Consider the following 62,245-nt stretch of genomic DNA (forward strand, 5'->3'; position numbering starts at 1 on the left):
CAGAAATGTAAATGGACAGGCACAATTCTGAAGGTCAGTGAAAGTTCTTTCTACCTTGCTCCAAATTGTGCAATGTACCTAAAACTGCAAAATTCCCTGCTGCTGGGAAAAGAGGGAAAAAGACCCCTGCACTGTGGTGTAACTGGGGACAAAAGTGCTCCTCAGAATAAATGCCCTAACACGGGAACCACGAGTGTAAAACTTGTTTGGACACCATCTGCCAAGATATTAAAAATGCAATTGCAGGCACAGAAAGAAGCATCACAAATTCAAGAACCTGCCAAGCAGAAGGGTTCTGAAATCCCAGCTCTGAGAGGCCAGGAAGAAAAGAATTGACAAGATGAGAAACATGTTTCTTGCCACAGATGGTGACTCCATAAATGTCCACGGTTCGAAGATAAGCCAGCACAAACAAGAGAGCATAATTTGTATTTTTAAGAAACAGCACAATAGATGGGTTTGAAGTACTTGTTACTTGAAAATTATTTTCTTTTTCTGTGCAGAATGTCATTAGAATGGAATAGTAGAATGTCATTATATAGAATATATCTGTCATTATACAGTAAATGTTTTACTGTGTTTTTTTTTAACTGGATTTTCTTACTGCTGGGATGTGTCCACAAACACATCCAAGCATTTACTCATGGCTGCTCCTGGCCACTCTCTCATGGAGTTGTGTTCCTCAGAGACAGCCTGCACTTCAGACAAACGGTCAGTGTAAGGCACCACCAGCATCCCTGATTTCTACATATTTAAAATTCAGTCCAAGACATTGAGCAGTGAGCTTCAGAGAGCAAACACAGCCCTGACACAGCTTTCCCTTCCTATTATTTGGGATTTAGAAATTATTCACATTAAAATTTTCTTGTGAGTGCTGAAGTCAGGGGATAAAATGCCCAACAGGCAGTTTTTACAGAAGCTGTTACCTCTGAAAGCCAGATAAACAACAGGATGTCTGTCCTGTGCTAAGGCTGCTCTGGGTGAGGGTCAACTGCACAGCAGTTCCTAAAACAAAGATGGCCAAGCAAAAAAAAATTTAAATAAATAAATAAATAAATAAATACCTGAAAGAAGAAGCTACAGGCCCCAAAATACATCTTCCCCCTACAAGGTATAGGACACAAGTGATTTGCTAACATGCCAGAGTAGTTTTGTCCCATGACTCTCCTATCAAAAGGTCTGCAGAGATTATTCTTCATTCTGTTTCCATCCTAAAACTCTGGGGAGGTTCCTTCCCTACACCCCTCCTCCCCCAGCCTTCTCTAGCAGAAACTGTTAAGAAAATAAACCTTATCCCTTAAATTGGTATTTGAGCAAGTATTGCAGATGAGACAGGATTGTGGCTTTTGGTGACCTGCTGGACTGTCAAAAAGGCTTCTAATTAATGAATCAATCACTAATCCATGTAACCTGAACAGCAAGAGGAGCTCATTTGCTCTCCCTGCCCTCCCCAGGGGTATCCTGAGCAATAACCCTGTGCTCCTTGAGAAAGGAGTGGGGACCAGGCTTCACACTGAGATAAGGCTCCACATTAAATTAGAGCACAGGGATTTGGTGCTAAACTGTCTCATCACTTGGTGGCTTAGCTGACCTGAGAACCTCAGCTTTCTGGGCTCAGAGATAAATGGCTTTAAGTGTTTCACCCAAATTCCCTTCCCAGCATCCCAGGGCACATTTCACTGGCATCACCTGCTTTTTCAGCTACCTCAGCAAGAAACTGGAGAGTGCAGTTAGCCCAGTACAGTGTGCAGCAAATGACCAACATTACAGGGTCAGAGCACCTTCTCTTTATTACTTCCATCAGAAAATGAGTGGCTTTTGCTCTGAAATTGCAGAGGAGTAGCCAAGGCCCGGCGTAGTGCTTTAAGTTATGTCTCTTTGGAGTAGAAACAGCTTTTTTTTTGTGTTATTATTTCCAAACATTCTGTCACTGCAGCAGGATCTTGCAGCGTTCAGGAGTGAAGTTCCAGTCCACTGGTGCAGGACTCTTGGATGTTGCTGAGGCTTTTCAAGCAGAGGATCAGAACCACCTCACTCCTGTTTGAAAAACATCAGCTTTGCCCCAGTCTGCAGAGGCAGCAGAGCTCAGCCAACATAACCCAGGAGCCCTGAATTCACAGGGCCCTGGTGCTGACACAGGTGCAAACAAAGCCCCTTACAGTAGGTGGAAACTGGGAGAAATTGGAGGAAATTGGGTGCCAGCACTCCTCAGAGTGGGGAGCTCAGCTGACTTGGGTACGTCCAGTGCAAATGCAGTTTTGAGCACTGTGAGCAGCCAGGGCTGAGTGCTGCCAGCCTCAGGCTGCAGGCAGAAATAATGGCTGGCCTAAAAATATGGGGTGGGGAAAAAAAAAATATGGTGGTGGACACACCCAACATATCAACAAAGTCAGCAAAAATAAATTGTTTGTATATAACCATACTGGTGACTGGATGGTTAAAATCCTCCCAGATGGGCTCCTGGGCTGTTGGATGGCAGAGGAAGAGAGGATGTGCTGGCACTGCTGACATCTGCATGCAGAACAGGGAACCCTCTAAAGATGGTTTGTGGGGAAGTCTGGACACCTTCCTCTTCAGGGATTAATGTCCACATATTCCTGCAAAAATACAGCAAACAGGGCCAGAGAAATTCCAGGCCAAGGCCTCCAAGCACAACGGGAGATTCCAGACAGGGCTGCACTGGTGTTTCTCGTGGAACAGCTCCTGCAAATTTACACAGCATGTGAAGAAAAAGTGGGATTGCTGTAACACACAGGGTGAGAGCTGTCAGAGCTGAGATTTACTACTGCAAACCCATTTTCCCCTCTGTTAAGACACTGAGCATGCTGCTATTTCAGGCAAGCATGCCAAAGATAATACTTTTTGTTCCAGCGTGCATTACTTCTCTCATGTCTATTTTGCATTTCTAATGAAAGATCTGTTCATTGCTTAGCTGAGCAAACCCTGGTATGTTTTTCACTGGGGACTTGCTTGGATATATTCAATCCAATCCATGGTGGAAAGATGTTCCCAAAGCCAACGATTTCTAAGAGCAGCAAGGAGGAGAACAAAAGGAAACTGTGTGAAACAGCAGAGCACAGAACCCCACTCACGATTGTGAAAAACGCCAATCACTTGTTTTTAACATTTTAAAAGTTTAACAGTAATAAAATGGTTATAAAAAGAGTAATATAATTAGAGTAATAAAAATTTGGACAATTAGGATTTAGGACAATACAAGACAACAGAAACAAAGAGTTACGGACAGTCCAGGTGCCTCTTTCTGGGCAAAATAAGCCCAGAAAAGGACCCACGTTAACAGAGGATTAACCCTTAAAAGCAACAGCCTGTTGCATATTCATACACCTCATCCATGATGCATGAATTCCATTCAAACACAGGATTCTGTCTGGTCAGTGTCAGCTTCTTCCTCTGAATCCTGACAGCATCTTCAGGACTGAGCGAGGCAGGAAGAACTCGATAAGAGAGCAATAAATTCTCTTTCTCTGAAAGATTTAGGTGTCCTGGGGCTGCTATCTCACTGCGAGTCCTCTCTTTAAAAAAAGTCTCTTACACAGCATAGTTTCTATTTCAACATTATGTTATAACCTAAAACTATATTTAACACTCTACTTAAGAAAATTAATACACCATAACTTTCTAGCATAACACATATAGTATTCATTTTAATATTTGCCAAAAGGCCATCATAAAACACACATTTTTCACACGATGCCCTGGGGGTAGAATGGTTTTGCCTGCGGACATCCCAGCGCTGGTAAGGACCGGGAACCCCCCCGCCCCATCCCCTCTCTCCTGCAGGCTGACGGATCCCCCATGGCTGGCTGTGGATTTTCCAGCGTGGGAAGAGCTCCCCCAGGCTGCCGCGGGCTGCGGGCGGTGCCGCTGCCTTGGGAACACCCGGGGGAAAGGGAGAGAGCTCTGCCGGCCCTCCGAGCCTCGCTGCTGGCTGAAGGCATCGCTTTCATTTCCGTGGAAAATGCGTCTTTGATGATGGGCTTATGGCAAATATTAAAATGAAAATTATAGGTGTTATGTTAGGAAGTTATGCTGTATTAATTTTCTCAAGTAGTGTGGTAAATGTAGTTTTAAGTTATAACATAATGTAAAAATAGAAACTATGCTGTGTAAGATACTTTTTTAAAGAGAAGACTCACAGCGAGATAGCAGCCACAGGACACATCTAAATCTTTCAGAGATAAAGAATTTATTGCTCCATTATCAGAAGAAATGAACTTCTTCCTGCCTCGCTCAGCCCTGAAGATGCTGTCAGGATTCAGAGGAAGAAGCTGACACTGACCAGACAGAATCCTGTGTTTGAATGGAATTGATGCATCATGGATGAGGTGTATGAATATGCAACAGCCTGTTGCTTTTAAGGGTTAATCCTCTGTTAACCTGGGTCCTTTTTTGGGCTTATTTTGCCCAGAAAGAGGCACCCGGACTGTCCGTAACTCTTTGTTTCTGTTGTCTCATATTGTCCTAATCTCAATTGTCCACATTTTTATTACTCTAATTATATTACTCTTTTCATAACCATTTTATTCCTGTTAAACTTTTAAAATTTTACAAACAAGTGACTGGTGTTTTTCACAATTTCTTTTTACCTTCATCAGGCTTCTTTCGAGCTGCCAGGCTCAGAATCGCCTCTCTCCTTCTGCCTCCTTGGATGTTTGCCATTTCTGGTTTGCAGCTCTCCCTTCCCTCTTCAGCTCCCCCAGCCCTTTCTCCCTGTTGTGTTTGTCAGGAGGAAATAATGAGTTATTCAGACACACACAAAAATCTATACATCTTCAGGATTAAATAAATACCAGGTCGTGTTTGACTCTATATATATATATATATCCTGAACTTTCTGTCTCTTTAACATGGTATCCTAGGCAACCTGGATTATCACATTGGAGATACAACTATCCCAGTTTTTCTTCTTTTAATATAAAGATTAACCTTTGCACATCATCGGAAATTTTAAGAAAGTTCGTAACCTGACTATGCCTAAACCCCATGAATTATTCATTTGTCTGCTGGTAAGTGAGATCAGATTTAATTACATTTGAGGGACATAGTCTACAGAATTAAATGTTGAAATCCTCATTTGTCTTTGTTGCAGCCTTAAACATAACACTGGCCTTTAAATGAACACACATACACATGGCATCAGTTAAAAAGTTACATTAAAATTTGTTTAAAAGTTACATTAAAAATATACCAATACATCATACAACTAAACAATAGGCATGTTTACTTAAGTTGTTTGTATATTAAACCAAACACACCTTTATCTCCATTACTACTAAATTAAACCAATAATAAATTAATACTACATTATCCAGAATGTGGCTGTGAGTGAGTCATATACAGTATTTATACTATGGGAGATCAATTTCTTGAACAGCCATAGGCTGATATCAGCCATCAAAAAACATATATCAATAACAAAGTCACAGCTTCTTGCCATATTTGGCATGCCTTAAATTCAAATTCAAAAGGGAGACTTTAATTGTAATCAACATTAGTTGTCTGTGCAAGCACTTTACAGAACAATTTTACTCTGAAACACTGATGAAAAGCATCTAACAAGAGCTATAATAATAATAATAATAATAATGCTTCCACCCTTTCAAAGAAATTCATTGCCAAAACCTAAGATATAATCAAGGTTTTCACCCCACCACATTTTATTTTAAGGCCTGACACTCCCCTGCATCTGAGATACATCTCAAATCATACACATGTGTAACCCAGAAGATTTTGGTGTAGCCATTCCCCAGTAAAACTAGAACTATATCTCAGTTAAGCCACCCCATCACTTCTCTGTATTGAGAGCTCTAAATTTGGGGGTTTATTTTATCTGGGGCTGCTGATGCAAATCTAAATTCCCTGACAGCAAGCTCTCTTGTTTGTAGGGCCTGATGCACAGGCTGGTTCCCTTGGCAGCCAAAAAGGAGATACAGCCACAGTCACCTTATCCCTCACCCCCAGAGCCTGAGATGAGACTTGGCAGGGGAAGAATTTGCACTGCCTCACTTCTCCTGCCTAAAAGCTGATGACACAGATTTTTATTTTTTTTTCCTACAGTATTTCAAACCCTACTGAGAACAGCCCTATTTAAAAGGCTGCCTTTTAAAGTGTGTCATTCCCAAGCCAAAAAAGAGAGGTTGGTTTTTACTTGTATTTCCTGGTGGTTTGATTTCCCTGGCTTTTTTGCTTTGTTTTGCTTTGTTTTTTGCAAATGGAAAGAAGCATACCCTGTGTGTCTGGGGACTGGGCTGATGTAGGAAGGTTTTGGCTGTGGGGTGGGTACAGGGGTGCCCTGTCTGGCACCCAGACAGGGCCAGCCCACTACAATCTGAGACTCTCCCTGGATATTTGCCTTTTCCAAGGCACACTGAAAGGATCTGGAGAGCAAGCTCAGCACCCAGTTCCTTCAAGTACCTCCCCTGCAAAGCCTGCAGCTGCCTTGGTCCAAATTGACACCTGCACTTGGAAAAACCCATTGGATTGGGAATCAAACAAAACATTTGGTGACATGGAAAGGATAAGGCTTCCCAAGCCTCTGCAAAAAGCCAGCAGCAGCCCCCTGAACCTGCCACAACCAGTGTGAACACACAAAAATCACCTGTTGGGGGTTTATCCCAGGCTGCAATGTACAGTTTAAATGTGTGTGGCTGCAAAACCAGGACAGACCCCAAAATTGCTCCTCTTCTCCTACTCTTTTTTCAGCATCTTTTTTAAGCCCACAAGGCTTTGCATCTAAAGCCATTTTCAAGTCTACCCTGGTGGTTTTTTTCCTATGATATGCCTTCTTCTTGTTTGTTTCCCATTGCAAGGCAACTAAATGGATAACATTATATTTTAATACTTTTATACACAACATTTTATTGGTTAGTGAAATATTAATGAGTCCTCAATGCATCCTTATGTAACAACTGTAGATGTCTAGACTGCCTGCTTACTTCAAAACTGCTATGCTGCATAAATTTAGGTTTTCTGTTACTTTTCCAAATGCATCATTTTCTTATGGGAACTCCTTGCATCTGATAAATAAAAAGACTTTATGGATAATTTTTTTCACATAGCAGCACTCTGAGCCCAGGGGTCTTTGAGCCCAGAGTCTTGCAGGGATCCACAGGAGGATTTCAGGATGCACAAAGATTACCCTGATTCTGCAGTACCCCAGTAAATGTTATGTTCCCTCCTTTCACAAATCAGGATATTGCATTATACAAACATGCTCTTTCAGAGGCCACAGCTCAAACACACATTCAGCCAGGCACTCCAGCAACAAATCTAGCACAAGCTAAGATCCCAGTGGTCTTATATTCGTGCCAAAATCAAGCTGCAGTGGGACTTAAAACAGTGGGACTAAAAATGTGCTTGATATGCATAAGAGGCCTGGCTGAACTGAGACAGGGCCAGCCATGGGCAGGGATGGCTCTCCCAAGCTGTGGGGAGCTGCAGCTTTTCCCTGCTGACATCAGGGGGAGGCAAGAAAGGCACCTGCACAGAAATTGCATGATTGGAGCCAGAACGTGGAGCAGGGCAAGAGTTTCACTCTGGTTTGGGGTTTGCTTTTTTCTTGCTGAAAGCAGATCAGTTTGTTTCCACACTTATCAGTTTCTCTGGGTCTGGATTGGAGGCGCCATTGGAGGTGGTATTTCATGTTCTGACTCAGGTGTTTATTATTTCTTAGCAGAAATAAAACAGTCTCACAACCATGAGTTCAGCAGCTTTCCATTAGCAAGGCACAAAATGGCCAACAATCTCTTGTTACAAGGACTTTTAAGACTAAACTATCCAATTAAGAACTGACACCTGGATTATTTTCCCTTTTACCCCAATAACTGCTCCCAAAGAGCTGCAATGTGGACTTTTCTGCCCAGTTACAGAATGCCACCCAAACCTATGAAGAAGGAGCAAGAAGAAGCATGAAGAAGAAATCCAGGACAGCACCCTGTGCCCTCCATCTTGCTTCCATCCACAACATACTAAAAATCCCAAAACCTGAATTTCTCACCAAGTGATTCACCTACACTGCTCTCTATAATCTATTTCACACTTTTGTGGATTCTGGTCTATTCTGGAGTTTAGGAAACTTTCTCCATGAGTGAGGGTCAAAGTCAGTGCTGCCCTGGGGGTCAGGGCACCCCAGAGCAGACAGAGAAATATTCCCAGTGCCCTGGGTTTCCACACACATGGGAAAATCTGAATTTTCAAATTTATCTGTTCAAAAAGACTCTCCATTTAGTTGGTGTCTCATTCCCATTCCTTCCTTATTCCAAATCCCAAGGTGTATTATTGTTCAGTGCATGTAACACACATGATAAATGAAAATTTCACACATTTTGATGGCAAAGAGCATAAAGTCTGTTAACCATCCTATGACAAGAAAGGCTAAAAACCACCTACAAGCCAGGGACCCTCCTAGGTGCTGCTCACATGTTCTGGAGCAGCAGTACCTCTGAGATCTTTCAATTAGCTTTTTCTGCTAAGAAAAGCTAAAACAGAGACATTTGTTGCCACCTTTTAGGGGCAGTTTCCTTCTGTGAGCAGCTGCCCTGCTCCTTCCAGCTCCCTGTGCAGAGGATGCTCTGGTATTGCACATCTTTACCACTATACCCTTAAAATATGTACAACAAGGAGCACAGGGCAGGGTCCTTCAAACTCAGTGTCTGGTTAGTGAAGAAATCCTCTCCTGGTTTTAAAGCATGGATTGTTACCCTGGGGGCATTTGACACCTTGAAAAGTCAATTTATTGATGTCACCTGAAAAAGGACCAAAAAATATAAAATAGGAGGCTCCTGACTCCATGATTTGTTCAAGATCATGCAGCCTGAACTAGTAAAGACCATCTCCTCTTCAGAAACACTCCTGATTGATGAAATTCAAGTATTTGAAAGGACTGACCAGAGCTGAGAGTAGAAAATTATGTCTAAAAAATGTGCCTTTATGAGGCCACAAAAATCAATAGGATCCTGCCCGTGTTTAGCTCAGAGCCTGGAAGACAGATTACCTTCCTGGGAGTGATCCTTCACAACAGAGCTGCCTGAGCAAAGAAAAGGGAGAAGTTATTTCCCCAGCAATTGTGTTCCCTGAGCTGCTCTCTCCTGCCATGCAGGCACAGCACAGCTGCCCTGTTTTCCAAAAGCCTCCTGCAGGTGAGCACAGTTTTCACCCTGAGCCTGAAAAAGCCTACCCTCTCTAAAATTATGAAAAGTCAAGAAAGAGATGAAAGAATAAATAAATAAAATTTTGAAAAAAAATTAACCTGGCATTTAGGAAGAAAACGGATAAGAGGAGTGAAAGGGACTCAGAGCAATTCTGCTCAGTCTTGTGCCTTCCCCTCTGAGCAGCTGCTATTTTTTTCTGCAAACACTGCTATTCTGTGAGTAATGCTGAGCTCCTCACTGTCTCCAGAATTAGCAGAGCTCACCAAAGTCACCTGGAGTTAATGCTGCTGGTTTTTAATCCCCTCTGATCTATTTCAGAGCCCCTGGTTGTGGTGCTATGAAAGTCACTTGAGCTCTGAGTTCACTTTTGTTGTATTTCCCCTATGGATGTGCGGGGGCCTTGCTGTGGAGAGACCTGGAATGAACCCTGAGATCCTCCCATGAATGGCAATCCCTGGATTTTAACAGGGCTGAGTTCACTCAGGCTCTTCAGAAGGACCTTTCTGTATGGCAAACAATCCTGCAGGAGCCAGAGCCTCCAGCCCCAGAACTGGACATGTGGTATTTGCAGGGGTCCCCAGGACAAGGTGAGAGGTGAGTGAATCTGACTCCATGTTCTCAGAAGGTTGATTTATTATTATATTATACTAAAACTATACTAAAGAATAGAGAAAGGATACAGACAGAAGGCTTAACAAGATAATAATGAAAACTTGTGACTGCTTCCATAACAAGATAATAATGAAAACTTGTGACTGCTTCCAGAGTCCTGACACAGCCTGACCGTGATTGGTCATTAATTAAAAACAATTCACACGTTGGATAAACAATCTCCAGACCACATTCCAAAGCAACAAAACACAGGAGAAGCAATCAGATAATTATTGTTTCCATTTTTTCTCTGAGGTTTCTCAGCTTCCCAGGAGAAGAAATCCTGGCAAAGGGATTTTTCAGAAGATATGGCAGTGACATGGACACACTCCTTGCTTCAGCCCCTCCCTGTCTACACAGATCTCTTCCATGGGATCTCACTTTGTTTTGCACAATGCAGTTTGAACACCACAAGTGAGGGCCCTGCCAGCCTTTCAATTTGGAGAGTATCATATTGGCACTTGTCAGGACTCAGCTTTGAAGACACTGGAAATGGCAAACAAGAAAAAAGTGAAGACTCTGCTTCAGTTCAGAAACCTGGTCCAGCCCCAAATTTGCTGACACAAACCACCTTTTGTAGGAAGAGGGCTGGAAACTGAAAAAAACCCCTCAGGATGCTCACAACAGACTCAGCTGGAGAGGTGGAGGTGCTCAAAGGTGTTCAGTAGAAACAGATTTTGCTTTTTGTTGGCTCCATAAGCCTGATAGCATTCTTTGTGACATTGGGCTGGGAGTCTTATTCACAGCTCCTGCCAATTCCTGTTATGCACTTTAGTTTGGGTTGCCTGTAGTAGGGTGTCTTATTGATGTCACTTCTTTTCTGCAGTGCCACTGCCTGGAAGCATTTGGTTGGAAACTCAGCTTCTGAAAGCAAAACAACCTGAGAAGGTCAATCCAGGAGACACAGATCCAAAATGTGCAGTGGAACAATGTAGAATTTGCCCCTGTCTTAAGGTGAGTTTAAATACCTTAAGGGGGGTGTTGTGAGCCAGCAAAACCACGTGGGCAGAATATGAACAAAACTGGAAATAAAACTGCTCCTGTCACCAGTGGTGTAATAGCATTCAGGGTCTGGGGAAGAGTATAAGGGGAAGCTTTAGAGTCATTCACTGGAGACATTAGGACAAGATTATCCTAATCTTCAATTATAATATCTTCCTTAATGACTGAGGCAGTGAGATCAAATGTTTTGGCATATTCTTACCAATAAAAGTGGGATTTCTTATGGTGGTCTCTAAAAAGCACTAAAACCTACTGCACTTTGGTAGTTTTGATGCTGTTTTCAAACAAAAAAGGCAGCAGCTTCCCAAATGTAAGCCTTGGCTCCAGCCTACTCCCCCCTAATGATCTGCATTCAGCTTTATCTATTGATTCTACAAAACAACATCATTCAGTCACACCAGCAGTCAAAAAAACATGAATAAAAGTTTTTAAAGTGATGTTTGTTTCACTCAGTTCAATCCTAATACTCAGATGTTTTACAGAATCTTTGGTGTTCTAAAATGAAAGTCTTACTTTGGACTGCAGCAGAATTCAGCTTCTTGGGAAACAAACTCTTCCATGGCACATTTGCTATTTCCTATCATAATATGAAATGTGTCTTTGAAGACAACTGCATACACATCAAGTCCCTAAACAGTTCTTTTAAGGCACAAAAGAAGCTGGGGGTTGCACAGAAACTTTTAGATTTGTTATCAAACTTTAAAGTGTTGTGCAACTCAAAAGTGATACTAAATACAAAGGTAAGAGAGAGACCCTTTTGTCTTTCCTCTAAAAACACAGCCTTCTCTTCCTAAAAAAGCTCCAAGCTGAGAAGAGAATGAACTCATTCTTACAAGGATGATGGTGAGCAAAGTAACAGCTGCCAGAACACAGCACCTTCTTGAAGCACAACTTTTTAATTTTACAGTATTGCAGCGTTCCAAAAAAATAGCTTTTCTAAAAAAAAAAAAAAAAATTACTATGTCACCTTTTACTCCCTACTATGTCACCTTTTACTTCCATATATGTGGAGAAAAAAAAATCTGATTTCTGTTATAAAGGAGACACAATGAGCAGTAAATTCAGCGTGCCAGGGGCAGATGTCAGCTGGAGGTGTGAACACCAGTTCTTGAACTTGCCAGCATAGGCAAGTTGTGAATACTCCACTTTTAATTTCCCATGCTCAGCCAAGTGATGAGCTCAGCCCAAGCTCTGAGTCCTGTTGGGGTGGGAAAGGCTCAATCTCAGCAGAGCAGCTGCCCTCCCTACCTGCTGCTGGTTCAGCAAATGAAAAAGGGGAAAATTGTGGCTTTTTCTTCTCCTCCCTTTCTTTGTGTTTGGTGACTGGAAGCTGAGCCTGCTGTGCAGGGGCAGAGCTGCTCACCTGCAGCAATTTCAGTAAAACTACCAAGGATGCTTCCCAAAAGCCTGGGCAATTCAGCTGCCCATCACATCCATCCATCCCTGCTTCTCCTCAAACACCTTCCTTAAAAAATGTGAGTGACAGGCTCACTGTCACAGCTTTTGTGCAGAGGCAGGCAGCTTGCATACACACAAAAACAATGAAAGGAGGCAATCATGCTTTTCCTATGTAAAGTTTTAAATGGAAGTGAAAACAAAGAAAGAACTGTAATTCAATTTCCGCAGGCAACCCCCTTTGTCATTCCAAAAAGCTTATGCCAATTAATACTAGATATAATATTCCAAAGAAATTCTAATGACATTAACACAGTTTTATCACCCTTCAAAGAAGAATTTTGTTAGATGTGAGGCAGTACTGAAGGCATTTGAGCACAAGTTTTCAAGAACAATATATATTATTGTATCATAAATTCTGTGTACTAAATCTGCTTTTCTGGAGGGTGGCATTTGAAGACAAAGAGCCATTGAATCTTTTCCTTTTGGCTGACCTGGTTTTGATTATAGAATTGACAATAAGCTGCAAATATTTATTATGATAATCTCTGCTGTTTGCATTTTAGCTGCCATCAAGTGCCAAGATAGCAGGGTAGACACTTTGCTATAAATACAAATCAAATTCCAAAACTAATAAACAAAGTCAGTGGGATAGTGTCTAGAAAATGTAATCAAATAATACTCATTATCATCTCCCAAATTTTCCAAGAGGCTGAACAAACCACATTAGGAAGGTGCAGTTCTCATTGACAGGTGCAGTTCTCATTGACATCCCCTGGGTTTTCCCACCTGAACTCCTCTCCCCAGTTCCCAGAGTCAGTCCCAGCTCCTTTTGGGTACCAAAGGTGGTCTCTACAAAGCAAGACCATGGCACCATCTCCCAGTTTTCCCCCTCATTTCAGCCTGGAGCTGCACTGGGAGCACAGGTTGATGTGTGTGCACTCAGCATCACCTTGTCACACGTGCTGGGGCTCGTGTGACAGCATCTCAGAGCACTCAGCATGAGGCACACACATCAAAAATACCTCCTTTAAACATGACACCTATGAAATAAACACCACAACCAGCAAAGTGCATTCAAATCCCATTTTTTTCTGCAAAGGTAACAGTTTCTGCCCCTCCCCAGGTCCTGGGCAATTCCTGTTGGTTAATGGATGTTCTGTTGCTATTGGGTAGGAGCACAAAGAGCTGTTTCCCACTTAGGTTCTAGAAATTGGGGCATGCAGAGGGGTTTTTGCCAACTGTACCTCTCACCTGGCAGCCTCTACAGAGCCTGGAAGGTTTTGCTCCACAGCTGGAGGGAGTCCCTCCCAGCTCATTACCTCCAACATGAAATTAAGGGCATCCTTATCCACAGGGCAAATCCCACACAGACAAACACCCCTCTAAAATTTTGACACAAAATTTTGCACACTGCAGCACTGAAATAAGAAAGGAAACAATGCACAGACAGCTGTGCTATTTTTTAACAAATCCTTACCCGACTCCTATCCTAAGGACAGTAAACCATCAAAAGCAATTCTAAAGTCAATTTGACAGCATCACCCTTGCTAATGCAATCAGATATGCCTCTGTTTCTTTTTGGAAGGGAGTTAGGCTGGAAGAAAGTGTACCTGCTTTCCAAGGGGAATGCCTCAGCCTCAGGCAGCACCTTCCTCTGCAGAATTTTGCTCTCCCACTTCTAATTCCAGGCTCTCCTGCTACCAGGGAGGCGCTTTTGGAGACAAAGAGAGAAAAAAAAACTCAGATTAAGCATATTTAGCTTTTGGGGTTTTGCTTTTTTTTTTTTTTTAATACAGAATTAACAAGCATTTCAAAGTCTCCTACCACCATTTGTACATAGTCAGGAATTGGTCTAAAACTTACATTTCAGATCTTCAGAGTGTGTGAAGAACTTTTAATGATGGCTTAATTGGGGAGCACTGTGGGTATGAGCAACTGTTATGATGTTATGTAGGATAAAAAGCCATGTCATTCCTGCCTAGATCTACAAACATTCCTGAATTTCCTCCTGAAGGGGAAATGAAATGTGCTAAGTGAAGAAAAAAAATTACAATATCAAACCAAAAATCTTTAATAATTTTCTCTTTTCCAATAGATTTGTGTCAAAGGTTCTCTTGTACACACTCTAGTGTAGTTTTTTAAAATGGTTTCCTCTTCCCACATTAAGGGATTTCAGGTTTGACTTCAACCAGAAGAAAATAATTTTTTAAGCAATGGCCAAAAAATATACAGGGGAGAATCCCAAAAGCCCAGCTCTCTTTAAGAAAATGGTGATTTTGTTTTGTCTCTGTTAACTGGTAAACTGCAAAGAACACAACATCAAAGTCTCATGAACACTTTTAAAAGTTACATTCAGCTAAAAAAGATTTTACTGCAATACATTTGACATCTCAATGGTATCTGAAATATAAATCAATATTTAAAACTAAGTAAATCTTAAAATCCTGCATTTTTCCTGGAACTGAGTAATAATTTTAATGACATTATAAAACTTAAATTATTTTGGTAAAAGCTTATAAATATAGAAGTCTAAGCATCTTTTCATTGATAATAAAAATCAGAAGAAAATACAAATATGTCATAATTTTAAATAGAAGCTTAATTCTATAGGGCCTAGTTAAGAGCTACACATTACCACACAATTATTTCTATGTGATAAAATACCAAAATCAGGCTGGTATTTTTGCCCTGTTGTTTTGTCTCACACAATGTCTAACTGAACCCATTTCCTTCTCTCCTGACCTTTGCTTTCACCTCCTGTATTTTCACACCTCTTTCTATGCATCTGAAGTTATTCTTGTTGCTCAATCAAATCTGGGGTCTAATGCATAGGAATAGAGTAAAGATGCTTTTCTCCAGGGTAATAACTTTTCTATATGGTTTTCTTCTTATAGAGAGGGAAGCAATTGAATTTTTTGAAATTGAATTTTACTGAATTTAGCCTTCACACACTCCCTTCTTTAGCTCAGATTTTCCATAACCCTCACTAAACCTGATCCCAGAAATTAATTACCACATGCCATCCTTTGAAAGCACGCATTGGACTAGCCAGGCAAGAGGTTTGGAGATTAGCAGCCTTTATTTAAATAAGCAACACAGCTTTATCTGCTTACCAGGTGCCCCACACAGTAAATTCACTGAATTAAAGCCACCTGACAGCAGATAAGGCAGCTGATCCTCGTGCTGCTCACGGGCTTCCACTGCATTACTGAAGAATCATCCAAATAAACTTCTGCTGTTCCAAGGAGCATCCTGAATTACTCCAGAGCAGGGGGGTTGCATGTTGCAGGAGGGTTTTCATTCAGCCTAGGGACAGACAGCACCGTGCCCACCTGCTTAGATTTCCCCTTCAAGCTGTGCCACGTGAAATAAAGCCCTGGATCCCAAATACAGGGAGTGTGCTGGTACTGGGAGCTGGTTTAGGATTTGCATCCAGCTGAGCAGCCTTGGCTTCGTGCACACAGAAAGCCAGTCAGGATTTCTCACTACCCTACCCTTCCTGAATGGAACCCAACTAATTAAGAGTCAATTTGATTCAATTACAGCAGCAAGCCAAGTTCCCAGAAGACAGAGATGAGGCTGATAAGGCCTTTTGAAAGCACCAAATCTAGACTGCAATTATGTTTTACCAGGCTGCTCTTCAAAGAGCTGAGCTTCCCAGAGGAGGTCTCTGCAAGGGGGCTTGGCTCTTGCAGGGGGCCCCAGCCCCACACAACACCCAGGTATTAAAGGTGTAGCTCTGTCCCCAGTATTAACAACTCCAGGTAGCTTCAAATACCTGCAGCCACGAATTATCTGGGAGACATTATGGAACAATGGCATTTTTATTCTTTTTTTTTTTTTCTAATGAGTGGGATTGCTTTGAAGAAGAGCATTTCTTATTCAGTAACACTGTCCTAACAACTTGTGCTTCAGCACTGATTTACATCTCTGACTGGCTGTGTAAATTACACTGCACACAGAGGCTCAGGTGCCCCTAACACCCAATAGAAGTTTTCCATGATTCTGAGTAGCCAAGCAATAAATGTGTTTTAATTGGAACCAGAATCACATACTTGATATGACCAGCAGTCCCTTTTGCAGTGATACTGGGTGCCCATGGTTTGCATTTAGATCCAGGCTTCCCTGGAGTGTAGAGGTGAGCATGTGAGCTGCAGCTAAAATTAATATTTCCTCCTTCTGAACACTGATATTGAAGCAGAAAAATAATCTTATTCCATGACTCACCCCTCTGACCTGCATCCTCCCCAGCTAACAAGGGCTGGGGGAGAGACACTCTGCTACTCATTTATTGATGCTGCTCAGAGATTCCAAACTTCATATTGTTGCAGAAGTTGCAAAGGCTGGTTTTGATTTAAAGAAATCAAAACCATTTCTGGCACTGACAACTTTACCAGCCCATCTTTCACTCCTGAAGGGTTCAAGGAAAACCCTCATCATCCTGGTAAGAGCCCTCAGTCTGACACACAGCTTCAGCCAAAGATCCCCTTTTTTCTAAGGGTTGAGATCAGATCAAGCATCTCCTCGTTATTTTGCAGTTTTAAACATTTTTCATCTGTATTAAATATCTTTCCTCCTAAATGCTGGCAGTCAGGTGCAAGCCATGGGATTCCAGGGTGAATTACCCTGCAGAAACATCCCAACCAACCTTCCTGAAATCTACACCTGAGACATGTGGCAAACTCTTTTCTGTGTAGTGAAGAATTACCCTATCTTCAAGGAATAGCATTTTCAAGATTTGTGGCTGCACAGTTCTCCAGACCAGCCCAATGTGCTCACCTTGTTATTAAGTTAATAATAAAATATTAAAAATTTAATCCTTTGGTATTAGTTACTTCTGCTGCACTATTAAAACTGCACCAAAATAACATAATACAAAGGAGAATCACCTCCTCCATGTAGAGGATTCAGTGGTTTAATTCACATGCCAAAAATCTTCCTCAACTGACAGACTGTTGGCTTCATATAGCCACATATTATTAGAGGCATATTGCCTGCTAATAATAAAAAAAATATGTGAGAAGTGGAGCTGTAAATCATATTCATGGCTCATTACTATCTACAGTCCCACTTAAGTGTTACACTGTGGTTTTCTACTCCTACTCCAAACAGTTTTGGACACCTGCTTGCAACTAGAATTAGATTGAAAACTCTGAAATTGGACATTGCAATGTCCAAATGTACCACTAAACCTGTAGAACTGTATCTGATGATAAATCAGTGAAAGTCTAAAAACCCACACTAAAGCAATGGTGACCATCACCAAGGGGTAGAAACTTTCTTAACTTCTCCAGCTTTGCACACTGAGCAGCAACAAACAAATGTGTAATTCAAAATTACCCTCACATTCCTGAGCTACTCCTTTATCCTGGATTGTTCTTATTTTATTTCAGGGTCTTGTGTATCCCTAAAATAGGGGGGTTTTTTTTCCCTTAAAAATGATGGAGAAAAAAAAATGATCCCTAAAATAAGGCGTTTTTTCCCTTAAAAATGATGGAGAACTGACACAGCCCATTTTTTTCCCCAAACATTACAAACAGAAATCAGAAAAAAAATGCAGTATATTCAGTACTGTAAATACAACCTCAAAAATTGGTGGTGGAACAAATGAGACAAATTTAATTTCATTTTCCACATTTGCTCATTTAGCCAATAAGCAGAAATGGAACTCAAATTAGCTTATTAGAACCACTAAGCCAATACATTTCTGTTCTGGAAATAGGTCATGTGTCTCACTTATGAAGAGTTATTAAATAGAAACCTTTCTCAAAAAAATCTCTTAACAGGTTCCCAAACATAACAAATGAACTCATAAACAGGCACAATATTCATAATACCTAAAGAATTATTGCTGTTGTAGTCTCAATGCATTCTTTTAGTGCATTCCAACTCCATTAGCATCCAGACTGCCTTGCAGCTGGCAGGATAGGGCAGGAAAAAAAATCACCTAACAATGGAAAAACTATACAAAATGTCATTCAAAATGTGGCATTACATGAAAATGGGGTGGGAGACTCCAAGGTTACCTGACACAAGGCTTGGGGCATGGAATTTCATCCAACATCCATATTGGAACAGGCCAAAATGCCTGTGTGCATTGCCTGTGTGCCCATTTTCAGCACCTTCAAGGCCAACAGGAAAAAGAAGGCATTCTCATAAAGAAAATACAACTAAAAGATTCAGTGCACAACTCTATTATTTTTTTTCACTAAATTTTTACTGCAATAATCATAAATTTTTGGTTTTTTCCGCCACTTTATCCCCCAAGGCAAAACCAATTTTTCCTAAAGGATCACACAGTGCTGGTTTCCAACTCTGTGGTCTGGTCTAAAAATCCAACTCAAACCCCCTCCCTGAATTCTGCTGGGTTTCATGGCAAACAAATGCTTTGCTACACTGCTATTAGGGACAGGACAAAATATTTCAGAGATGAAAATAAAGGTGTAGCCAGTGATGAGACAAAAGACAAGCACATCCCACTCCCTTCAGGAGGCACAGCAGTAGAAATCACAGCTAAACTTATCAGTACCTGATTTCTTACCCCCAGAATTAAGGCACTTGATTTTAAATGCACTCACTGCACCCACTCACACTGAAATGTGGAAGTTCCTGCAAATAAGAAGAGGCAATCACTTGTGCAAAGCAGCCAGGATTAATGTTAAATTTACCATCTGATGATGTTTAAGGAGCACTTAGAACATCATTCTCTCTGTGTATTCATGAGAAAATGCTGGTTTTCTTATTAATTAGAATTTCATCTGATGGGTATAAATGGTAATTTGAAGCTGTAGGAACTTTTTAGGCCTAGGCATGGGATGGAATGGTCTGAGTATGTGGGGAGTAACAATTTAGGTCACACAGATCTTGCCAATAAAAACTCCAGATTAACAAGTGGGTTTAGTTCTGATTTATACCATAGGTGGTGAGCACGGAATCATAGAAAAGATTCCTTATTTACCTTCACCTTAAAGAGGATGTTAAAACATTCTTGCTGATACAAATCAAGATATAAATCAATATATAAAAAACACCTGCAAACTGCCAGGTCCCCAAAAAGCAGTCACTGAAAAGAAGGAAAAACCCTTAGGATCACAGAATCATAAAGGTTGGAGAAAATCTCCAAGACCACCAAGCCCAACCTTTGACCAAACACCACCCTGGCAATTAAACCACAGCACTGAATGTCACATCCAGCCATTTATTGAACACTTCCAGGAATGGTGACTCCAGAACATCCCTGACAACCCTTTCCATGAGGAAATATTCCCTGATGTTTAACCTGAACCTCCCCTGGTGTATCTTGAGGCTGTGTCCCCTTGTCCTGGTTGTCTGGAAGAAGAGGACAGCCAACAACACCTGGCTGCACCCTCCTTCCAGGGATTTGAGCCTCATTTTGTCCAGGCTGAGCACCCCCAGCTCCCTCAGCCTCTCCTCATAGGATTTACTCTCTAGATGCTTCACCAGCTTTGTTGTTCTTCTCTGGACATGCTCCAGTGTCTCAAAATCCTGTTAAAATAGCAGAAATCTAACTACAGTTTTGGTTTGGTGGGCTGCATTTCTGGAGTTTATATAAGCACATGTCTGGGGGGAAAAAAAACAAATAAACAAACAAAAAAACCCCCAAGCTACTGCTAGAAGTGTTTAAAAGTAAAATTCAAAGTACTGGCAGCCAAAGCAAGGAGTTCACCAGAAATAGTCTGGGAGGGAAGTTAAGAAGCATCTGTTGGAAGAAGTCTTGTAACTCCAAGGAGTCTCTAAGGTACCCAAGAAGGCTTAGGTTTCACTGCAAGATCAATGAAGAATTAAAAGAAAATACAAGTGTATGCAGAACTGTCCAGAAATCACCTGAAGTTCTCCTGATGCAGCATTTCTCCTCCTTCAGTTTTTGCTTCCAGGAGCATCTCCTGCTGCCAGCTGGAGCTGCTGCAGGGGTTCTGGCATCACAGGCTCTTGTCAAACATTTCTAAATTCAAGGAGCAAATAAAAGGGGGAGAAAAAATGAAAATAATAATAACCCATGTAATCTTCCCCATTTTTTGTCCAAACATGTGCCTTGTATAACACAAGGAGCATTATCAGCTGAGGATGGTTGGAGATTCCCCACTTCCCACACCCATTTAAGCTCTCATGGACCTACTAGGAGAAATTAAAAAGGCAAAATCTTGCAGCTGAGGCAAGGGGTTATTCTGATCTGATAAGACTTCTAGACACTGCTTGTGAGGTCCCCAGGACGAGGTGAGAGATGAGAATTTGACTCCATGTTCTCAGAAGGCTGATTTATTATTTTATGATATTATATTATATTAAAGAATACTATACTAGAACTATACTAAAGAAAGAGAAAGGATACATGAGAAAGCCTAGCAAGAATGATAATAAAAGCTCATGACTGACTCCTCAGAGTCCAACACAGCTGGCCATGATTGGCCACTAAGAAAAAACAATTCACATGGAACCAATCAAACATTCACCTGTTGGTAAACAATGTCCAAGCCACATTCCAACGCAGCAAACAGAGGAGCAGAAATCCTTGAAAACAATATTTATAAAATATGAAAACAACAATTATTGTTTTCATTCCTCTCTGAGGCTGCTTAGCTTCCCAGGAGAAAATCCTGGGCAAAGAGGATTTTTCAGAAAATGTCATGGTGACACACTGCAGGCTTTCCCAGAGAGACCAAATAAAGAGTTATCACATGGCAACATCATGAAATGAGATGCTGCAAACCTCAATGTGCCCTGCAGCCCTCAAGGAGATAAATTTGGGGTGAAGGAAGAAGTAAAACTGCCCCTGCAGGCTCTCTCTCTTCACTTATTGAGAAGCTTGTAGAGCAACACCTAAAGGGCCTAAATATATTCCATATATTCCACTTTGTTACTGAAAAGGCTGTTCAAGATTTCTGCAAACAGGATTTTTATGGGTGAGAACTCAGGTCTAGACAAAAATCTCATGAGGTATTATTACACTGGGTTTTATTATACAGTAAATATTTTTATTCTTTTTGAGAACTGGATAAGATGAGGTGAACTGAAGCCAGTGGTCCCAAGAAATGAGCAGTACCACTTCAGGAAAATACCCATGCCAAGCATCACATCACAGGAGACTCCAGCAAGGGCAGAAGTAAATTGTCTCTGAGTGAGGATTTTGACAATCAAATCAGTCTGGAAAAACAGAAGCACACAGAATTTAGCACACCCTGTGAAGCAAAACCTGCTGGGCCTGCTTATGCCTAAAGTTTAAGGTAACTTCAAGGTTGATCTTAATAAGAAAATATTAAATATCCCTGGTTGGACATGACAGACTGTTGAGGGTAACCCAAAATGTTACTGTGCTCCATAGCTCTTTGTGTCCAAAATTGTTACTGTCTCTTCAAGACCCTGCAGGACACAGATGCATGTATATATATATATATATTTATTTATTTATTTATTCATTCATTCATTCGTATTTATATTTATATGTTATATGTTATATATGTTATATATTACATATATTTATATAGATGACATATGCATATATATAAATTTTAAAGTGGCACTTTCATAGTGCCACTTGACAAATTTTATTTCGTTTATATACATGCATACATACATATGTATATTATATATATATTTATTTGTATATTTATATATGTATATATGCATTTTCCAGCACGATCTGGCTTGAAGGAGAAAAGCTGGCAAATCTCAAACCAATCAGAAGGACAAATGCTCTATGAAACCCTGTTGCTTTGAGGACACAAAATACCTACATTCAGTAATCCAAGCTGGTTTGACAAATTTCCTGAATGCAAAGAGCTGCTGCAGTTTCTCCAGCATCTCTGGATTTCCCCATCAGAAACATAATTTTCAGCTTATTTAAATTAATCATCATGAACTAAACCTCACTCCACCCAGATGCTGGTGATGTAAGAAAAGTGAATCTGATGACCACACTGGCAAGCTAGAGGTGAAAACCATCATCATATAAATAATGCCATGGCCCAAAAGGTCTTCCTCAGGATCTTCTGCACATTCTGGATGGGGGACCAGGAGCAGAATCTGTCTGGGACTGTGTGGCACCAAGGTCAGGATGTTTGTGCTCTTCCTCATTGCTCCTGTTTCCAGGAGCCACCAGCCCCCTGATTTTTGGCCTCTGTAGGAAGCATCCTGTAGCAGAACTGTGGTTTGGTGTAAAACAGAGTTAGCAGGAGCAGCAGAGAGGGGACAGTGGATGGACCTCAGAGCTCACACATCACAGTTCAGAGATGTACAGATCCTGGAGATGGCTGGGAAATATTGACCTACACCAATGGAGCAGGCCAGAAAGATGCAAACAAGTGATGGCCCAAATTCCTGCATTTCTCTTCAGAGAGAAAAGCAAGGCACAACTTCCCAAGAAAATTTCTGGGTTTCACATTCTCTGAACCTCAGAGAAAGAAAAAACAATTCTTATCTCATTTACTCTCCTGTGTTGTTCACAAGTGGAATGCAATATGGAAGAGTGTTTACCTGAAGGGAATTGGTGATTGGATTCTGTTTTGATTCACTGACCAATGGAATCCAGGTGTGTGTGTGCTGGGACTGTTGGCTGACAGTCATGAGATGCTGGGCAGGGGAGTGCAGTTGAGTGCTTGGCAGATTCAGTTTAGATATAATGTAATAAAGTGTAATATAATATAGACTAATATAGTATAATAAAGTAATTAATTAGCCTTCTGATAAGATGGAGTCCTCCTTGTCATTTCTCCTGGACACTGGGCAAAAATATCACCGATAATATCACTGATGATATCACAGATATCATCTGTAAACTTAGAGATGAACAGAGAACCAGCCTATGGACTCCAGAGCTCCACAGGTTACAGGTCAATGTATTTTATATTTTATTTACAACAGCATGGCAACACCATTCTGGTGCATTTCATTAATCTCCCATGGCATTTGCACTTGGAAATGCTGGGCATGCTGCCATCAGTGCAGAAACACCCAGTTCATACCTGAAACATCTTTTACTTGGTTTACTCCAAGGAAAAAACCTCACAGATACCACTCAAGCTTCCAGCTGTTCCTCTTCTCCCTTACTCCCCATTTCCCCACTGGGATCTCAAAGGGATTTATGCTTGCAGAGGCAAACAGGTTTTTTTCCTTCTCAGCATCTTTTATTTTATTTTTACATCCTTCTAAACATTTCCAAAACCAAAACAAAGCCCACTTTGCCAGCTGTGCTGGAAATTGGGCTTATGGAGGAACCCCAGGGGGATGGGGTCTATTTTTCAACATGGGGTTACAATGGACAGAGGAGCAGGAGCTGATCAGCTTGATGATGGGGAAAATGTGCTCAAAAGCAGTTTATCTTTACAAACACATGTATTTCAGGTAGGAAATAACAGGGGAAAAAAATGGTGAGTGACCTGGCATTGATATGCAAAAACATTTCTGCCTTGTCTGGTGCAGATTGGAGGATCACCAACACCAGTACCCACATCAGGAGCAGCACAGCTTCTCCCAGCCTGAGATCCTGCTCACCCTGAGAGATTCCTGGTGCTGGCACAGGTAAAATACAAGTGAAAACACATCAACACAGAGAACAGTTCCAGCACCAAACAAGATTTGAAGTTAGGGGGTTGTAGCCAGAATTTCTGGGCTATTTTGAAATCCTTTTTCCTAAAACATGTTGAATTTTTCCTAAAACACGTTGAATTTTTCCTAAAACACGTTGAATACAAATGACACAGTTTCAGTTTTCATGTCAGCACTTTTATCCTTGCAAGAATGCACTATGCTGCTCTTCAAGATGGTTTTCTTATCAGCATGTGGCTGCATATGACTCCATGGAGTTCTCAACAATACCTCCTATTAGAAAGAGATATTAGCCTCAATCTAAATACTCTGATCAACTTTCTTGATGGATTTTAATCCATAATACATTATATTTCATTGTAATTATTTGCAGGAACATTCTGACTAGCTCAGTATACTTTCACCACTGGGGCATAATGGAAAAAATAGAATTTGTCCTACCATCAGAAATATTTCTAGTCAGTTTTATAGAAGAACAACACGGATTTCCCCAAAACACAGGTGGGGAAATGGAAATTTATTCATAAAATGTTTTGTTAGATGTGTTAAAAATATATGGATGTTAAACTAATTGGAATAAAAGAGTTTTTCACCTCCCTCTTCTCCCCTGAAACACAGAGACAGTTTTGCAGTAGGCACACAACAACTTCATGGTTGTAGTGGATACTTCAACTTATGAAGCCCATTGGCTATATTCCAATAAATTTCCAAAAACTTAAAGTTTTCATTGGTATTCCTTTTAATCCATAAGAAACATCTGCATTACTCCACCCTCCCTCCCATTTCATCAACTCCTCACTATGTATTAGCCTATCATAAACTATTCTAGCAGGTACAGGGGGTTTGTTCAGGTTTCTTTTCTAAGGATGTTTATCAGCCTCTTGGAATGTCCATGCTGACCAGGAGTTCCTTGGCTGGGCACCACAAACTTGTTGCCCACGCTGTTCCTCTTCCTAAAGCACACCAGTGAATGCTGCCTGGCTGATTGCTGCTTGTGCCTGCCTCAGGGACAGCAAACTCAGCACTGTGAGACCCTGACACAGCCACCAACTCTCCACAGGGAGAAATATTCCAGCTGGCTGCCCTTTTGAACCTGAAACTTCCCCCTGAAACTGTAGCTTTTCCAATGTGAATATTCCAGGATTGACAACCACTGTGTTTGCTCTTTACATTCCTGTCTTGTGTCCCCCTAACTCCAAACTGTCACAGACATCTTTTATGAAAAATCCTTTCCTTAGGATTTTTTCTCCTGAGAAGCTGAGAGGCCTCAGAGGAAAAGAAAAACAATAATTACCTGCTGCTGTGGAATGCAACAGGTGCATCTTTGATTGGTACACATTGGTTAATTTTAATTAATGGCCAATCACAGTCCAGCTGTCTCAGACTCTCTGAGAGTCACGAGCTTTTGTTATGATTCCACTTCTTTCCTTGCTAGCCTTCTGATGAAATCCTTTCTGCTGTTCTTTTAGTACATAGTTTTAATATATCATTTTATTTTAATATAATAGATATCATAAAATAATAAATCAGCCTTCTGAAACATGGAGCCAAGATTCTCATCTCTTCCCTCGTCCTGGGACCCCAGTGAACACCACCACACCAAACAAACAAAGGAAAGCTATTAGAGAGAACTTCTTTGGAGCTACCACAAGATAGAAATAAAAATCCATAGTAAAACAAACAATGTGTGGCTTCTGAGGAGCAAGAGCACCTCAAAGAAACAAACTCATGCCAGAATGAAAGACAGATTCATTCATACTTATATCAAATACACTCTGAAGAAACAGCGGTGTCAATTATCACTGGAATGGTAATTTTTCTTTAGGGAAGGAGGCTTTAATGAACACCACCTTAATCCACTGAGTAATGGTTTTCAGTTTCTTAGGTTCTGCTGACACCAGGTGGCACAAAGGGAAATAGTCTCAAAGCAATAAATATCTCTGGTCCTGCTGCTGATCTCATCTCACCCTCTCTGAGTCAAGATTTGCCATTTCTATTACTACAAAACCAAAACACTCAAAGTTCTGTAAGAGATGCCTTGGAAGGCTTTTACAGGTTAATAACATCTGCCCTATGAGCTGTCCATCCCCAAGTGCTCCAAGCTTTTGCATACAGTTGTGTTAGTGCAGAAGGATTAGTAAAAAGACATATATATGCTCTATACAGCCAGAGGCTTTTCAACCACCCTCATAAAATGAGTCCCAGTTCTTAAGAGGAAAAAAATTCACCATCATACCTCATCTGGCACTGGTCAACATCACCCAGATAAGCTAAACACAAGAGGAAGAAACACTTTTCCACAAACAGCAAGGTACTGTCTTACACAAAGTGTAAATCTCTCCTTAGGTCACAACTGAGGCACATTCCCCACACACCTATGTGTTGGCAACATATTTATTAAATCAATAATAATTTTTGGGCCTGGAAATACAAGGAGCAGCTCTAAAATATTGTGGGTATTAGGTTAAACTCACAAAGAACAAAAACATATTCAGATACTGCTGGCTGCAAATACTAAACTGTTTATTAAATCAGAGGAGCTCTCAGAAAGGCATTTCTCACAGAGAACACTGTGGCACTGCTCAGGATGGACTGGCAGCCAGAGAAGAGCAGACACTTCACACCAGCTCAAAAGCTCCTTGGGGAGCTCTGTGTGTCCTTTGCTGGGCAGGTACTGAAAGGAAGAAACTCCACTAGAGTGGGGATGCTCCATGAGTGAGCATCTCTAGTTTCTAAACTGTGAGCTTAGCCACTGGGTACTTACAGCAACAGTCATGCTATTTGGACTTGGATTACTGCATTTACATCCCAAGATAAAATACTCTGATCATTTTTCCAGCTTTGTAGAAATATCACTTATTCTGTCTGTTCCATTCTTAAAATCCTATTTTTCAAACTATCATAGCCCCTAGGGCCAGTATCTGAATGGAGATGTTGGAAAAACACCTGCAGAAGTTTTTTAGTGTTATAATAATTGTATTTTCTGGTTTTTAGCAGTCCGTGACAATTAGCAGCACATTTCCATTGGAGGTGTCTTCTGTTGAGAAAACATTTTTTCCTAAGAAATATCAAGCACAAGAACAAGGCACAGGAATTCATGTGTCCTGGTTTTTGCTTGCAGCTCTCTACAAGCAGAAAAATCCATGGGTAAATATCCAATTTCAAAGCCATGTGACTGCACTTGGAAAAGTGGCCTTGCCCAAGTTTGGCTGCCAGCAGAGTAAGATAATAACTTTTATTAAAGTAAACAGTACTTTTAAATGAAATGGGCTTGGCTGGCTGGTGGGTTTTTTGAAACTAATTGTGATGCTTAAAAATACTCTGGGCACAGGACAACAGGAAGCATCTGTCCCAAACACATAGCTTTTCCTTATATCACATATAATGGACGTGGCATTCACATTCTCTGTTCAGAGACATAATTCTCTCTCACAGGATTTTCCTGGAGAAGCACAGAGAGAAGAGAAAACAATTTTTAACTCTACTTGCTGCTTATGTTGTTTTTACACATGTGGAACATGTTAGGAAGATTGTTTACCTGAAGTGATTTGTCAGTTGCATTCTGCTGAGGATTGTTTTGTTTCTTTGGCCAATTGGCTCAGAGCTGTGTCCTGGCTGTCTGGAGACACTCACAGTTTTTTCCTCTAATATCCTTTTAGTATAGTATAGTAACTCTTTAATATAGTATAATGTAATAGAATAGAGTCCTAATAAAGCAATTATTCAGCATTCTGGATCAATGGAATCAGATGCCAATCATTCTCTGTGTTGGGGGCACCCTGGATTTGATAAATGGTCAGATGGGAAATTATGTCACTCTTAAAGGCAAGGCTAAGTGTAACGCTTCCACCTATCCTGCCCACTCACCATTCCTGTTCAAATGCCAGCTGTGGAGCTTGCCAAATCTTTACTTGAGCTTCATGTTTTTTAAAAAACCATGTCAGGGTGCAGCTCTAAATCTTCTGTCTTGGTTGACTGATATTTTACAATACAAGCAGCCTACAAGTTAAATAATAAAAACCACAGTGGTTACACGACGTGCAGCATTGTAACTGTGATGTGCATTTGGATTAAATGCTCTCACCAGTGAGTTATTTCTACAATCAGGGACAGAGCTCTGCATCCTGGCTCTGATGGCAGTCACAGCAGGTGCCCAGGGCAGACTGGAAGGGCAAGGCCTGAGGAACAGCAAATATAAAAGGTGCCATCACCTGTGAAAGAAGTCAAAGTGTAACAACCTGCAGTCTTCCATTTCCCCTGAAGCTTCCTTGGCAGTTTTGCAGCGTCTTCTCAGCTCTTGTTTGCTGGCAGCTTCCAAATGCTCCCCTGGATGTGACAGAAGTGTCTGTCAGCAGCCCTGGATGCAGTAGGTGGAGCAGCTGTGTGGCATTTTGATAGCCACCACAAAATAAATGACTTAGATGTGTTAGAAACAGCAAAGATTTCAGGTAAGCAGCCTGATTTCCAACCTTCCATGGGAAAGGTGGGTGAGTTGAAGCAATAGGTGTTTCTTGGCCTACAACTTTATCTCTGTGTCCCCCACTTTGTTACACCCAGGAGTGACTCAGGGAGTGCAATACACAAACACCAACAGGCACTCAGCTGGCATCATTTGTTTAATAAAGTTTTTTCTGGTTTTAAAAAAGTTTACAAGACAGATGTGTTCCACATGATAAACAACTAGAGGCTGATCTTCTCTTGTAATAACTTAATCCATGCAGAAAGACTGGACTGCCTAACCTGATGCTAGGCAGCAGCTAACAATTTACCAAAATATGCACAGATCTGCACACTGCAATGGAAACAGGTAGCACATGACACCACGGAGTGAGAATCAATACACAAGCCTGCTCAGAGAATTTTCAGAATTCAAGTGTAAGTTTAAGGAAAAACCCTGATTTATTCTTTAAATGGAGCTTATGTACTGAGAGTGAAATGCTCTGCTACAACCTGCCTACAGTCACCCTTTGCTCAGCAGTCGTGTGAGAACGCAAACACAGAAATGTCACAAGTCCTTTTCACTACTGACACTACACATTAACAACTGAATCTGATAGCATTGCTTTGGTTGGTTCAATACAGAATGAAAGGTTTTTAATGTCTCAGCTCTGCTTTCCCATTTTCCATCCTTCTCCAAAGTGGTTGAAGAGTGTTGCTGAGGCCAATGTTGGGTCTTTCTTCAAGAATTCGGTGTAGCTTTTGTGTAAGAAACTGTGGAAGGCAAACAAACAGGAACATTACTGTAGGCAAAGCAAAACTACTGCAGGATTCCTTCAAATCCCAAAGAGAAAAGAATCTGTACTTATTGTCACAGCATGAAAACTAATGCCAGGTTAACTGTGCACCACATTTTAGAGATGTTCAGCTCCTTAGAAATCCAAATGTTATTGGAAAGATTGGACTGACCCAATCATTCCAATAACATTGCAAACCCTCTAAAATGTCCTTATTTCAACACACAACCCAGAAACAGTGGGGGGGAAACACTGTATAGAACAGAAATCATCACCCAATGTCTGACCACCTGAGAAATTCATGGATTTAAAAAAGAAAAAAAAAAGGTAAGGAACTGTTTGAGCAAAGAACGAAGCTGAATTGTATAAATCACAGCCAGACTACACTCTGGGGACAGGAAAATGAGAGAAAGGTTAAACCTTAACTTTGCAAAGCTGTTAATAATTAAACTGCACAGCCAGCTCAGGGCTTCAGTGTGCAGATGAGGATAATAACACTTTCTTGAGAGCTTGGGCATGTTTGAAAAGTCAAAATCAGCAATGTAACTTTTTGGGGGAGGGAAGGTAATGAAAGCTGTGTCTGGAAGGCTTAAAGCTGACTGGAAGAGTATGATAAACACTTATCTACATAGGCAGATAATCCATGACAAAGGATTCAGGTCTGTATTCAGCCTAATTCCATTCACTGATGTCTGGGCATGTCCTGCAGGTCGAGTGCCTGAAGGGAGAGAAGATCTCCTGCTGCTGAGGCAAGTTTGGCTCTCAATGCCTGCCCTAATGTTCTTATTAGATGGTGGAGGTCTATGAAACAGCCTGTGACTAATTCATCCTGGGAAAGTACAAAACTGAGCAGGGGCAGGTAAGAACCATGAAAGGAAGCTGCAGTTCTGCCCTGTCTCCAGGTTCTGAGCTGTTTTCCACCTCCATTGCTGGGGACTGTGCTGTGTTTGGGCTGTTCCAGAGCGAGCTCCCTGCTAGGTGAGGACAGACAGAAATACAACCCCGTGTATCTGAAGAACACAAGGCAGGATTCTGAGTTAAGTCACTGCTGTATTATCAGATCAAACTTTCAGATTTCCTGAGTCAACATGGAAACAATCACAACTGGGCCAGACCCACAACTCCAGCCAAGCTGGGAAGAGTTTTTCACCCACCCCAACGCTCTGGTGTGCGACTGCAGATGGGAGCAGAGGTTGTAAAATTCATAAAACCAGCAAGATTATAAAATTTCACCTTCCAGCACTTCTAATGCCACTCTCTGCATGTGCTGCTTCAGTAAAAGAGGCAGGGGGCCAAGCATTCCAGAGGAGAGGAGAAGCCAAACCTGAGGCCTGCCTTGGATGAGCTAAGGCTCTCTTTCCGAGGACACATCTCCTTCTGCTCCGCTGCTGGCACTGGGGTCATCCTTGTTTCTGGGGACATTTCTTTCTCTACTTGACTCAGAGGGCACCTTGGTTCTGGTCTTCTCTTTTCTTTGTTGCTGTTTTTCAAGTTTTGTCAGCTATTCACAAAGTAAGGGAAAAAATACATCATGTAATAAAACGATTTCAGAAGTCCATTTCTAAAACATTGTAAATGTGAGCATTTGTATAAAACTTGCAACTTAAGATTCACAACACCAATACATGTATCAACAAAACAAAAAAGAAAGAAAAAAAAACCTGAAGGTTGAGATCTTCAAAAATTTAGAAAAGACAGTGAATTATCACCATAAGATAACATGATCACCCCAAGTATAAAAGAGAAATGATTTATTTATATCCCTCAGCACAAGTAATACAAAAAATACATTTGGATTGACTAATCCAAATGTATTTTTACTAATTACATTGCAAATTACTTACAAAGTTCTGATTACCAATTACAAACATAGACAATTGCTCAGATAAAATGAGATATTTCACTGTCATCCAATGACATAAAAGAGCTATTCATCAGCATTTATTTGTCTAATCTCTTCCTGCTAACATCACATTAAACACTGCAGGATGGCTCAGTTATCTCTTCTTGCTAAAGCTTGAAGCTCAAATATAAAAACCACACCATGCCTAAGCCTTACTTCCCATGCTACAAACAAATCAACAGATTTTTGTCAGCAAAAAAAGAATGCAAGGGGCAGGGAGGAGGAAAGAGAACAACAATTTAAATTGGCTCTCCCTCATCACACTTTGCAGGATGGATGTCTTGACCCCACCTCCTCTTGGAATTTCTATCAGCTGAACACTGCTGGGACCAGGAGTGGGAGCTATATTCATTCTTTTCTGTATCTTTTCTGTCTCTTTCTTCTTCTAATTCCCTCTCCTCTGAGTTCTGAGCAACTGAAAATTGGACAGCTTTGCAGTTTGTGAAGCTGAATGGGTTAAGCCAATGCTTTGTGAAATGTTTTCTGTTAACTGGATGTTGCTCCAAATTTTTGCCAAAGCTGTCTGATTGCCAGTGAAGGTTTTGTTGTTTTGACTACTTGATAATATCCTGTTGGAATTTCTCCCTTGTGTCTAACTCAGGGAACATGAAAAAACCCTAAGCCCTTTTCAGAGGCTTGTCAAGGGAGTTTTGGCCCTTACACTGCCAGAGAAAGTTTAAAAACCAGCATCCTTCCCTGTCTTCAGCCCAAGCTGTGGCCACCAGGAAGATGTCAGATGGGTAAAGCAGGCAGCCTCAAACTGGGAAGGCAAAACCCTTAAACAAGTCAATATTCCCCAAGAAAGAAATGGATCCTTGCAGAATCCTGCACACCTTGGTGATTCCTTGGTTATTTTACACCTACACACTGGGCAGCAGTTCTCACTCCAAAAACAAGAGCTGCTGCTGCTAATTATGCATGGTTTGGCCTGAGAACTCTAAAACTGTGAGCTTACAGAAAGACTAGAGACAGAAGTAGATTTTTTCAGGGGCCAAAACATGACACAAGAATCCAGAAACAGAATTTGAAGGTAAAAATGAAACCAACTTCAAACCAAGCTTCTTAAGGCAACACAGGGCACTCGTATCTGCTCATTCATAGCTGGAGGACTTGTTGAGAAGGATGATGTGAGGGACAGTGTCAAAAGCTTTACTAAAATCTAGAAAAACTAAATCCACCACCTTCCCTTCCTTGTTTTAGAAGGGCATTAAATCAGTTAGACAGGACTTTGCCTTTTGAATCCACACTGACTGTGCACTGTCCTTTAAATGCCTTTCAGGAGCACCCAGCATGATCTTCTCCACAATTTTTCCAGGCACTGAGGTTAGATTAACAGGCCTGTAGTTTCCTGATTCTTCCCTCATGCTCTTTTTATAAACTGCAGTAACAATTTCACCAAGGTTAAGTGAAGCATTTTACAAATAAGCTTGGTGTGGCCTTGCTGAGGCACAAGAATCCTTCCCCCTTTTCTCTCAGCCTGGAAAAGCTGGCCAGCACTGCATTTGGTTTTCAGCACAGCTTGTGCTGTTTCTCAGCAGAGCTAGCTCACTCTCCTGGCCACTCCAGACTTAAATTTGGGATTGAAATTCCCTATTCCCTTGTTTCTGACAGAGAGGCTCTTCTTCACCTCCACCCAGTCACCCACATAGCAAGAAACTTCACTAAAGGCACGGGGGGTGGTCCAGACTTATTAAAAACATTGTTAATGAGTCATGATTAAAAAACAGCTTTAATGAGGAGGAGGAATAAACTGTGAAAAGCTGTTCTGCATTACCCACACACAACATTTCAAGAGGCCAGGGAACTGAACAATACAATGCAATTATTTTTCTGTTCAGAGGCTGCACAGGAAGGACAAGGTCCTTGTACCTGATGGAAGCTGTACTGCTCCATAACAGGAATGCTACAAATTTGCAGAGGATACACATCATCCTTTCCAGACACACCTTGCAAGTCACTTACTTGTTTAGGATCAACAGTGGCTGCTGGGGACTCCAGTTCTATTGTTACAGGACCATCATTCTGGATGTGGACCTGCATGTAGGCACCAAACTTGCCATCTGAAAAGGGAAAAGACAACAAGTGCTCAGAGCCCTTCGGAGGATAACACACACCAAAGTTTTTAGCAAAAGGGATAACAAAAAGAAATAAAAAATAAATAAAAGGGCAGCCAGCTGTAGAAAGTTACTAAGAAAAAAAAAACAGTGTATGTGCACCCAGGTATGTAGCCTGACATTCAGAGAGGATAAATACACAGCTAAGTAGAGAAATATGCACAAAACAAACCAAGTCAACAAGTAATCAGGGTGTCCACAGTTCAGGATGGGCAGCATGGTTCTCACTGCCAGGAGACAACATTTCAAAGGCTGTAACAGCTCAGCCTAGGGATCCAGTCCAACTGACCACTAGATGCTTTGAAGAAATTTTATATTTAGGCAAAAAGTAAGAAGACCTGGAGCCTAGTCTGAAGCATTTGACAATTGAATACTGTAGAGCACGGGACACCAGGGTGCAGCTCAGTTCCTGTGGCATTCACATTCTCTAGAAAAATCCCTTCGCCCAGGATTTTTCTCCTGGGAAGCTGAGAAGCCTCAGAGAAAAAGGAAAACAATATTATCTCATTTGCTTCTCCTGTGTTTTGCTCATGTGGAATGTGTTTGGAGATTGTTTACCCACAGGTGATTGTTCCATTGGATTCTGGTGTGAGTTGTTTTCATTCATTGGTCAATTGGGGCCAAGCTGTGTCAGGACTCTGGAGAGAGTCACAAGTTTTCATTATTATCTTTTTAGCATTAAGTATCCTTTCTGTATTCTTTAGTATGGTTTAGTTTAGTATTCTTGAATATAGTATCATAAAATAATAAATTAGCCTTCTGAGAACAGATGGAGTCAGATTCATCATTCCTTCCTTCACTGGGGCACCCCACAAATACAATTAAGTCCCAATCTGCCACAGCCATTTCTACATTCCTGCTGGTAACCTAGGCTGGTCTTTGAGAGGTAACCTACACCCTGTGACCACAAAACCCAGTCAGAACTAATGCATCTTTAACAAAATACTAAACAAAGAATATTATCCTAAACTTTATTAGTGGGAGCACAACTTTGCAAATCGCTCTCTACAATCATCCCATCCCTCTGCTGTACTTCACTTACAAAAAGGGTTGGTCTTTTCCATTTCCCATTCATGTGTATAGACCTAAAAAAAAGGTAAACTCCACAAGCCCTTATTTTCCAGAGGCTGATAAAGTGGTCAAATAAACCCCCAACTTTACCAGAACACTCAAAGTACTCCCATGTCATAAGCATTTTCTGTCTTGTTTTGGCACTACTGTCAAGGAACATCTTTCTGTAACAGTTCCCTCCCATTCTCCTCACACATTTAAATTTCTAGTTACTGCTCTTCATCTTTCCCCACTGTAAGACTTCTGGACTGATCAACTCATCTTGCAACATCTTCTGCAATAAAACAGGATCCTAGAAGTATTATAAAAGTGACAAGCTCATTCTGCTGGACACCTAGCTCTCCAAATTCCTTGCCTCCAAAAGCCCAGCATGCATGCCTTCCTCAGATGGAATATCTGCACCTGACATGAGTCAGAGAAGCCACATCTGAGCCATAAAGACTTGAAAAAGAGGCATCATTTACTTCCAGAATATTTTTGTACATATTTCAAGCCTTATGACCTAGAAATTTCACATTGGTTTTATACTTCTAAGCTTGTCTACTTGGGAAGTTATTCTTAATTAACCTCATGTGAATACTGTTGCTCCAGATAAGAGCACTTATTCTGAAATGACAACACTCACAAAGGAAATTAATCAGGGAGAATAATTGTGCTTTCAACTTGTACCAAACCTTAATCTGAGTTAAACTCTTCCTTGTGGAACAATCCTCTCATATTTACTTAGATATTACTACTAAGGGAGTAAGACATTTCACACTCCTTGCCATCTTAATCTTTACTACCTCAGAAGAATAAATCCACATTCAAGACAGGGAGCAAAGGCCCTGAAACAGAAGGAGGAGCCTTGGTAGGTCTGATATTTGGATATTAGCTTGCACAAGAGTGCTCAGGCCTGCAGACACCAGCTCTGCTCCCTAGAGGGGAGTGGGATATTTAAGAACACAAGAAATCACTGAAGCACAACAGGCAAGGACTTCTGATGCAGCCTTTTATTTCCTAGATGTGGGTGCCCATGTGCTGACCTAGGAACCATGGCTCTGAAGCTTCTCCAAGATTTCTTTTGCCAAGTGTCCCACTGCTCTTGGTGTGGAAGAATGGTTTGTGCCTCTCTTTGGGAACACTTCCCACTCTGAGCTCCTGGCTGGCAAGCTCCAGGCACACCAGAGAGCAGAGAGGAGCTGCCTGCCCAGCACCAACCACTCCCAACAGCCCAATTCTCTCCTGGAAGCAGGAACCAGAAAACACAAGGCTCTCAGGAGACAGGACAAGACCTTTATTGATCTGTCTTTGCCTCAGCTACACAAATTCCACTTTCAGTGATTAAATTACTCCTCTAAAATGCATTAAGCATCTTGTAGGATCAAAAGGGAAGGGCACCTACAGCAATCCAGAGAATCAAACTCTAATCTGCCAATGACCACAACTCTTGTGTGTGTGCCTGTGTGTATGTAGGGGCAATGTGAGTACAGATTTTCCAGACAGCAAAGAAGCAAAAAAAAAAAAAAAAAACCACTGGCAAAGCAATTGGCACAGCAGAAACCTCAACCTAAGAGAATCTTAACAGACTTGGGTGCAACACACTATAACTGGCACAGCTTAATAAGAAAGCAAAATCATAAACTGACAGGTAGCTCCAGTGCTGCCAGCAGTTTTAAATTCATGTGTTATCTGACACAATAGCACTCTTGGGTTTCCAAATCTATGCTTTTAACACTGAAAGAAAAATGCAGAAGTGAAAGCTCATTTTGCAGAAAGCACTGGCAAAAGAAGTGCCAAAATAAGGGCACTTAATATTCATTTCAGATACACAACTGCTATTCTCTGAGAGAAAGAATTCAAAAAGCTGCTTTCAAAATATAAAGTGATTGAAGTGGTATCAGCAATGCATTCCTTATCAGGAACATATGTTGGAAGAACATATCAAGCTAAAAAAGCTTGAAAATTTGACATTTTTGGACATGTGGACATGTGTGCATTTTACTGTGCCTCCTTGGAAAGAACTGGAATAATTATCCTAACCTAGAGTCAATATGAAAAATAGCCTCTAAATCTTTCCTCAGCTTTTTTTACTTTTTTTCCTCATCAGGAAAGTAAGGCCAACCACTACCTATTAGCAGACACCATTTAAAAAATAGTCTTTTCTAGAAACTTGTCTTTTGTGAAGTATAGCAAAAAGTCAAATCTGAATATGAAAATGGACAGAAAGTACTCAGAAAACCAAACAGAAAAGATTGAGTGTGGACAGAGCACAAATGAACAGGAAAGCCAGGTATTTTCTGATAAAGAGAAAACTGTTACTCACATGACACAGAGTTGAGGAAAGAGAGTCTAAATCAAAACCTGTTCTCAAGTAGCACATTACACTTCCCACTGTCACAATTCCATTTAACAGGATGTGGAAGTGACAGATGGAACTGTGCTGTCCATCACACACTGGTGACACCTGGTGAGCCTCACTAAACACACTTCTCAGAAAAAAATGCTTCTCTTGGGTTAACCTATTTATACAGCACAAAACATCCAGCCTTTGAGGGAGCCTGACCACACAGCTTGTTCTCATGGCTGCAGCCTCTCTGGGCTGCTCATGTTGTGCAGCCAAAAGGAATACAACATCTGCATGCCATGGAATATAACACCTACATGCCATGGAATACATCTACATGTCATGGAATACAACATCTACATGCCATGGAATACATCTACATGCCATGGAATACAACATCTACATGCCATGGAATACAACATGTGCATGCCATGGAATATAACACCTACATGCCATGGAATACATCTACATGTCATGGAATACAACATCTACATGCCATGGAATAGAACACCTACATGCCATGGAATAGAACACCTACATGCCATGGAATACAACATCTACATGCCATGGAATAGAACACCTACATGCCATGGAATACAACATCTACATGCCATGGAATTGAACACCTACATGCCATGGAATACAACATCTACATGCCATGGAATACAACATCTACATGCCATGGAATACAACATCTACATGTCACGAAATGCAACATCTACATGCCATGGAATACAACATCTACATGCCATGGAATAGAACACCTACATGCCATGGAATAGAACACCTACATGCCATGGAATACAACATCTACATGCCATGGAATAGAACACCTACATGCCATGGAATACAACATCTACATGCCATGGAATTGAACACCTACATGCCATGGAATACAACATCTACATGCCATGGAATAGAACACCTACATGCCATGGAATACAACATCTACATGCCATGGAATACAACATCTACATGCCATGGAATACAACATCTACATGTCACGAAATGCAACATCTACATGCCATGGAATACAACATCTACATGCCATGGAATACAACATCTACATGTCATGAAATACAACATCTACATGCCATGGAATACATCTACATGTCATGAAATACAACATCTACATGCCATGAAATACAACATCTACATGCCATGAAATACAACATCTACATGCCACCCAGAGAAAGGCTTGGATAGAGGAATACTGGAGCAATCACCCTGACAGGCTCTAGTGAAAATATTGTTAACATCCCTTCAGCTACAGAAAATCATAGAATAAAGAAAGCAACAATCAGGAAAGGACACACACAAGGAGTGTCCACTGGTCACAGCAAGGACCTTACCAACCTTCTGTCCTTACCTTTAATAAGCTCTGGCTTGTAGGCTTTTCTTAGCTGCTCTAGGAAGTTGTTATAAAAAGACTCTGCCTGCTCCGTGGGCATTGCCATGTGATAGTCAGGCTTGTTTCCCTTCAGGATGCACTGGAGAGTGAACTGGCTCACACACAACACTTCATACTGTTTATCCATCACACTTTTGGACCAGTGCTTCCCACTTTCATCTTCAAAGACTCGCAAGTTCAAGATCTTTCGAACCCTGGGAGGAGGAGAAGATAATTAATTCCTCAGTTGTCCTCTGTAGGATCAACAGGTACCATACACAATAACAGATGCATATTCAGTCTGCCTCCAGATAACAAGATATCCCTCTGCCCCTTGATTCCCAGCCATGGGAATCTCATCACATCAACCAAGAGAGCCCTTACACAACAGTGTCAGGTCATTAATCCACACCATCATTTCACAGTGTGGCACCAGGACAGAATAACTGCATGTTCCACAGCAACACAAAGATGGCACAGGAAGTAAGAAAGCTCACTCTTTACTATCTGCTTTTATGTGTCACAACATTACTGAACGTGTGAACAGCTTTGGGAATTTGAATCCTCCCACCAGACCAGGAAATCACATTCAGTAGGAAATGAGATCATCCTAAACTGTGTTTAAAACTGTGGGTTTTTGTTTCCAATCATGATTCCAATCATGATTCATGATATATTCCTCCTGCTTTGTCACTTCCTAGCACTATTTCCAGACCAGGCCCCATAAGCCAGATGATGACAACACCTTCTCATCAGGATGAGAGGAGGAATCCAAGGAACAGGGCAGAACTGCAGCTGGCAGCAAAGCAGTTTGAATTTTGGGCTGATTTTCTAGAGATAGGGGACAGAACTGACTGGCTCAACACAACAAGGGGACTTTCACAAGTGGATCCTGAAAAGCAGAAGGCAACCCAGTCCATGTCAGGACTGCATCCAAGCCACTCTCCTGTCTTTGCTTTCTTCTTCTGGCTTCTCCACACCTGCAGCATACCAAGGGAGCCTATCCAGTACAAAGGGTTTCAGCTGCAGTCATCAGCCAGGCATTTTGCACTGCACCAGAGGTGAAGCAGTCAGTGCAAGACAAAGCTGAGACTTTGTTGTGGTCTAATTTCAGGGTTTTGCCATCACTAAGGCAAAGCACAGGAACATCCTTGCCAATCTGTGTGTGTCAACAGCAGACAGAATTAACTCCTGAATGAAGTGGATTGTTGAAAGCATCCACTGGAAGGCCCCAGCAGGAGGCTTAAATCATCACCACTGCTCTGTTTTCTTCACAGAGATGTTTGTTGTTTCATTTACAGGATTACTAAAGTTTCCTTTAATAGGACCTGAAAAGCCTGGTTAAGCTGCTTTCTCTCACTCCCTTTGCCCAGATGCTGGCTTCCTGCCCTTCCTGTGTCAGCCATCCCAACAACCTGGTGCTGAGAGCATGGCAGCCACAGATCTCCTGCCTGCAAAATTCAGGAGCAGCTTCTGCATCCACCAAGGCAGGAATGGGAAGTGATGGCAGAGCAGATGTTACACACTGAGGGAGGCAAACAAGAAGGCAAATAATGGAGCATGTGAGAATAAAAACCCCTTCTTCTTGACATCAGTCAGCTCCATTACCTGTTTCTTTTCTGCCTTTGCAAGGACTGAGGTCAGCCCTAGAGCAATAACCAGTCCAAAAGAGACAGAAGAAGCCCCTGGAGAGCTCTCCCTTGCATGTGTTTGCTGGCTGAATCCCAATATTCTGTGGCCATGGAGCAGATGGCCAGAGCCAGTCCTCCAGGCTGCCAAAACTGATTCCTGTTTGCAGACAAGCAGCTGACAAGACTATCCTGCCTTTAGGAAGAACAAAACTCATGTGCAAGCTAAAAGGAGAGTTTGAGGATGCTCATAAATCCCAGCATTGAAGGATGGATTTCTTTTGGACTCAAAAAGGATTTAAAAGTCTGCTCTTGATAAAAAACACATAGCAGAAAATGGGACCAGATTTTTCTCAATGGAACATGAAGAGAAAACTTGTATTCAAGGTAAAATCTGAAGAGGAACAGGCAAACCTGAATTTCCCAATAGGAAGAACTGATTTGTTTGGCTACTGCACAGGTATCAGCAATGCACAAACAGAAGAGTACAAGGCAAAAGGAAGGGAGTGACTTACATGTGCTCCAGCTCTCTTTGTGTATCTTCCAAAGAAATGCCCAGCAGCACACAGAGGCCTCGTCCTATTGAACTGATTTGTTCACCACCCACTGGAGAAAGCAGAGAGGGAAAAGAAAAATAAGGCTAAATGCACTGTCTTGTTCTATGGCACAAGTTAGGACTGGTTTCAGCACTCCAACCATTAAAGAAAACAGCATTCTAAACCCTGTTTCCTCTGTCCTAAGTTTGTGGATTTGAAAGATCACACAGAAGCATTCTTTCAGAAGTTTTCCAATGCCAGCACTTCCTTATCAGATTGGGTTACTTACTCCAGCATTTAAAAACACTGTATGAAGATTTTTATACTGCAATTGCATCAGTTGTCCTAAACAGAAAGGTGGTAAAACGCTCCCCAATCCCTGAAAAATTATCCACCTGGTTGATGCCACTAAGTGCACTCAATTTCTCTACTCCACTATTCCCTTCATACTTTGCCATTATTTTGAGCAGGTGATTTCTACCTGAGTCCTCATGGGTTTTTTGAAACATGACTCCCAGCAACTTGCAAATTAGATCCTTCTAATTGGGAAATTAACCCCTTTAATGACAATTACAATAAAACACAAATTATCATAGATCTGTAGTGTTTTCCTAAGAAATGCCTTAAACTATCTTAATTTAATTAAATTATCTTAACGTGGTTCATCCTGTGGTAAGAATAAATGTCGTCTTAAAACTGAGATAAGCACTAGTTTACCCAGCTGCTAAAACTGCATCCAGGCTCATGACTGGGACAAAAAGCTCCAAACATCCCACAAAATGAAAGGAGATCAGGCCTCCAGTGAAAGCTGTAAGTGTCTGTGCACCAGTGGCTGGATCAGGCTATGAATTCTCCAGTCCAGAAATCTGTCCTGCTAAGTACAGCAGTGTCCAGCAAACTCTTCAACAGCCAGGAACAACAGCTGAAATTCTCCCCAGAAAAGTGGACCCAAGGCAGCAAGAACCCCCGTGCTGACAGGTGTGCCCAGCAGCTGTGCCCTCGCAGCCACGCTGTGCCCGTGCTGACACACGGTGACACACAGCCAGAAGCTCCTCAATGACTCCAAAGCCACCCTGCTGTCCACCAGGGACTCCCACAGCAGGCACTCATTGCCTCACGGGTAAACTTCTTGGAGATTTGAAGCACCCTGAGCACAGTAGGTGCAAACCAGTGCAATAGCAGGGACATTCCATCAGGACACACCATTCCTGAAGGAACGCAGGCGAGCAGCGCCCGGCGGGGCAGCTGGGACAGCACCACTGACACACACACACACAGAGGCAGTGCAAAAAGATGACCCGGGCTGCACTGCCGACATGCCTGCCGTGCACCGAGGTGACTGTGACTGCAGTGCCAGGGACAGGGACACCGGGGTGGCACTGCCACCACACGCACAGCAATGCACGGCCGTGCCAGGGCAGCCCCGCTAACAGAGCACCCAGCCGGTGTCACGGCACCCAGGCCGCGTCACGGCACCCAGGCCGTGTCACGGCACCCAGGCGGTGTCACGGCACCCAGGCGGTGTCACGGCACCCAGGGGTGTCACGGCACCCAGCCGGTGTCACGGCACCCAGCCGGTGTCACGGCACCCAGGCCGCGTCACGGCACCCAGGCGGTGTCACGGCACCCAGGCCGTGTCACGGCACCCAGGCGGTGTCACGGCACCCAGGCCGTGTCACAACACCCAGGCCGTGTCACGGCACCCAGCCGGTGTCACGGCACCCAGGCGGTGTCACGGCACCCAGGCCGTGTCACGGCACCCAGGGGTGTCACGGCACCCAGGCCGTGTCACGGCACCCAGGCGGTGTCACGGCACCCAGGCAGTGTCACGGCACCCAGGCCGTGTCACGGCACCCAGGGGTGTCACGGCACCCAGGCCGTGTCACGGCACCCAGGCGGTGTCACGGCACCCAGGTGGTGTCACAGCACCCAGCCGGTGTCACGGCACCCAGGCCGTGTCACGGCACCCAACCGGTGTCACGGCACCCAGGCCGTGCCACGGCACCCAGCCGGTGTCACGGCATCCCGGTGATGTCACGGCACCCAGGTGGTGTCACGGTACCCAGACCGTGCCACGGCACCCAGCTGGTGTCACGGCACCCAGCCGGTGTCACGGCACCCAGGCCGTGTCATGGCACCCAACCGGTGTCACGACACCCAGACCGTGTCACGGCACCCCGCCGGTGTCACGGCACCCAGGCCGTGTCACGGCACCGAGCCTGCCGGAGCCCAAGAAGAGTTTGGACAGTGCTATGACTCTCGGGGATGTCCTGTGCAGGGCTAAGAGTTGGACTCCACGATCCCTGTGGGTCCCTTCCAACTCGGAATACTGTGCGATTCCGTGAACACAAGCGAAGCAAGACGACTGCGACTGTGCTGCCGACACAAAGGCGCTGGAGGAGGCGATGGCAGCGTGTGTGCCAGCCCACGCCCGCCAGGCAAGGCTGCACACAGAGCTCCACGCACACACCCCGAACACACACGCACCCGCGGGGCCAGGCCCCTGGGAGAGCCGCGAGCGAGCGGACCCACGCCAAACCCACGCGGGGGGACAAGGCGAGGGGAGCGCCCGCACACCCCCACAGCCAGCCCCGTACACAGACCCCCGCCCGGCCGCCCCGGCCCCCGCGGTTCCGCGCTCGGGACACACTGACCTGTGACGCTGGCCTGGGCCACCCGCTGCACGATCGCCTTCATGGCGCAGCGCAGCGCGGCCGGCGCCGAGCGGGGACAGCGGCGGCGCCCGGCAGCAGCAGCAGCGGCGGCCGCTCCCCGCGCACAGCGCCCCCCAGCGCACGGGAGGTGCTGCCGCAGCCCCGGCAGCGCCGCGCTGGGGGATTCCATGGGACAGGTGCGTGTCCAGGTTCTTGGCCTTCCTCTTATTCCCTTAATCCCCTCTTCCTCTTATTCCTCCTAATTCCCCTCGCTGTAGGGATTTGGGGGTGCCTTCCAAAAAAGGAACATGCACGTAAGCAGACTGGCATCCGGTATAGGAACAGCTATAGGGACACAGCGGGATGCCCATAAAAATGAGTGGCTGGGAAAAGGAGGTGGTGGCTGTAAGGACCTGAGGAGCCCATGTGGAAAGGTGGGTCCGTAGGTGCATGGGCCGGGTGGAGCTTGGGTTGTAAAAGCTCCTATAGAATCAAGGTGTGGGCTGGAAGGGCAGGGACACTTTGCACCAGGCCAGGTTGCTCAAGGTTATCCAAAACCTGGCCTGGAGCACTTCCACAGCGGGGGAATCCACACCCTCTCCAGGCAGCCTGTTCCAGTGCCTCACCACTCTCACAGTCAAGAATTTCATCCTAATATCAAACCTAAATTTCCCCTCTTTTTATTTGTACCAACTCTCCCTTGTTGTATCAGCACAGTTCCTGACAAAGACTCCCCCTCCCTGCAGCATCCATGCAGGGCCCCCTTCAGCAATGGGAAGGATCTGGAAGCTGAGGTGTGTGAGCAGAGGAGATGGAGACAACTTTCCAAACAGCAAGATGGGAAACCTCAGATCCCCTCGTGGGGCAGGGCAAGATGTGTCCTAAAAGGGCTGTATGGAGAAACAGGGCAGGTGATGTCCATAAGGACTAGGGATGATCCTACAGAGCAAACATTAGTTCTGGCCACAGAGCTGAGGGACAGTACCCTACAAGGGGACAGCATGTGCAAGGATCAGGAAAACCCCTAAAGAACAAGAGCCTGGAGCAGAACATTCAGTAAGTTTTTAGCTTACAAAAACATTTCCACACTTGTAACTCATCTCTCTGAGCTTTTATTTGAAGGACCATTAAGAACTCCGGTAACCAAGACATTAAAATACATTCCTTCCCATTTACTCATCATTCCTGAAGCATCCATTTCAGAGCTGCCCAGCTGAGGAGCCACCCCAGGTACAGCCTGGATCACCTGGGTTTGTCCCACTGAGAAAGCACCTTCACACCAGTGGGGCAGAGCTGCTGTTCCAGCGATGCAAGGGACAGTTTTCCAGCAGTGCTCTGGTGCCAGGCACTGGGATGATGTTCTCAGAGGTCCAGCACAACGTTCTGAGCTTCTGAACAGCTCACTTCTCAGAAGGAGGGCCATCATCAGGAACAAAGAATGATACCACACGCCTGAGCAGCCGAGTAAGAGGAGGCTGAACCTCTTTGTATGTTATTTCTGTTCTCACTGTCAATCCAAAAGGATATTCCTTAGTGTGTACTTCCTTGCGGAGTTGGTTTGCCTCAGGATCATTTTCATTCTCTAAGGAATAGAAAGGATGGTAAGGGAGGGAAGACAAAAAAGAGCACAACAATAAAAATGTTTTATCCCTCTATCATGGCAGCCATGTGGGCATTCAGTATTCTTTTTGCTTTTCCTTCCATTCTGAGGCTCAGATAGCAAAGATCTGTTAACCATAGCCAGAAAAACTGATTTAATGGGGTAGATCAGATACCTACACTGGTACTGGATAATTATCAGTACCACAGTAGCAGTAACAACAGGTTTCCCAAGCTATCCACATCAAAGCTAGCCCAAGCAGCCCAGTGCAAACACCCATTAATTCCACTGTCTGACCACCCTCTCAGTAAAGAAACGCTTCCTAATGTCCAGTCTAGCCCTCCCGCAGCACAGCTTCGAACCATTCCCAGAGCGCAAATAAAAGCAACAGGTTGGGAAGAGTACAGTGCCTGTTCCCGTGACTTGAGATAAAGCACGACCTTCTCCCATCAACACGGGATTAACTCTTCAGGAGGGACAGCTGGGGCGGGCCGGGCGGACACCCGGCTCACTCAGCGGCAGCCGCACAGCCCGAAGTGCCCCGAGGGGCGGGCGGGCAGCACCCAGCGTTACCTTCCCGGGTCGGGAAGCGGTGGGAGCGGGACTGGGGGGATCCCGGCCCTACCCTGGGCAGCCAGGAGAGCCCAGGAGCCGCCCGCGGCCGAGCTCTCCCTCACGCAAGCCCCGCCCCCTGAGCAAGCCCCGCCCCGGACACGACGCGCGCCGAGCGGGCTCTCCCTCAGCGAAACCTCCCGAGCCCCCGGAGGTGACCGCAGGCCCCGCTGCCGGTACCGGTGCTGCCTTTCTCCAGGCGGCCGTAGTAGATGAGGGCGCCCAGCGTGGTCCAGGCGCCCAGCGAGTAGATCAGCGCGGCCCTGGCGTTCCACACGGCGGCGCGCACCGACTTCATGGCCGCCCGCGAAGAAGCCCCGCCCTCTAAAGGGGCACGCGCCGGGGGCGGGGCATGCGCAGGGGGCGGGGCAAAAGGAGCCAAGAGCCGCCCATGGCACCGACAGCGGGATTTGGGGACGACACTAAGGAGCAGTGCTCCTACCCTGTTGTGTTTTTCATTAATACAGGCCCCTGCTGGCTGGGAGACCTCTTAAGAGCATTAAAAGAGAATTTTTAAAAGTTAAGCTAAAGGCTGTCAAAATCTCTGTTGGCTAAAACACCTTTCAACTCTAATTAGGATGCGTGGAAAACGCAGAGTGAACAGAATATAGACAAACAGCAATACAAATAAATTAGAAGGGAGAAGTAAAAAACTCTCCCTGAATGTTTATTTCGTGTAACAGTTAAAATCCCTAGTTTAACAGAGAGGAAAGGAAATGTAAATGAATTGGTCCACTTCTGTCGTCAACACGATCCATGTAAATCGTCTGCTCCTGCTGCTCAGTCTGATCAGTCACGATGCACTAGAGACTGCCAGCTTTTTCAGGTGGTCCATGAATACCTGGAGACTCACATCATCTGTCAGGATTGGAGCTCCTGATTCCTGCAGAAAAAACAAAGAAATAACAAGCCTAAAATACTGTTGCTAACACAGGGGGTGAACTAAAAGTAAATCAAATGTCAGCACTCTGAATTCATTGCCTGCTAAAACCTTTTTCTCCTGCAAAAGCCAGATGCCACTCTTTGGCAACAGCACTGACATTATCCTCTCCTACAATCTGAACTGCTGCAGGGAAGTTTCTTCCTAAAGCACTGGGAATTTTGCTGCCCAAAGCTCTACACAAACAGGATAAAAAAGTCTAATATTCTCAACTAAATTAGATCTACACGTATCCATATGCTAGTTGCTTTTTCCAGAATACTGAAAAAGCATGACATCCAGGCTTGAAAACTCCATTCTGATCATCCAGTGCTACCATGATAAGGAACCAAAGACAAGTGTAACGCTGTTTGTGGCCACTTGGTGAGACAGGATGGCCACTGCACACACAAACGTGTCCATGTGTATTTCACAGCATTCCCAAACATGAGCAGCTCCTCCATTGCTTACCTGGCCCCAGGCATAGAGGTTATTGTGGGTCTGAGAAGGATTCACTTTAGACAGGAGGAACCGGGCCTATAAAGACAGAAGAGGAGGAGTTTGGTAAAATGAGAGCCCTGTCTGCTCCCTCAGGCTTCACCTCACTCTAGATGCATGACCAGCAATGTTCCTCTGCTTTTGCAAGGTTCTAGGTTAATTTAAGCAGGTTTCAAGTCCAGAAATCCCTGCTCCACAGAGAGCTTGTCTCTCAGGGGCACTGAGTGCCCTGCTCCAGCAGGCTGTGCCCAGCTGGCAGCTCTGATTCCATGGCACAGGAAACACCAGCACTGCTCTTCTTCCCCTGCCACATGTGCTCTTCCAAAAACGGCTCAGTGCAAGACCAGTGTAAAAGGGTCACATCAAAAATCAACACCAAATCTTTGGTTTGGAGCATCAGTTCCTTCCCCTTCACTGCTACAGGTACAGTAGACTGTACACAAGTTACAGTATACTGCAATTCCAGGAAGAGTGAAAATAAGAACAGTTTCATATCCTCATTCAGTGTCTGAGAGTGAAGATACAGATGGTCAATCATTCAGCATTACTGTCCTAGCAAGCTAACTATAGACACAGAGCCAAATAATTTATTTCCCACCTTTTTACTTGGGAATAAACACATATTTAAGTTGGCTTTTCCATTTTTTTTCCACCCTCATATTTCATAACCATATCCAGCAAGTGATCAGCCTATTAAAAGACAGAGTTGTAGTAAAAGCTGATAAGAAAATATGCAAGCTCTGTACTTTGAAGAGCTAAACTGTGTTTGACTACCAGAACCATCCTTTCAGAAAAGCAGAATGAGCCATTTGCTCTAGGCAACAACAGAAAGAGTTCCTCCAGAAACTTCCTTACCTGACTGCCCCCGTGCTCAGTGTGGATGTAACGTGGCATTGGGAATCTGGTCTGCAGGATTTCCTGGGCATCATCCAGTGGGGCTTGCAGGAGGTGCTTAAAGTTTTCATATTCAGGCATGTCCTGGTATCCAGCTTTCTGCCACTGGGCAATAGTCTATTGATGGCATAGGGAGGAAAGGAAAATGGAGCAGAGATGTTTACAAGCCTCCCCTTTTCACCCTGCATGTCTTAAGGCAGCAGAATGCTACATGTGCTTCTGCTTAGAGGCAAACACACACATTCACTACTGTGCCTACAACATTGCTTTCTGTCCCTGAATTTAAGGCACCCAACACAAAACCTGGCAGCAATTTGTGCAGTGCCAGAGCTGTTTGTTGAAAATCTTCAATATGCTTCAGCCTGTGCCAACACAGAAATGAAACATTTATAAACCACTGACTTTTTGAATCTGACTTGGCCTTACAGTATTTTCAAGGCATCCATTGCATGCACTGTATGTCTGCAGCAATTCCTCTGTACATACACAGGTCAGACACTCAGCTCTTCCCTTGTCTGAATTTTACCCACCGGCTGAGTGTCTTGCTCTGCAACAGAAGACAGAAACTCCTTAAGGTAACTCCAGAAGATTTTTAGAAAGGGACAGTATCTAAACATTTCCTTCGGTCATGAGAGAAGGAATATAGCAGCAGCTTTCAAAAACATCCAGTATTTAAAAGCAAAGACTGGAAAACTGCCTGATTTCTTGAAGAGCTACAGTACTTAAGTATGAAAACCCTGCAAACAAAGTCGGTCACTCCTCTGAAAATACTTGCAACTCTGTTAAAGTATGTATCATCTTGTAACTCTGCCTTGCTTCATTTCCAGTTTCTCTGGAGTTTTCCAGGCATGGTAAGGGACCACCTTCGTGGCCAAGCTAACACAACAGCTGCTATGATATCTGGTCTCTTTGAGCCAGGTCTCATAAGCTCTTGGAGATTTATATCACACCAAGATAGCTCAGCTACCTTAGAAGGCATAAAATCAGCAGGATGGCTTCTGTGGTAGTGTTGGAAAGAGAAAAGATTTATAACAGGCAAAATAACAAAACTCTTCACAGAGACAAACTGAGCCAGGTGCAAGAGGTTCTTGCTCCTGGTAAAACACCTCACAAAAGTGATTGGTTCCTTTGTTGTCGACTTCTTCTAGTAAATAGCTTAGGTGGGACTTTTTGGCTTCTGTCCAGTTGGCTATCCTTAAGTTTGAGGTGAAGTCCCCCAAGTCCTATGAGGTGTCTTTTTACCTGATTGAGGAAAGAAACTTCTAGGTTTTTTTCCTTTTTAAGGAGACAAAAGATAGTTTTGTCACTCCATCCACAGAGAGCACGTTCCTGTACTGCTACTTGGTGCAGAACATATCCTTAGTGGTTCCAGTATTATTTTTATTCTGACAGTGGTGGGAATTGCATTCCAACAAGCAGCATGTACACGACATGGTCACTATGCTGTGTGAGCTTTGCAAGAAGTTAGTTTGTTAATATTTCATACTAGCAGCAAAGCTGGCTGCATGCATGGCAGGAGGGAAGGAGCACAAAAAGTGAAAGAGAACGTGCTTCACCATACCTCACCAAGGTAGATAACTATCTGGAAGAAAGTATCCATCAGTAGGATTCTGTCAGGAAGAATACTGCTGCTGTCCAAAAGCACTGGCTGGGGAAAATAAAGAACAAAGTCAGGCACCCCTAAGCTCTCAGATCTCAGGATGCCAGAGAGCAACTTCTATGCCCATCCAAGTGTAATTTGATATGATCTTGACTAAAAGTATCGTGTCCTGTAATAATTTTTTTTTAAATCTACAAGGGCCTTTTGGCTGAAATAGTGTTACTTCAACTGAACACTCATTATTTTGAGTTGATTGACCTCTTCCTGGAAAACACAGACTCACCTCAGGAGGCCCATGGAAAGAATAAGCATAAAGGATGGGCTGGATCATAATGAGGGACTGGGTCAGGTCCTGCCTGGCAAAGTGGTGCCGGTAATAGGAAGATTCATCCGGGCTGTTATTGAAGACCTGCAGGAATGGGGAGCGCCGCAGGTGGAAGATGAACTGCACCAGAAAGAGGAGTGAGACAAGAAATGTCAGCCAAAGTTGCCAAAACATCTCAACCCAATTCCAGTATTTTTGAACAGCAAATTCTTTGGGGAAAAGTCTGCCCCTTAGTAACTCCTCAGATTTCTTCCCTTATCAGTCTCTTGCAGTGCTGAACTACAGGACCAGTCCATTACATTAAAAAAGCACCTGTTCCTCCCCTCCTGAATTTGATAAATAGTGCAAGATGTTTTATCATCATTCCCACTCACCCCTGCACACTCTTCCCACGGCTGTGGGAAGTGACAGTCTTACCTGAGGATACAAAGAAAATGATTCTGACAGCCTAAAGGAGTTGGGATCATCTTTGTTGTATTGTCCAAATTTCTGACACTGTTGGAAGCAAAATGGGTACTTTGGTTATCTCTCTCTTCTTTTTTTTTTTTTCTTTTTTTTTCTTTTTTTTTTCTTTTTTTTTTAAAGAATTTAGATCTCTTTTTCTAGAGGGTGTTCTTCTGCTAATTTTTAAACAATCAAGGCACGAACCAAACAAGTACTACAGCAGTTACAGGCTCTTTTTCTTTAAGTCAGTGTTTTTTTCTGTCTTACTAGAATGAGAATGAAGATTTAATCTATTTATATATATATATATTCATAAAGTCTAGATTTTAAATTATCCAAGAATGAAAGAAATGGTGCCTCTACAGTACTACCCTTTTTTTTTTCCATTAATTCAGGGCTATTACACCTAAACTGTTCTGTATCCTATGAAACACTTCTTGCAGAACAGCAGATAAGTATTTCACTATTTCACTGAAAATAAGTATCAGTGGTTTTAGAAATTAAACTCTAAATGATCCCACAGTCATTGCAGCAAACAGTTTGCCCCTGTTTGTGCTTGTGCTCCAATCTCTATTTGACTGGCCCTGTTTTTTAGGGGTCTGATGTGCCATATTTTGTTAGTAGCAACCCCACATGGGTGTTTGGACAAGACCAGCACTGATTTTGACAATTTGAGCTTGTGAAATTCAAAGCAAGAGACAGTAGGAGGTTGCAGAATTAATTCAGATTACTATCCTAAACTTGCCTAAACAAGTTACTATCCTAAACATCTGAATGCTGTGTCTGCTGTGGGCTCTCCAGTGCAAGACAAACATGGATAAGCTCTAGCATATACAAACAAACTGGTCTAGCAGAGGCCACCAAGTTAGTCAGGAGTTGGAGCATCTTATGAAGAAAATGAAGCTGAAAAAGCTGGGTTTGTTCAGCCTGGTGAAGAGTGAGATTAGGGAGTCAACTTGCTGTCTACCTGACTGGTAACTGGGGAAATGGAAACTCTGACTGAGAGATAGAGAAGAGGGAAAAAAAAACCAGTGACTGTGACCAGACACTGGAACAGGCTGTCAAGAGAAGTGTAAGAAATCCCACCTTTGGAGATCTTCAAAGTACCACTGAACAAGACTTGGAGCAAGCTGTTCTAACTTCAGAGCTGGTCCTACTTTAAGCAGGAGGGTTGAACCAGTGACAATCCCACCTGCATTATTCCATGTCTCACTATCCCTTATTCAGTCCCTTTCAGCATAATGGGATGTTCACCTATCCCATCCCAAATTTGCTGATCACACTGGGTTCTGAGTTATTCCACGCTACAGCTACGTCACCATGATCTGAGCACAAACAAAGCAAGGCAATCTGAAAAAAGATTGCTGTTGTCTCTTCCATTTTTACTGCAATCAAGAATGCCCCCAAGCTCAGTGTGTTGGTCTTACCAGCCTGATGAGCTGCCTGTCCAGCCAACGCAGAACATCAGGTCCCTCCTCAGACTCAGCCCTGTACACTCCCAGCCGTGCCATGAGCACGGCAGCCGCCTCCTGGTCAAACGCGGCCTCGATGTGCTGGAGCTGAGTCTGTGCATCTGCCCAGCTGCAGGGTGAGCAAAGGGTTAATGCCACGTGCATCCACGTGTGCCAGTGCATGCAGCAAAAAGCCAGGAACCCCAGCACAGACTGGAGCTGAAGTTGCTGCTACTCTGGCAGAGCACTGGCTACTCACTTTCTGGCTATGGTGGTGACACGAATGCGCTTCTGGGTGCTGGAGTGTTGATAGTGGGTGACAAACTGCACTGCCCCTCTGCCTCCCTGAGGAATGGGTGCATTGTGCTGAAAATGAAACAAAGGCACACTTCAAAACATGATTTCCAGAACTCTTCCCAGCTGTAACAAGCCCCCACAGCACATAAAAGAAATAGACACGTGCAAAAAATTTCCAAAACTAATTTGTCATCGCAGAACACTTGGCTGCTTTGCAACCATCCACCTGCTACACAGGGGGTGCCATGGCATTATCTAGACCTGTAAGAAGTAAAAAAGATGATTAAAAAAAAAAAAAAAAAAAAAGCCAGGGCTTACCTGATTTACCACTTCAAAGTAAATGGCCAGAGTTGTACTGGGATCCAGACTACAGATTTTCCACTGAGATGTCCCTCCAATTCCAAGTTCCTGCACAGAATCAGAAAGAAATCAGCAATTTTCCTCTAGCAGCAGGAGAGGTAAGCTTTTGTTAAATTCTGATCAGAGGTACAAGTAATGGCAGGCCTTCTAGATTGCTTATCTTTTGGGTGTGAATGAAGTTACTGAAGGCCATACAGTTAAAAGAAAGCCTTAGGAAGCAAGAATTTAGTCTAAGAAAGGTTGTAATTTCCTAGGGATGCTTCCTGGAAAACTCTGACATTCTGGTTCAACTGTAGGTCTAGACAGAAACTTTCCATTGTATATTTACTTCTTTATTAAAGATTTTTCCATGTCAGAAACTTACATTTTCAGACACACATGGTCCTTTAGCATTCAGGGATATGCATGGTCCAATGGCTCCTGCAATTTTCAGCTCCCTGGAGGTCTTGAACAAGGTAAAAATAAAAAAAAAAGTTAGTTTTTTTCATTAAGTCAGTCAAATAGAATACACACAGTCTAAATGTGTTGCTCAGCTTTAATGAGATGGTATTTTCCCAGACCATCCACTGCTACAATTAGCAAAGGTAAGAGAATTTCCAGAACCACATTTTAATAATGAAGACATATTTACAGGGATGAAACTGTATGAAATGTTCCTTGTTGAGTGAGGAGAGGCTGCTTTAAATAAAACATAAACAAACTAAACAAACTAAACAAAAAACCCACACAACAACAAAATTACTAACTTCCAAATAAATATCCCTCCAGTACAGTGCTTCTTTGCCCAAAGAAGCACTACATCTGACCTCAAACATGTAGACATTCCTACACCCCAAACATGCCAGAAACTGCAATCAAACTCATCTCTCACCTTCACATCCAGATTTGCACCAAAAGCCATCCGAAATTCCCCATTGTAGCCTTTGCTAAATACCCTCTGGAAGGTCTGCTTGAAGAGAGAAGTGTTGAAGGAGTCTCCCATCACCATGTGTCCTCTGGGAAAGAAAAAACAAGGGAACTGAAGCAGTTGGGAACTAGAAGTACAAAGGATACATCCCTGAACCTCTGACACATGCAAACACATGCAGTTACTGCTTTAGAGCATGCCTTTGCATAGGCAGGATTCATACCAGGGAGTGCAGATTCATGGGTGCCTCCTACAAAGCCACACAGGTTAGTGCTCCACCTTTGTCTGTTTCCTTTCTCAACTCTGTTTCTTGCCATTGCTTCAGCTGCCTTCAAAATGTTTGTGTTTCAACCCTGGAAAGCTCTTTGCTCAGCCTGCTTTCCCTGAGCAGAGCTGGAACCACCCACACCACACCAGGGGTGGCTGCACCACTGCAGCACAGGGAACGTGCTGGGCCTCCCCTAAGTGCCCTGGCAAGCCCAGGCCTGACCAGATGCAGCTCACTAACACATCCACAGGGTCAAACAGTCTCTCTTCTCCTTGCTGAGCACTGAGGGGTTATTTACAAACACCTTGCACTTGCAGTAAAACATGCCAAGTCCCCAAAAGGCCTGGGTTAGCACACAGCCTTCCTCACAGAGATCATTTCTAGCAATATGGGACAGAGACATTTATCCTTTAAGACATGTCACTTAAAACTGGGCCCAGGGAAGTCAAGAATCCCTGGAGAAAGCACAAGCGAGCTGTTAAGCAAAGAAAATCTGGCCCACACAAGGAAAGCTTCTACCCACCATTGAGTTTTCTAACAGCAGTGCTAATTCACATGCTGCTTTGAGACTCCAGAAATGTGGACTGGGATCAGGTGAGGCTTGCCATATAATTCCTGGCAAATTCAAACCACAGTTTAGAACAGAACTTTAAAAACCCTTCTGCCCTGCCAGCACACCTAATTGCTTCCTGAACTATTCTCCCCCTCCAAAACAAAACCAACCCCAAAAAGCAGGTGCCAGCTGTGTGGTGCCCTGCAGTGAACATACCCAGTGAGGTTTGCACAGCACTTCATCTCCAGCAGCCCTGTCTGGTCCAGGGCACAGGCGTAGATGTCGATGCAGTGCCCGTTGGCCGCAGAGCGGTTGGCCAGAGTCTCGTAGTGCTGGCAACACACACAGGGGGTTAGGAGGCTGCAAAGTGCAACTTGTGCTGCTCCCCACCTCAGGCCAGCACAAGGTACAATGGGACAATCACCACTGCTATGGTAGCTAAGGAGATGTTGGCTGCAGCACACTGCTCCCTTCTAGGATGAGGGATGCATTTGGATGAGCCTGAGTTTATTGTCTCAAATATAAACAGTGCATAAATGACAAGGAATCATCTAGTCTGTGATAACTTGCTGGGAACCCAAAGACAGCAGGATGACACCTGTTCTCTTAACTTTCTCTAAGCTGACAGGCACATTTCATATCTGACATTTTTTCTATTTTAATGGTTGTTTTATATATCAAGAAGACAAAGGAGGCCTTCTAGAAATAACCAGTTCTTGGGAGATTTGTTCCTCTCCAGGAGGAGATACAATGATGCCGATGAACAAACTCTCCACCCACCACCAGCTAAGAAACAACACTGAAATACTTTCTTCTCTGAGAAGGCACGAGACCATGATGAAGAACTAACTAGGAGGAAGCTTCTTTACCCTGCCCTTAACCATCCTCATAATTTAGCATACACAAAGACTCAGATTACTTCAAGGACAACCATGCAACCCATGTAGTGTTCTGACACAACGCTCAGTTTCAGCTTTTAAACACACCCATCAAGCCCTAGTACCTACTTTGGTGGCCTTCTTCATGAACCTTGCATTGTCCTTCTCTATGTCGTGCCAGGAACGGATGGGTGTTTTCAGTTCATCTCCCACCACCATGCCTGGCCCTTGTGTTGGTGGCCCGCCTGTGAACAGCATTATTCTGGCCCCTGTGTTTGGAAATGTGCCCTAAAATAAAAACAAAGACTTATATCAGAGAGGGGGAGGAGGGGAAAAAAAAGGGAAATTGATTAAATAGCAACAATGCTTTCTTTAGAGAAGGGTCTGCACGTGCTCCTGCCATGTCAATGGGGATCTGTCCCTGCTGGAGGCCACCTCGATAAATAGTGATGCACTTCCTGACAGTCACAGCACTCAGATAAAGTTTAAACTCAAACCATATCAAGTTTCATGTCTCCAAAACAGGAAGCAGGCAGTTTCTGTTCTCTTTACTTATATCTTAGATAATACTTAGATAAATCCAGTGCTTAGTATCACCTCTTGTGTAGCAACACACACAAGAATCAGAGACCTTCCAACATCTGCAAATTTTACCATTTAGATGGAACCTTCCAGCCCACCTACATCAGCTGGTGCTAGCACAGCTCAAATGTCAGTAGAGACAAATTGCAGCTCTGCACCCCACTGTAACCCAGCTGCACTCATCTCATCTCATGTGCTTACTTTGGCCTGCTCATGTCAAACAACAGCACTAGAAGTACCTCCAATAAGCCAACTGCAATGGAAAGAGCCACTCCAGTAGAACGCAAGGGTCTCTTTCCCTGGGTCACTGGCCATGGGTCCCTCTGCAGCTCTCCAAGCAGATCTGTTAAATTCATGTCAATCTTATGCACAGGCTGTAGGAACCTGCAAAAATAGAAATAGAGTGTTTCCTGCTTCTAAGTCTGGAGAAGAAAAACCTGCCTCTTTGTTCCTGGCACACATAAATTGCACTGAGACAATAATCAGAAGTAAAGAGACATGCAGCAGGTTGTCTTCCTACATGCAAACTTTCCAAGATAACAAGCCTGTGCAAAATAAAAAATTTGATCAAAGCAAGACATCAGGAACTGGCAAGAAGGAAAATCACATAAAGAACAGGAAAGAAGTTCAAAGGTGAGTTTGCTGAAAGGCATGAGAGCTACCACTGAAAAGGAGAAGCTGAGAAAGAGAAAACTGTGTTCAATGGAGGTAAATTACTGTGACAAGACAATACCATTTAAATCCTCTTTCCTCTCCTGGGAAACCCAGGGTTAGAAGCATGACCTACAGGTATAAAGGGGCATAAAACATCTGCCCTGCTGTCTGCTGTGCTGGTGAAGCTTACCTGCTGGAAATTACAGGCTGCTCTGGAGTTTGAAGAGGTCTTCCCTGTTGCATGGGGACAGCTGGCCTTGAAAGTCCAAGCATATCCTAAGAACAGTAAAGAGGAGGCAGAGATGTACTATTCAAACACTAAACATATTACATATTACTTGTATTATTATTGAATATACCCTGAGGCCTGAAATACTGCAGCATTAAATATACTTAAATCTGTAAAATTATTCATCACTGCCATTAGGAATGGATCATGGGTCCATTATGTCAGATACACAAACTCAATCCTGAACAAGCTTCCAAGACATTTACAAAGGCAAAAAGACAGGACAGATACTGGGAGAAGAAGGAGAAAGGGCTCCTGTGCTTGAGAGCTCAACAGAGCTGAGAGTACAAGCCCCTGGCCTGAGGGATAGCAGAGCACACCTGGATTTGCTTGGCTGTCAGGTCCTTGGTGCCCCGGAACACGTAGCTCTTGGAAATCCCTTCACAGCTCAGCTCATGAACCTGGACCATCCGGCCAAAAGTGATGAGCCCCACCAGGGCATCAGGGGGCAGCAGGCTCAGGGACATCTGCAGGGACTCCTTCAGGGCCTGCAAATCCTCCTCCTCCAAGCACGTGTCCACAACATACAGGAAGATCAACGGCGTCTGCGGACCTCGCTGACGTGGGAAGAAATGACATTCTATAAAGCCTCCAGCCAAGGAATAAAATTAACCCCTTTTTAAGCACTTTGCAGACATGGTGTTTATTTGCATTATCCTAAGAATATTTTACACATATATCATTTGTCAGAAACAAGACAATTCTAGGAGCTCCAAACTCGCCTGTGGTTCATTTACCTGCACTATGTATTCAATTGTTGAAAACTGAGGCATAAGCTCTGCTGGCTGATTGACTTCAGAAATGCCAGCATATGCTGGGGGAAACTGAAAAAGAGAACAAAAAATTAGGACAAAGAAGCTGCAGGGCAAAAATGTAGGGCTCTCTTCTTCAGCACAGAGCCTGCCCTGCTGATGATGCGGTTATTCAACTTTTTATTTACTGCCACTGCACCAACCTGATTAATTCATTGCAAGAAACCCACAGTGCTTTTCCTAAGCACAGACAAAAAGTGGCCAGCAGGATGGACTCAATCCAGTGTAAATAAAAGATAAGGCTACAACATCAATGATGCAGTAGCTGAAATTCTTTCAGCCATTCTTTTCTGATGGCAAAAGTCTACTCAAATCTAATGAATCCCATAATCTTCAGGAATAGTAAATATCAGATGCAAAAAATACACTGGGACACATGGAACAAAATAGCATTTTTATCTCCTTGCTATGCTCTGCATGCCAGTAAAATCACTGACAGTATGTCAGATAAAGCAGGCTGTACTCTAGCCTGGGTTCAGCAAGAAGGCCAAGGGAAGGGATCTAGAGAAGCAGAATTTATGTTTTATGTCCAGGGAAGGCCATCAATAAAGTGTTCACTGAAAAGGTGAAGTGCTTTTTCCAACCTACCTGGTTTCTCTGAAAACAGAAGTTACAAGCCCACAGCTTGGCCCGATAGTCAACTTGGCTGCAAGGGAAAGATGAGGCATTGGTGTGACTTCAGGAACAATTTCACAGCAAAGCTTCACAATTAATTCATGAATCCATGCTGGTTCACAGCACTAAGAAACAGACACTCCAGCTTGAACAGCAAGTGTTTCAGGGACTCAGACTCTGATTCTATAACCAGGAAGTTCATTAGCTAATCCAGCCCTGCCATTTTCAGGCTTGTCAGCATGAGGGACCACTGACAGCTCTCTGAAGCTCAGCCCTTGGCAGACACAGACTTGGGTCTAATAATTCTTTCACTACACTTAGGCTCGTCTCATGTCTTATTGTTTGTGCAGCTGTAGCACACAAATGCTCCAGTCTCAGAGCAGCAGGAGCCATCCACCCAGATCTTGTGCAAACACAGAACAAACAGGCTGTTCCCTATCCCACAGTTTACTCTCCTCAGCCCAGTACAACATCCTGCTAGTGCAGGATGCCACGTTCTCATTCCATGGCTTTGATCTTATTTCACTTCCTCTTATTGGCATTCCCTGCTTTTTCTCAGCCCAACACCACTCTCTGAGTATGCATGATCATCACATGATCTTGGGACCAAGATATTTCTCTAAAATTACTTCATTATGCTCATACTGGAGCTGACCTACAAGCAGCAGGATGTGTAGAAAGCTGGAAAACAAGTGAACAGCAGAGTCCAGAGGAAAACAAGTTAACATCACAGTCCAGACCACTCAAATCATCAGATTTGAGTATACCAGTATAATGGGCATCTTTATCTATTACGAGTTTCCTCATTCACCATTAAATTCTCTGGGATGCTGTGAGGACTCTCTGCCTTAACAGCCTCCCCAGAGATCCTCCTGTGCCCTCTGCTCCTGTCAGCTCTAGTAACAGGCATGTTGATGTATGGATTTTAACAAGCCCACCACATCTAAATGAAAGAGGCTGCCAGGCACAGGGCAGAGAAAAAGGGGAATAAGGAAGCAGTGAATCTCAGATGCAAATTAGGTCCTATCCAGCCCCTTCCAACATCCCCATCCAAGCAACTCCTACCAGAGAGGGTTGAGCACAGCTTTGCAGGTGGGCCTGCTGCAGAGCACTGGTTCATACTGCACGGGGGGCAGGTCCAGGCGCTCCTTCAGCGGGGTCAGGAGACAGGCCAGGGGCACAACCATCCTGGTGGCCTCCAGCCGGCTGGAGGGCCACACGTTCCAGCTGAAGCGCACTCCGTCGCGCTCCTCATTCTGCTGGATGAACTCCAGGTACGTCGCCATGGCCCCCAGAAGCTCCTGAAAGACAGAAAAAGGCACCTTCAGGCCACTGCTGTGGGCAACAGGGCCTGCAAAGGAGCTCAGCAGATCAACTACAGGTGGGGGCACAAGGCGCTGCAGGACAAAGCCAACACAGCACAATGCATTAATCCCATTATCAAATAAACCACGTGACTCCATTAATCTCTTCTGTCCAGGGCTCTCATCAACATTACAGCCAATTAAAACACTCAAATCCAACAAAGAAACAAGTAAAGCCGACACTCAAAGTCAAAATGCAAGAGGTTGTTTGGTTTTTTTTCTTATGATTCACTTTTAACATCTCAAAATCCAATCAGCCTCATGCTGGCCTCAAGGCAATCCTTCCTGACTGGGTCAGTAAAGGAAAACAGGCCAGATTTGCAACACGTCCTGAAGCCTTCAGCTGAAACATTGCAGGGAGAAAAGGAGGCCAAGTCTGACACCAAACCAGTCACAAGTGTCACCAAGCTGCCAGCCTGACCTGCTTACAAAGGGAAGCAAGTACATGACAAAATATCAAAAAACACCCACTCTGCATGGCATCATTGGCCCACTGTAAGGAAGGAACTGGGAGTCCAGAAGACTTCAGAAAACATCAAGGAGGAATATCTCCAACACAACAGAGGAGTCATTCTCCGTGTTGTCTAACTTAACTCTTCAAAATAAGGCACAAACAAGAGCTTCCAGGCCATCACTACTTTTGATTTCTCTGAGAAAGGCAAGGACAAGCTTACCAAAAAACTTACTTGTCAAATCCAGACCACAAAAACACCACACAGCACTAGCAGCAACTCACAGAGCCAAAAGCAGCAGCTCCACAACCTGCTTCAGACAAGGAAACTCAGAGGTTCACCTACAGCGGCAGATGCTCCAGGACTACCTTACTCCTGGTCCTCACTGCAGGTGGAATATTCAGGAGGGCCACACACATGAGAAATCAGAAGCAACACCTCCCCTCAGAGGAGGGGAAGTTTTGGTGTGACATTTTCCTACAGAACTCCAAATTCACTGACATTTTCCTCTTTGCTATTAAGGATGTAAATCAAGCTTAGGCAGAATTGCCCCATGTTTCCACCCCTGTCACTGGATGGACAAACAGAAGGGTTCACAACACATCCCCATCACAAACAGGTCTGTCAAAGTGAAACTCAGAGCTGAGTCTGCCTGTAAAAGATCCCACACATCAGAACAGCAATACAAACATTTGACATCTCAGGCACGCAGCACAGCCACAGGGCAAATTTATTCCATGTTTCTCCAGCTGCAGCCCAGCATCACTTCCCTGCCCCAGGCAGAGCCCTGACTGCCATGCTGGGTTTGACATGAGCTGTGGCCCTCCTTTGGGGTCAGGAGAGGTGTAATGGCCCAGCCGGTGTGTTTGGCATGGCATAGGGGACATCACAGACCCCAGCGCAGCCATAGGTGCCACCTCCGCCCCCCAGACCACTGATCCCCGGCACGACCATAGGGGACCCTCCACAGGGGACACGCCTGACCCCAGCCCTGCCCTTCGGGTCACTGCTGATGCCTAACCCGGCCGAAGCGAACAGCGCCAAGCCCGTGCTGCTCTCTGGGACACTGCTGACCCCATGAAAGCACCGGGCCAGGGGACACCGCTGACCATGCCCCATATCCCTTCAGGGCACACCACTGACCGCCCTCTCCACACCCCTTCAGGGGACACCGCTGACCACGCTCCACACCCCTTCAGGGGACACCGCTGACCGCCCCCTCCACACCCGCCCGCAGGGGACACCACTGGCTCCCCTCTCAAGGGACGACCCCTTCCCCCTCACAGGGGCCGTCACTGACCGCCTGACACCGCCTGTGTCGCTCATGGGACGCAGACCCCCCCCCCATTCCCATTCCCATTCCCATCCCCTCGGAGCCCCGCCGCTCCCACCTGCCCGCGCCGCTCGCGCCGCTCCCTCCCGGCACGCCCCGCGCGCCCGGCAAGGCCAGCTCAGCGGTACGCGCTGCCCGCCGCCAACATGGCGGCGGCGGCGGCACGCCCGGCCCCGCGCCCCCTGAGGCTCCGCCGCCGCCATCTTGGATGAGGGCACGCCACACCGCCCTTCAGAAATAGGGGAGAGACGTGCCCCTACCAAACTTAGCGGGGCGGGGGCGGCGGCAGGGAGCTCGTCTTGGCTAACGGCGGCAGGTTCCGCCTTGGAATGGCGACGGACAGGGTGTCCCTGCCAAGTGTGGGATGCGGTGCCGCGTTCGTCCCCTGGCACAGCATGAGGGAAGCAGCTCTGCCCTCAGGGGGCTCGGCTGCTTGGGAGAGCGCTGTCGTGTTCAGCAGGGAGCATAGAACTTCTTGGTGTGAAAAATGCGTACTTTGTGATTGGCTTTTGGCAAATATTAAAATGAATATTTTATCTGTTAAGTTAGAAAGTTATGCTGTATTATTTTTCTTAAGTAGTGTGCTAAATACAGTTTTAGGTTATAACATAATATTAAAATAGAAACTATGCTGTGTAAGATACCTTTTTTAAAGAGAGGACTCACAGCGAGATAGCAGCCACAAGACACCAAAATATTTCAGAGAAAAAGAATTTATTACTCTCATCAGAAGAAACGAACTTCTTCCCGCCTTGCTCAGGATTGAAGACGCCGTTAGGATTAAGAGGAAGAAGTTGACACTGACCAGACAGAATCCTGTGTTTGAATGGAATTTATGCATCATGGATGAGGTGTAGGAATATGCAACAGGCTGTTGTTTTTAAGGGTTAATCCTCTGTTAACGTGTGTCCTTTCTCGGGCTTATTTTGCCCAGAAAGAAGTACCCAGACGTCCGTAACTCTTTGTTTTTATTGTCTCATATTTGTCCTCATTATTATTACTCGAATTATATTACTATTTTAATAACCATTTTATTCCTATTACACTTTTAAAATTTTAATAACAAGTAACTGGCGTTCTTCACACTGGGAAGGGGTTATGGGTAGCGCTGCACCAATAACACCCAGACACTTTTTAGAGACATAAACTGCAAGCCCCACACCTTTGTCTCAGTTCCCAGTTCCTCTCTTGGACCGAGAGTTCTGTCCCTGGGCACACTGGGCAAAGTCATGAGTCCATTCCATTCCAGCAGCAAGGCAGGGACAATCCATCGGATTTTCCTCTAGCTCTGTTCCCTGGCCAAGCTTTACCCCCACATCTGCTCGAGGCCACAGTGGTTCATCATTCTGCCAGGAAATCTGTACCCCAGCCTACTGGGGAGACCCCTGCAGTGCCCAGACCCTCTGAGAGGAGAAGTCCAGGGTTGGACACAATTTTCAGGGAGCCTGTGGATATGAGGTTGAGGTTTGGCACATCTGATCACCCCAGGAATTTGTCTCTGCCTTGAAATTAGGCAAATATGCGTCCTTCTTTCATTGCTTCCATCTTGTGTTGCTTCCCAGACTCTTTCCAAAGGGAAGGAGGTAAGGCCTTCCTTAGGTGAGTGAGCCCAAGACAGGAATCCTCCCCTACAGCTTTGTGTGATGCCGTGCAAGTGGTACTTGTCCTATCTGAACACATGGATGCAAATCCATTCCTGAATCCCACAGACTTTCACACATATTCGAGGTGCAAAGGGCACCCCCCTGCAAACATTAGATTAACTAAAATATTGAGCAACTATTTTGAGTTTGTGTCCTGCTTTCAACTTTCAGAGTTAATTTTCCTCCCTCGGAGCTGGTTTAGTGCTGCATTTTTTAATTCAGGATTAGGAAGATGTTGATAACACACTGATAATTC

General features: G+C 43.8%; 3 protein-coding genes across 6 annotated transcripts; all 3 read right to left on the reverse strand.

Moving 5' to 3' along the window:
- Positions 1-28,381: 28,381 nt before the first annotated feature.
- Positions 28,382-42,787, reverse strand: DTD1 (D-aminoacyl-tRNA deacylase 1). Of its 3 annotated transcripts, none has more exons than XR_013181537.1 (6): positions 42,640-42,787; positions 39,965-40,055; positions 37,801-38,036; positions 32,883-32,980; positions 30,251-30,518; positions 28,382-28,994 (listed from the first exon to the last, which is right to left on the reverse strand). XR_013181537.1 is itself a non-coding variant. In XM_054629767.2 (6 exons), the coding sequence occupies exons 1-5, from the start codon at positions 42,680-42,682 to the stop codon at positions 30,363-30,365; spliced, it is 624 nt and encodes a 207-aa protein (XP_054485742.1). In that variant the 5' UTR covers positions 42,683-42,787; the 3' UTR covers positions 28,382-28,994; positions 30,353-30,362. The 3 variants fall into 3 exon arrangements, 2 of the variants coding, with proteins under 2 accessions (XP_054485742.1, XP_054485741.1); XM_054629767.2 differs by having other exon boundaries at positions 30,353-30,518; XM_054629766.2 differs by having other exon boundaries at positions 30,342-30,518.
- Positions 42,788-43,735: 948 nt separating this feature from the next.
- On the reverse strand, positions 43,736-45,193 carry SMIM26 (small integral membrane protein 26). Its single transcript, XM_054628650.2, has 2 exons — positions 45,032-45,193; positions 43,736-44,221 (listed from the first exon to the last, which is right to left on the reverse strand). The coding sequence occupies exons 1-2, from the start codon at positions 45,147-45,149 to the stop codon at positions 44,040-44,042; spliced, it is 300 nt and encodes a 99-aa protein (XP_054484625.1). The 5' UTR covers positions 45,150-45,193; the 3' UTR covers positions 43,736-44,039.
- A 286-nt stretch (positions 45,194-45,479) lies between these two features.
- Positions 45,480-60,628, reverse strand: SEC23B (SEC23 homolog B, COPII component). Of its 2 annotated transcripts, none has more exons than XM_077176084.1 (20): positions 60,607-60,628; positions 58,263-58,498; positions 57,171-57,228; positions 56,508-56,594; positions 56,091-56,327; positions 55,672-55,757; positions 55,067-55,211; positions 54,375-54,533; positions 53,584-53,699; positions 52,511-52,634; positions 52,004-52,084; positions 51,598-51,687; positions 51,242-51,348; positions 50,959-51,112; positions 49,505-49,582; positions 49,046-49,207; positions 48,724-48,810; positions 47,124-47,279; positions 46,242-46,307; positions 45,480-45,734 (listed from the first exon to the last, which is right to left on the reverse strand). In XM_077176084.1, exons 2-20 carry the CDS (start codon positions 58,481-58,483, stop codon positions 45,645-45,647), a joined length of 2,304 nt encoding a protein of 767 aa, XP_077032199.1. In that variant the 5' UTR covers positions 58,484-58,498; positions 60,607-60,628; the 3' UTR covers positions 45,480-45,644. The 2 variants fall into 2 exon arrangements, with proteins under 2 accessions (XP_077032199.1, XP_054484621.1); XM_054628646.2 differs by lacking the exon at positions 60,607-60,628 and adding an exon at positions 60,405-60,535.
- Between the last annotated feature and the right edge of the window lie 1,617 nt (positions 60,629-62,245).

Source organism: Agelaius phoeniceus, chromosome 3 (assembly GCF_051311805.1).
Source record: "Agelaius phoeniceus isolate bAgePho1 chromosome 3, bAgePho1.hap1, whole genome shotgun sequence".
Classification (NCBI taxonomy): Eukaryota; Metazoa; Chordata; class Aves; order Passeriformes; family Icteridae; genus Agelaius; species Agelaius phoeniceus.

Coding starts and splice junctions, on each gene's coding strand:
- DTD1 (XM_054629767.2), bottom strand. CDS start 42,682: ATGAAGGCGATCGTGCAGCGGGTGGCCCAGGCCAGCGTCACAG. Junction 40,056..42,639: donor GGCCCAGGCCAGCGTCACAG/GTCAGTGTGTCC, acceptor TGCTTTCTCCAG/TGGGTGGTGAACAAATCAGT. Junction 38,037..39,964: donor CAAAGAGAGCTGGAGCACAT/GTAAGTCACTCC, acceptor TCCTCCTCCCAG/GGTTCGAAAGATCTTGAACT.
- SMIM26 (XM_054628650.2), bottom strand. CDS start 45,149: ATGAAGTCGGTGCGCGCCGCCGTGTGGAACGCCAGGGCCGCGCTGATC. Junction 44,222..45,031: donor CCTGGAGAAAGGCAGCACCG/GTACCGGCAGCG, acceptor TCTATTCCTTAG/AGAATGAAAATGATCCTGAG.
- SEC23B (XM_077176084.1), bottom strand. CDS start 58,483: ATGGCGACGTACCTGGAGTTCATCCAGCAGAATGAGGAGCGCGACGGA. Junction 56,328..56,507: donor CAATTGAATACATAGTGCAG/GTAAATGAACCA, acceptor TTCCCACGTCAG/CGAGGTCCGCAGACGCCGTT. Junction 51,113..51,241: donor GTCACCACCATAGCCAGAAA/GTGAGTAGCCAG, acceptor CTCACCCTGCAG/CTGGGCAGATGCACAGACTC.